The sequence below is a fragment of the Ipomoea triloba genome, chromosome 12, assembly GCF_003576645.1.
Source record: "Ipomoea triloba cultivar NCNSP0323 chromosome 12, ASM357664v1".
NCBI lineage: Eukaryota > Viridiplantae > Streptophyta > Magnoliopsida > Solanales > Convolvulaceae > Ipomoea > Ipomoea triloba.
This window is the reverse complement of record NC_044927.1, coordinates 10,555,772-10,627,860: the sequence shown is the minus strand read 5'-3', so window position 1 is coordinate 10,627,860 and position 72,089 is coordinate 10,555,772. Positions and strand designations below refer to the sequence as shown.

The 72,089-nt window shown below is 32.8% G+C and overlaps 3 protein-coding genes, 1 long non-coding RNA gene and 1 other non-coding gene across 7 annotated transcripts; 3 read left to right on the top strand and 2 right to left on the bottom strand.

The window, feature by feature from the left end:
- Positions 1-58: 58 nt before the first annotated feature.
- Positions 59-8,582, bottom strand: LOC115999245 (probable LRR receptor-like serine/threonine-protein kinase At1g06840). 3 transcript variants are annotated; one of them, XM_031239083.1, is made up of 21 exons: positions 8,181-8,582; positions 7,782-7,884; positions 7,336-7,486; positions 7,102-7,173; positions 6,913-6,984; positions 6,284-6,427; positions 6,120-6,191; positions 5,909-5,980; positions 5,206-5,280; positions 4,965-5,033; positions 4,765-4,833; positions 4,582-4,653; positions 4,374-4,460; positions 4,145-4,213; positions 2,815-3,326; positions 2,263-2,421; positions 1,891-2,174; positions 1,658-1,709; positions 1,321-1,571; positions 681-815; positions 59-589 (listed from the first exon to the last, which is right to left on the bottom strand). In XM_031239083.1, exons 1-21 carry the CDS (start codon positions 8,424-8,426, stop codon positions 248-250), a joined length of 3,108 nt encoding a protein of 1,035 aa, XP_031094943.1. In that variant the 5' UTR covers positions 8,427-8,582; the 3' UTR covers positions 59-247. The 3 variants fall into 3 exon arrangements, with proteins under 3 accessions (XP_031094943.1, XP_031094944.1, XP_031094945.1); XM_031239084.1 differs by having other exon boundaries at positions 248-589; positions 8,263-8,579; XM_031239085.1 differs by lacking the exon at positions 8,181-8,582 and adding an exon at positions 7,993-8,113 and having other exon boundaries at positions 248-589.
- An 8,720-nt stretch (positions 8,583-17,302) lies between these two features.
- TRNAN-GUU lies at positions 17,303-17,376 on the top strand. The gene has a single exon. It is a non-coding gene; the product is annotated as a tRNA-Asn (tRNA).
- A 1,824-nt stretch (positions 17,377-19,200) lies between these two features.
- Positions 19,201-23,408, bottom strand: LOC115997968. Its single transcript, XR_004093815.1, has 4 exons — positions 23,312-23,408; positions 23,092-23,144; positions 22,455-22,556; positions 19,201-19,639 (listed from the first exon to the last, which is right to left on the bottom strand). It is a non-coding gene; the product is annotated as an uncharacterized LOC115997968 (long non-coding RNA).
- Positions 23,409-27,219: 3,811 nt separating this feature from the next.
- Positions 27,220-31,098, top strand: LOC115999345. The gene is made up of 3 exons (XM_031239201.1): positions 27,220-28,051; positions 28,138-29,355; positions 29,438-31,098. The coding sequence occupies exons 1-3, from the start codon at positions 27,220-27,222 to the stop codon at positions 31,096-31,098; spliced, it is 3,711 nt and encodes a 1,236-aa protein (XP_031095061.1).
- Positions 31,099-36,131: 5,033 nt separating this feature from the next.
- LOC115999344 (uncharacterized mitochondrial protein AtMg00860-like) lies at positions 36,132-36,506 on the top strand. The gene has a single exon (XM_031239200.1). The coding sequence runs from the start codon at positions 36,132-36,134 to the stop codon at positions 36,504-36,506; it is 375 nt and encodes a 124-aa protein (XP_031095060.1).
- Positions 36,507-72,089: the final 35,583 nt, after the last annotated feature.

Sequence of the window (72,089 nt, the reverse complement as noted above, 5' to 3'; positions counted from 1 at the left end):
TTCTTTTAAAAAAAAAGTTGTAACCCCGCTTTTTAAGCCAATCAATTTCACACCAATATGGCAATATGGAGTAAAAAATAGATTAAAAAGGTAGAACAAGCGTCATTACGTGTTATAGCATAACTAGTTTGATGAAAACAACAACAAAAAAAAAAAAAACAGAACACACTCTATTGCAGCAGTTGTGACATTATCCTAATTTTCTACCTATATTTTGATGTACAAGGTTTATGATTGGTGAAGTTAGTTAGCGAGGCGTGATGGATAACGTAGCATCACTGACAAGATCGCTCCCGAAAACGTTGGATGATGATCCCGTTTGATATTTACCAGTATTAGAAAACGATGATGCCATTATTCCATCAAACCTGTAGTTTGATTTTGGTGTGTCAACTTCTTCTTCTGGCATCATGCCAAGTATGGTCTCCAGCTCCCTCACAACATCATGCATCGACGGCCTTTCGTCCTGCTTCTCACTGCAACACCGCAGCGCCAATGCCACGAATCTTTCTGCACATTCTGAGGGGAAAGAACCCATTCTGCTGTCCACAATGGAGAACACTGTCCCAGATTCATGAACCAAGTTCACCTGCCATTCATGGTTTTATGAAGATTGAATTGTGTTTCGCAGGTGAGGAAATGCACAAGTGGAAACAATTAAGCAGGAGATGTGCACATACCTCGCGAACAATGTTTTTTCCATGCGATATTGGGCGCATGCCTGTCAAGATCTCCAAGAACACAACCCCGAGGCTGTAAACATCGCTTTTGTCTGTCAATTTGCGCGTCAGGAAATACTCAGGATCAACGTAACCCTGCACATCCAAACACAATGTTTCAAGCCAACTAAACTGTTGGGCGGAGGCCGGTGAAGGGCTAAGTCCAACACCTTGGCTCTCGAAAATATGATAGACGACGGTCTATAAGGAAATAAAGTCAATCATTATTGTGTAGACCATACTATCAAATAATGTACATTCAGTATAAAAATAGTGTACATTGTATTCAGGGGATGTACATTATTTTGTACTGAATGTACATTATATTGTATAATGTACATTCAGTACACGAATAATGTATATTTAGTACATTAAAAATGTACTTTTTGTTATGGTCCACACAGCACTATGTGGACCACGGTCCACACAATAATTTGCCAAATAAAGTTGCGCCTTTGTTACTAGCTGTAGCCTTTAACGCAGTGAGAAGCGTTTGATCCTAACAAGTAATATCCGAGCCAAGTCACGGGTGGCTGGTGCATACAAGTGAAAGTTATGATCTCCCTCTACCTTCTTAGTGATTAAGAGAGCTGAAACTTACCGGTGTTCCCTTGACAATGGTCGATACGTGATCGGGTAACATCCCTTCATCATTCAGGACAGGGGCGAGCCGCGACAATCCAAAATCAGCAACTTTAGCTGTGAGTTTAGAGTCTAGGAGAATGTTGCTGGCTTTGATATCTCTGTGGAAAATTGGCGGATGAGCTTCAGTGTGCAGGTATAGGATACCCTTAGCTGCACCTAGCGCTATGCGTAATCTCGCTCCAAACATCAAACTTTGCTTGCATTTGGCTGTAATACATATACGAGATTATAACTTTCGGAACAAATTAAATCATCACTATAATACAGAGCATAAGAAATTACTGTTTCCATACCAGAAAGCCAATCTCGTAGTGTACCATTGGGCATGAACTCATAAACTAGCATCTGCAAATCCACCAAGAAGAGACTCGAAATAAACTTAATGGTACGATACATGAATTTTATGTACAGAAAACTGGAATGGTCGAATAACAAAAGACAAACAATAAAACACGTCTAAGGAGTGAAAGTATAACATAAGAATTATTCGAAGAATTGGAATTAGAGAAATTTCCACTCAGCATACCTGCTCCCCTTCTTCATCGCAGTATCCAACCAGTGAAACTAGATTGCGGTGATGCAACCTTGACAATAATTCTATTTCCGTCAAGAATTCCTTTTGTCCTTGTAAGGATCCTTCTTTTGCTCTCTTGATAGCTACAACTGTTTTGTCAGCTAAATTTCCCTTGTAAACGGTTCCATAACCACCTTCGCCGACTTGAGTTGAGCTATCAAAATCGTTAGTCGCCAATGCCATTTCTTTAAAGCTGAAGCTTTTAACGCCATCAATTTTGATATAGAGCTTTGAGGCTACAGAAGTCGTGTTCATAGTGATTGGGAAGCAGTCGAGAGATATTATAGACAGAAGATAAAACAACTAGATGATCAGAAGACTTACAAAAGCGTTTCCTTGACAGGTCTCTTTGACGTCTAGCATGCCGTCTTATAATCATAATAGTAGTAATAGTTGAAATTATTGCAGCAACAATAGCAGCGGCAGCAATACAAGCTATAAGCACACCCTTCTTCGTACCTTTGCCTTCAGAAGCAAAATTGACTGTGGCAGTAGACAAACCAGTAGGCAAGACAAATACATCAGTAAAATAATATTTAATATCGGGGTAACCCTGACCGAGATGAGTAAGGATACAAACTTGTAACCACAAGGTCACGAGTTTGAATCCCAGCCTTCTTGGTTTGAGCCGGTCAGCTATGGGCAACCTAGGCTGGTTTACCTCCTTGTAGTCCTCTGCCGGCTAGGCTTACAAGACAGGGTTTACCCAGTGCACACCATCGGGTAGTGGCTGCGGGTTTCCCTAGTCACCCAAAAAAAAGAAAATAATATCTAATATGGTCCAAGCCATACAGATATTTGAAAGGGTGTGGTTAGAAATCATGATTCATGAACATTCTACCAGCAAAAGAATGAACACGTGCTTAGACTACTTACGATACGAATATGGCCCAAGAAGAGTGAAGTTAAGGAGTTCATAAGGTCCAAAAAAGTCGGTTCCAGGAAAACCCCAATCAGCAAAGATGTCTCTGATGCGGAGAACCTCGCTTTCATTAAATGTGTGGATGTTACCAACCATAGGGAAAAGCTTCAAATCCATCCTGAGGCGAGGTCCTTCTTCCCAGGAACATGAATCGATGAACAATTGATATGGTTCTAGATGCAGAGCTTGAGTTACATAGAACTCAAATTGATCAAAAAATGGAGTCATGTAAGAAAAGCTAGGACTTTTAAGTCGATATCCAATTCTTAGAGGTGAGGCACAGAAGCATGGGGTAGGTGACGCAGGGACATATTCGTAATTGTTGTCAGTTGGGCAAGCTCCAATAGGACATGTAACATTTGAATTTGTCAAAGGATTATGCTCGTCATTTGCTCCACTTCCAGGTCCACAAAATTGGCCAATGTTTCTCATACTTGCGTTGTTGCAGATGGGATTCCCTTGAAGCCTGGGAATAAGTTGCCAAATTTACTTTTGACACAAATAATTAAATGCAAACTTCAAAAGAACTATTGGATTTGTCCTCTGATACACTACCAAGAAACTGAGCTAGAAAATCCTTGAGTGCTGAGAGGAGTTATAGAAATAAACAGGACCTACATGATTGGGTCACAAGAAATATATTGCATAGGGGGTAAACTTGTAACCACAAGGTAGTTCAAATCCTAGGCTTTTTGGTTTGAGCCGGTCACCTATGGGCAACCTCAGTTGTTATGCCATGGACCCGGGTCCACCTTACAAGGTGGATCCGGGTCTATGTTCACAATTTCATAACTCTATGTTCAACACTATCAAAACTCTATGTTCAACAGTATAACACAATTTTTGAATCTATATAACAAAATTGTTAATATAGAGTTCAAAAGTTGTGAATATTGAGTAATGTAATTTTGTATATTGAGATCTAAAATTGTGAACATGGAGTTCTAAATTTGTGAACATAGGCCTGGGTCCACCTTGCAAAGTGGACCCGGGTCCATAGCATAATTTGCCGGGCAACCTAGGCTAGTTTACTCAGTGCACACCTTCGGGTAGTAACTGCGGGTTTCCCTCGTCACCCCAAAAGAAAAAAAGAAAAAAAAGAAATATACTGCATAAACAATTTGGGACATGCTTCCAAATGGGTTAACGAGGAATGTGGGGAGATTCATTAGTATGGGCATCAATTTTCTCGATTTAGCTCTGATTAAAATTTCATGCTTTATTTATTTATTTCTCTTATGCTCACTTTTCCATGTTTTATAGTGGGAGAAAGAAGAATAGTACCTTAAAGTGACGTTCACTGGAGGATCAAGATCTCCTAGAATGTTTGAAAGCGCATTATTTCGAAGATCACTAAGTCCACAAAATCCATGAACAAAAGAGTTAGTGAGGCATTTCTTTAAATTTAACAATCAAAACACATTGCTTTTACCTTGATACAAAACAGAAGCCTGCTGTACACTAAAGCATAATTATATCAAAGACCAACTTAAAATTTATCTTAAAATCTTACATCTTGAGTCTGGAATTTGTGCTAAAGGAATTGTTTTTCCAAATGTCGGAGGCAAATGAACCACTCAAAAAGTTGTTGTCAAGTGACCTGGAGAGAAGGAAGAAATCAGCTTCAACAACTTAGTACTGGCTGAGCATTACAGAAAGAGAAGTGGTTAAAATTACTATTGAATTCAGTATTCCAAAAGTACGAAGATCAAGATCCTCACAGTCTTTGGAGAGAAGGAAGATTTGAGAAACTCCCAGGGATAGATCCATTGAGACGATTGTTTGACAGAATACTGCATAAGAAATTGGTCGAAAATACAATGAGAAAAGATGTGAGCAAAAAAAATGAAATATCTAATTTCTTGAACTTGAGATTTGACTAATCTGTGAACCAAGGTGCATACATATTTGTCATATTGTTGGAGAGCTTTTCCAACGGTATAGATCCAGAGAAGAGATTCGAGCTGAGATCTCTGTAAATTAATAAGAAAGCAAGAAGCTAGAAGATAATTGGAGCCCATCACACATAGAATCATAAAGAAATAAGCATAGAAGTCGAAGAACATTGAGAGAAATAGAAGAACAAGTACAATGTCAAACTCACAGATAGTATAGGGTTGGAATTCTGCTAAGATCAGGGATGACTCCTTGCAAGCTGCAATTCCTTAGACTCCTGTTAAAACAGAAAAAAGAGGCACAAGATATTTCCATTAGGCAAGTTACACAGGGATATTAAAAAGTTATAGGAATCTAAGCTGATGACTCGTATCAAACATCATGCAATAGCTGCAATAAACATAATTGTGGTGTTTTCTGTACACGTAGAATGGTCAAGGAGCACTTACAACTTGGCTAGTTTTGGCAAGTTTCCATATGAAATTGGAATCTCAGAACCACTGAAATTATTATTATCAAGTTGACTGCGCATGAAAAACCAGAACATCAATAGATAACAAATATTACTGTGAAGCGAATTGCATGCAGCTTCCAGTGAACAAGAAGACCTTCTCATTTGCCGGAAACAGAGGATAATACAATGTAAAATTGTTTTGGAAGAATGGAAGGTCAAACTTCAAGTATAAGGCATGTTTGATAACTGGTTATGATTTAAAAATTAGCATAAATGTCAAAACACAGATGATTTAGAGGCTTATTTTCAGAATGCCAGACATATTTGCCTCACAGGATATTATTAGGATCAAGCGCTTACCACTACGCCAAAAGCTATAGCTCATAGCGAAGACGCAACTTTATTTTGATATATCCACCACCACATTTTCGAGAGGCAGGGTGCTGGACTTGGCCCTTCACTGGCCTCCGCCCAATAATCCCCCTAGCCACCAATTGCTGGACTTAGCCCTTTACTGGCCTCCGCCCAACAGATATGATAATGCATCATGAATAGTATCAAAATGTTTGACTGAGGAGCTCATTTAGCTAACTATGCTGTTAGACAACTAATCGTTAAGATTCTCTCACTTTTCTTTTTAGATACACAAAATTGTTCAAACAAAAGATTTATTTGAAACTTATATACAAGGTACTTACAGTATTCGCAAATCAGAAAGTTCTGACAACTCAGGTGGAAGAGTTCCTGATAGATTATTGTTGTCCAATAGCCTGTCAAACAAAGATAGAAACTAGTATTAAATTGAATGTCAACATATGTGTCTGACCATCTATGTTATTTGTGAAAGAAAGAGAGATAGAGAGAGAGAGAGAGAGAGAGAGAGAGAGAGAGAGAGAGAGATTAACTCACAAGTGAATAAGAGTTGACAAATTGGACAAATCAGGAGGGATTTCACCACTGAGTGAGTTATTGTTGAAGTGGCTGCAGATGTATAAAATTGTCAGACAGATAACAAATAGTTACTTCTGAACTTGTTTTCAGCTCAAAGTAACATTTTGTCGAGGAACACTCACATATGTCTGATACTATTCAAATTTGAAAAGGATTTTGGTATTACTCCAGATATCTGGTTCTCGTCTATCTGAAATCTATTTAGCTTTGGAAGATAGCCAAGCTCATCAGGCAAAGATCCGGACAATTTGTTTCCATTTAGAAGCCTGCACAAAATAACATAGCATTAGGGTCAACATATAAGATGATTCAGGTTGAAGATCAATAATTTTCACAAGCATCAAGTTCCTACTTCTTCCTGAAAAGAGTCTCAAATAATGCAAGTTATTGGATTAACGCCCAAAATTTTTCAAATCCACCGCAATAAAAGAAAAAAATATACTGGCATCCTCTGTCGACAATATAGGCTGTCCACTTTGGGTGCAATTTCGGTGATAACATTTCAGTTATTTGTAAACTGTAAAGTAACATGAGTAGGTGTGCCCTGGCACGGGACCATATGGATACTATTCGCTTCAATTACTCATCTATTAGTATAGATTTTATGCACTAAACGCACTTATAAGGCCAAAACTAGAGAGGATCTTTTGTATGTACTTGGTTGCAGACTGGGGCCCAGGAGAGAGGCTGGATCAAAAAGCACGGACTAAATATATAACAAAGGAATTCAAAATATACGTGTTAGACTTACAGTAGTTTCAAAGATTTGATGTTTCCTATCTCCTTTGGTATACTACCAGCCAATTCATTCCACATGAAATTTCTGCAGAAAATTGGAGAATGCAAAAGCATAAGCAAAACAGATAGAAAAACAATAGGAATCGAATGAAGCTTTTTGGGAAATGGGATATAAACGCGAAATCTGCCTTAATGAACTCACAAAGTTAGAAGATGAGAAAATAATCCCAGCTCCGGTGCTAAATTTCCAGACAGATTCATGTTCATTAGATGACTGCACATCAAAGATGAGGGTGGAGGTGGGCATTACTTTTATTGCAATAGGAGAACATCTCAAGACCCCTCCATCAGAATTAATTGTGACGAAGAATGGCATAATTACCGAACTTGATCAGCAAAAGGTTAAAGAAAAAGCAAATGCACAAGAATGACCTACATCTCCCTGACATGATAGTAGCCATCATCTTTAGCTGCAGGGAAACAAATAACTCCAGTCCAGTTTGACGTGCAAGGATCTCCCTTCTTCCAATTCTTAAGATTCTTCATGCCATCAATCAAACTACCCTTCACTGTTGTCAATGCCGAGACTGCCAAAAGATGAATTTCGGTAAATTCACGGAAGGTAATCATTCAAATCTCAATATAAAATCAATTAAAATAAACTATTAAACTTCCACATGAAACAGTTTTTGAGATATCGTTACATGCTATGTTCTTTTTTAATCCCAATCCTATTAACAAGTGCAAAAAAGCATCTTACTCTGTTCAGTCAATCAATCAAAGACACAACAAATTGACCTTGAATGTGTACACAATTCAATAAGAGACCAAGCAAGATAAATAGCATTAACTAAACTTGAGATTTATGAAAAGAAGCTCAACCTTCAGCAGGGTCAGTAACTTGAGCAACCACAAGCTTCAGAAAGCAAGCAAATGCCACAACAAAAACAAATCCATAAGGCCTTAGTCTTTCCATCTTGAATCCCTAGGAGGCATACAAAATACAAAATAGAAGTCAGATAGCAATCATTACCCAATCCAACTTCTGTAAGTTAACTATGGAATGAACAGCAAATACATAGGAGTATAGGACCTCCTCTCAGGTCAAACAAAGCTTGATTAAGTAGTGTTTCAATTTTTCATTCCCAATCATATTGCTGAGCAACAAAGTTTAAGCTCAATTTTCAAGGGAAAAGAGAAATTCAAACCCATAATCATAGCTCAAAGAGGAAAAAAGGGAGGGGAGAGCATAAAGACACAAAATCAATTATTAAATGATACCCAGAGCAAGATCAAAGCCCCTTCTTTCCAACTAAAATGCACTGAAAAGTCAACATTGGAGCACCGAGTTAAGAACAAATACCTTAAATTAAATAAAGCAAGAGAAGGGAGGAGACTGGAATGAATGGCGATTCTTTCCCAAGTCAATAATTGAAGAAAGCATCTCATGCCAGAGATTGTGAAAAAACACACCCCAAACTCAAAGTCAAAATGAAACCCATCCAGTGGGAGATAAAAGAAAAACATCACAATCAAGAAAATGGCGGTGGACTTTTATACAAAACCCCCCTCCAAAATCATAATCCTCATCTACCTTCCCAACACTACTTTTCTTCACAGTTTGTTCATCCATCCACATACAGTAGTCCAATATGGACAGAGACAGATGGAGAAAGATGCCCAGAGAAAAAAGTAATAATCTTTTGTTGATATTTATGCATTATTATTATTATATTAATTAATTCTTTACTAGTATTTCGGAAAACCATCTTAATTAATCGCTCTGACTAATGGGTCGTCGCAACGACACAGTCGTTGTCGACTTGTAGTGGCGTGTTGCTGCTGCCTGCTGGGATATCGACATCCAGTCATTTCCATATTTGTGTGTTCTGTTTTACTTTTTTTATAAAAAAATTTCTTGGGGTAGCGGAAAGTTCAATATCGTGTCGTAGCGGAAAGAGCTTTGAGAATATTGGTTGATAGGCAGCTAATTGGTTTGTTTATTTTGTAGAAACAGATTTTGCAGATGCTGTCATGCTGACGACTTTGTTCTTCCTCGCGCCTGCTCGCCGGGCGGCGGCCACCAACTCCTGGACTTGTCTGTCTGTGCTCGCAATTTGCCAGCGCAGAGAGTTTAAAACCAACTAACTTTTTAGAGCATCCTTATCAGTGGAGTTTTTTCACAGTTATTGAGGAGGTTTTGTAAGTGTGATTAGGAAAGAGAATATGGGAAGAAGAAAAAAAAGAAAAAGAAAAAGGAAAACAAAATCAAAAGCCTGACTTTTTTTTAAAAAAAAAAAAACTATGAAGTTAAAGCAAATGTGCGACTCGCCCAGCAGCGGGCGCGTCCACACGCGCCCGCTAGGGACGCGAAGTACACCTCACTTTGTTTTTGCAGGAGAAATAAATGCCTTAAAAATAACCCTCACATCAGTTGGAGTTCAAACAATTGAGTTTCTTTACTGACATTATCCTTCAATAAACCATTGATATGGTTGCCCTTATAAAGCATATACCAATTTTTGGTCACACGAATATTACTAAAATGACAGTTTTAGTTTACATGTTTAACTCTTATCAATTTTCATCCACGACAATCGATTTAGTACCAATTTTCATTACGACGATCATCCATCCGTTTAAAACACGTAGAAATATAAAATTTTTAAAGAGTATTTTCATCCTTTTCAACTTAAGATCCCAATTTGGACATTAATAAAAGGATTTAAGCCGTAAGATTGATAACAATTCATAATTTTTCTCCTCATCCTATCTTAATTTGAGGAGGAGAACGGCAAATTTAGATCGATCTTAGGGCTTAAATCCTTTTATTCATGTTCAAATTCGAATCTTAATTTGAAAAGGACGAAGATACTCTCAATAATTTCATATTTCGACATGTCTTAAACAAAGGGGTGATCGACATGATGAATTTTGGCACTAAAACAATAGTCGTGGATAAAAAAAATTGGTACTAAAACAATAGTCGTGGATAAAAAATTAGTATAAATTAAACATGTGGATCAAAATTGTCATTTTGCTAATACTCGTGAAACCAAAATTGGTATTTGCTCAGAATTTAAAACCAACCAACGTTTATAGAGCAAATACTAATTTTGGTCCACGAGTATTAGTAAAATGCCGAGTTAATACTCAAAATGGTCATCGACTATAGTGGTTTTTCTCAATTTCGTCCAAAACGACTTTGGTGACCTAATGTAGTCCCAGACTTTTGTGTTTTCTCCCAATATAGTCCTCCATCTATTAATCTGTCAAGTTGGTGTTAAGTCTATGGACAATTCAGTAATTTACACTATTATAACCATCATATCTAACAAAATCAACAATCACAATTAGACCACATGTCTAGACCTAAAGACTACTCCTCAAATGAATATAAATAAATAAATATAATATATATATATATATACAGTCAAATGAGACAACATCTTCCCGTGAGACACAACGTGAATGCACACAGTTTACTATGCGAATGCACACAATCTAGAGTGTGTGCACTTAGCCCAACATGACTTACATGAGTACACACAGTTTAGTGTGTGCGCATTTGTAAAGGAGACTATGTGCATTCGCGATGTCTCACAGTCTCATGAGAAAATGTTGTCTCATATGAAGTCAACCATATATATATATATATGGGTTCCCTTGCTGTTGATGGTCTCAGGTGCGGTTGTGTAATTAAATTTTAGCCATTGATATTGCCAAAATCAACGTTCAGGATTATAAGTGATTAAAAAAAATGCGGTGGCAATTTGGTCTTTTTGCATTCAAGACAAATTTAAGGTGCATTAATTTCCTTCTTAAGGTGCGTGAATTTCCTTCTTAAGGTGCGTGGGTTTTGTGTGCTTAAGGTGAGTTAGCTGTTGAAACTTAAGGTACATGAATTTCCTTCTTTTAGGGTGTGTGAATTTCCTTCTTAAGGTATGTGGGTTTCCTTCTTAAGGTGCACGATTTTTAAGTTAAGGTGTGTGGTTTGTGTACTTAAGGAGCACCATTTTAAACACTTAGGTGTGTGGTTTGTGTGCTTAAGGTGCGTGGTTTGTGTTCTTAATATTCTTTGTTTGTGTGTTTAAGGTGCGTAATTTGTGTACTTAAGGTGCACTATTTTGATGCTTAAGGTGCGTGGTTTGTTTATTAATTTTTTAAACAATTTCATGAATTCCTTTATGTTATTTGTCATCCTAGGTGCTCATATGAGTGAGAACGTGCGATTTTTTTTATTTTTATTTATTTTTAATTTTCATTGATTTGATCAATGGCTCATATCTAACCCCATTTTTTATGTGGGAACAATCCCGCACCTGAACCCTCTCTTTCAATCTCTCACTACAAAAAAACCCGAAAATAGCGACGGACAATTTCCGTCGCTAAATGGGTAAAATCGGTCGTTAAACTAGTTAGCGACGGAAATGTCCGTCGCTACGTTAAAATAATCCGTCGTTATATTCGCTCGGGCGACGATTTCGACGCTGACTTTTGCGACGGATTCACGACGAAAACTTCCTTCGCTAAGTATAGCAACAGAATATCTGTCGCTAAACCCATAACATTTCCGTCGTTTAACTGCTACGACGAAGATTTGATGACGAACTTTGTGAGGGAATAGCTACGAATTTTTCCGTCGCTAGACTTAGTGACGGAAATTTCCGTCGCTATTTTTCGTCGCTATCTGTAGCGACGGAATGTGTCGTCGCTAATTCGTTTTTATTATTTAAATTTGATGTTATTTAGCCACAATTTAGTGACGGAATGATCAGTCGCTAAAGTTAACTAATTCGTTTTTATTATTTAACTAAGTGAGAAATTAGCACCTTTGTCATTTGGATCTCCATTCCATTTACCAGAGGTATAGTTCCACTCTCCAGCCATATTCTCATCTCTCTTCCAGTCAGACTTGACCCAGCGATTTTCCCACCCATCTAAAGAAAGCAAGAAATATGCATCAGCATAAAACACAAGCCATATCAGTCTTACATCTATCATCTACTTAACTATGCAAACTTGAATACTTAAATATGTAATATTTAACAACTAAATATGCAAACCTAGTAAATTTTATAAAATCAAGGAAAAAGTGTCAAATAGGCCACTGAACTTATTGCTTTTGTGCAATTGGGCCATTGAACTTAAAAAGTGTGCAATTCAACCATCAAACCAACAAAATTTGTGCAATTGGACCATTTTTACAAAAATTTTCTGGTAAAATCCAATTATATTACTAACATATATGTATTGAGAGTGGCATTTTCTTCTACCATACTACTTGGGAGTCAATATTGAAATGTTTTTAACTCAAATTGAATTAAAAGATTTTGTAAAAATGGTCAAATTGCACAAATATTGCTTGTTTGATGGTTGAATTGCACACTTTTTAAGTTCAATGGCCCAATTGCACAAAAGTGATAAGTTCAGTGGCTTATTTGACACTTTTTCCTAAAATCAATGAAAAATCTAAATTTTAAATCTAAACCGTAAATGCTAGACCTTAAACAGTAAAATGTGAACCACTAAACCAAATAAAATCAAAACTCAGTCATACACTCTAAAATCGAAACCCTAGAGTGCTATGTATTTCCGCATTTTTACAAGTGCAATCTTTTAATACTAAATATACAAAATGTTAATACAACGTATGAAAAATATTAATACTAAATGTGCAAACCTAGAAAAGTTTGAGAATTGCAGATTTTACAATTCAAGTTTGCATAGTAATGTTGGTGATAATTACAAAAATACCATCCTATTATTTTTAAATTTTATATGATCAGTCTGATTTTTCCATATGTAAGGCTGCGTTAAGTTCTTATTTCTTTTCTAAGAAACTCTATATTCTTAATTGTATACAGAGATAAATTTTGAAAATTATACAGAGGCAATATACACAAATACATAGAGACAATATGTCAATATACACTGTAACACAGAGACACAATCTGGATTCTGGAATCATTCATAAAAATTTTGCAAATAGCCAAATATACATAAACACAGAGTTATAGAATACAGACAATATGCATACAAATACAATACAAAAATGCATAAGATTGAAGATTGAAGATTTATGGAATTAAAGATTTATTAATTATCATTTATCGAATTAGCCATTAGAGCAAAATAATTAAGAGAATACGATTGAAGATTGGTTTGAACCTGAATAATGGGTTGCGAAATCTGTAATGAAGCTGAGTAATGAGGATAGATAATTTATGGGTGAAGCTCCGAATTTATGGAGCTACTGGTGAGAATCTACAATGAAGCTAGTTGTCTAGAAAGAGGCGAACCTGAGCAATTCTTGAAAATCTACAATGATTCAATAAAGAGTTCTGATGGAGCAAAAGGTTGAAGATCAACAGCAACATAAGGTTCACCCCAAAAGTAATACTTCACTTTAGAAAAAAAAAAATTTAACCATTGAAATTTCAATCTAGGTGAAATTGTCCTAAGACTAAGTAATTCACTATATCTGCGTACCAAGACTCCTTATTATTCAAAGAAAGCAACTGTTCGTCTGAGAACCTATAATCGATAGGAACTTCACAACTAGAGTAATCAACTGCATTCGATAAACGTAACAAGTGATTAGCTACCACATTTTTCACTCCCTTTCTTGTCATTGATTCTAAAATCAAACTCTTGTAATAACAAAATCCATCTGATTATTCTAAGTTTAACATCTTTTTTAGCGAACAAAAATTTGAAGCCAACACGATCAGAATAAACAATCACCTTAGAGCCAATCAAATAAGAACGAAATTTAATTTTTTTTAATGCAAAGACTACTGCTAGCAACTCATTCTTAGTAGTAGTATAGTTAATCTAAGAACGAGTTAACACCCGCCAAGGTTCCTGGAGTATAGTGGTTCCGCCATCTATGGTCCTAAACTTTTAAACTAACCCTCCATCATCCTCATTTTTTCGAATTTGACCTGCCCTAGTCCTCCAGTTAGTCTTCTCCGATCAGCCTGAGCCGTGAAATGTGAGAGCAAGTAAGACATTTTACATTTCTTCTTCGCAAAATGATTATCTGTTCTTCAACTACAGCGGTGAGAAGGTGTTCTGCAAGTGTTCCCGGCCCGGAGCAGTGCGACAGCGCCAGCTTCTTGTGTTGCCACCTGCAGGAGTGCCCCTCCGCCTTGAACGGAGGCAGCTCCTACTGCTTGTATTACCCCAAGGCGGCAGCTCCAAAGTCCTCTGATCTCTCGATTCTTGATACGAGAAAATGAAAGAATTTCCAATTATCTCCGGCGATAGTTGAAAATGAAAATCGATCCCACCCACCGGAATTCGTAATCCCCCACGTTGGATTCGTAATCCCACCCACCGGAATTCGTAAAAACCTAATCTTGAGTCTTGACTGCATTACAATTCCAATTTATATTCTTCATCTCACTGCTCCGCGTCATTGCGCCTTTCTAATTTAAGTATTTTCCTTTGCCCGAAGGCAAAGCATAATTTTCAGACCGAAAAGGGTGATAACATACAGAAGAGGATGAAGAGTAAAGAAGAAGAAGAAGAAGAAGCAGATAGTTTCAGATTGGGATTGAGCCTAGCAACGGGGGTAGTTTCAGATTTGAGCAAATTCACATAGACAAATTCGCAGACTGCAGCAGCACTCAGAACTCTCAAATTAAACGGATAAACAAGCCTCCAGAGCTTCACATGCCCGGTAACCCCTTCAAAAATGCCAGAACCGCCAGTGACGGTGAGATAATACTCATTGTAGGTGAGGTAGGGCCCCTGAACGGCGATGTGGCCGTAATCCCCAAAGTAGAAACTGAAAATGGCCTCGTAATGGTCCTTGGCTCCCTGCCCTTCTCCTTCTTGTGCTTGATCAGAGTGCATAGAACTGTAGTGAAGCCCACACGCTTCTGCAAGTCACTGGAGTAGAGCTTGTTGGTGAAGGGAACCATATCGCCAAGAGAGGTCGATTTTTGTTGGGAAATAAATAAAAAGACTATTATGCCCTTACATTTCACGGCTGAGACGGAAAATCTTAACGGAAGGACTACGACAAGGCGATTTTGAAATTCGGAGGATCACGGAGGGTCGATTTGAAAGTTTAGGACTATAGGTTGCGAAACCACTAAATTCGGAGGACCTTGGCTGGTATTAACTCATCTAAGAACTATCCAAAGTTCTTCTTGCATAATAAATCATGTAAGGTAATTTACATTATTCAAAGGGATATTCCGAATTAGGTACATCCAACAAGTATTGAAGTAGAAATTAATTTTTCTTTCAAAACCTTAAAAGCATATAAACATTCATCATCACAATTAAAAGAAAAACCTTTGGCTAACAAGTTACAAAAAGACCCGTAATTTTTTGAAAACTCTTTTATAAAACACATGTAAAAGTCTACATGGCTAATAAAAGAGTTAATTCCAGCAAAGGTCCTCCAACTATAATGATTTTTCAAATTTAGTCCTCATCTTTTAATTTGGATAAATGTGACACTTAACTATTAAAATCTTTCCACCAATAGTCCTTCCGTCACCTTAGCTTTTAATTGACGTGAAATTAAGGGGTATTTTCGTCTTTTCAAAATCAAAGTGTCTTCCCCTTCTTTCCCTTCTACAATTATGAATAATTTCAAAATCTCATTTTTCTTCCATCCCATTTCTCTTCCTTCTAAAATCCAAGAACCGCACATTACAGTCTGCACCTTCAGTATCCTCTTTCATGGAGCTACTTTTCCTGAAGTAAATCTTGGAGCAATTAGGAATACTCACTAGAGCTGACCACTACTCCACCCAGCAGCTCCATTCATTCCCAGGTGTTCTCAGAACCACTCTCCGAGCCACCAGAAATTGTCACGTAGTAGAAGAAGAAGACAAAGACGAAGATAATTTCTAACCTCATAATCTTTTATGTTGGGATTTCCCTTTCATTATTAGCAGCCCACACTTCTTCTTCTTGAAACTCTTCATTTTTCTACTGCTAGCTTCTCTATGTTTATGTTCCCCAACTCATATTTTGTATGGCGTATTATTTTCATCCTTTATGTGAGATGAGGGATTAATTAAATAAAATTGGAGAAATTGGAGCTCAATTGAACAATAATCGAGGATGAAAGGAATTGATTCAGCAATTTTTAATGCTCTAGACGCATAACCCATTTTTCGACCTAATTCTTCTTCCACCCTACATAGCTACAAGCAATAACCAAGACCTGGAAGCGATGGCGATGGCGATGGGAGCTAAGTTCGATGGGGCGTTCACTATAGATCGACAGCAAAAAAAATAGAAATGGAAATCTCCATAGACGATTAATGACTGTTTGTTTGCTTGAATATCTACAATAGAAAAGAGAGAGAAGAAGAAGCGTTCAATAGAGATTAACAGCAAAAAAAGAAATGGAAATATCCATAGACGATTAATGACTGTTTGTTTGCTAGAATATCTACAGTAGAAAAGAGAGAGAACAAGAAGAAGAAGAAGAAGTTGTAGTAAATTTTTAGATTCACCCGGATAGGTAAATCGCTGTAAATTATTGGATTCTTCAAGACAATTCATGCTTAGATCAGAGTTCCCTGTTGTCGCTGGGAAATTATTTCTCTCTGAAAAATCTTCTATCCGCTAGCTCTAGTAGGCAGTGAATTAAGAAAATTAATTAAGAAATGAAATTTATCTTTTGAAAAATTCCCAAAATGCTCTAAAAAGATGAACATACTCTTTAACTTGATGTCAAATTAATGGTGAAGTGACAAAAGGAGTATTGGTGGAAAGATTTTAATAGTTAATAGTCGCATTTGTCCAAATTAAATGACGATGACTAAATTTAGAAAATCACTATAGTCATAAGACCTTTGCTGAAATAATTCCTAATACAATTATAAACTTTTTAACAGATGTAGGAAGTGGTAATTTTAAAATAACTTCAATTTTAGCCCTATCAACTTCTATATCCCTACTAGAAAATTATATGTCATAAAACAATAGCTTCTTTAACCATAAAGTTACTTTTTTTTTTCCAACACAGAGTTAAAAAATTTTGACACATCTTTCAAGAACTAAACATATTACCTCCGTCCCATTTTGTTTGTCTGATTCGTTTAACGAGACTTGACTGAAGTTATTTTTAATCTAATTTTTCATAATATTAAGTTTAGCATTAATATATAAAATTTATATATTTAAAAACTACATTAAAACTACTATTAAACACAAAAAATTAAATTTTAAAATAAAAAATTATTAGAGAAAATAAGCAATAAAGAATGAGTTGATTTGACCAATGAATAGTAAATAGGACAGTAGATTACGGGGTGATTACTTTATTTTCAACAATTATAGACCTAAATTGGATTAACAATCTTTATTTTCACCAATTATAGACCTACACTGGATTAATAATTTATGACACAACAAATTAATAAGTAGCTGGAATAGCTCAGTTGGTTAGAGCGTGTGGCTGTTAACCACAAGGTCGGAGGTTCAAGCCCTCCTTCTAGCGATTTTCAATTATTTTGCATCTCCGCTCCAAGACAACTGTTATCAAATTTAGTGATGTACGAACCAATATGTCTGCCATAACATAAAATACTATATACGATTTTTATTTTGCATCTCCGCTCCAAGACAACTGTTATCAAATTTAGTGATGTACGAACCAATATGTCTGCCATAACATAAAATACTATATACGATTTTGGATATACAACACGTTGGAAAATCTGTACTATATATAAAAGCATTATCCTCCTTCCAAACTTTCCCGCCCAAAGTTAGTGGCATTTTGGTAAAATCAGTTATTTTATTTATTTATTTATTAATTTATTTATTAATTATTAATTTATTAATTATCCACCCGTGCGTGCCTATTATGGTTAAATGTTGGTGATTGAATAATTGGATTTATTAATTATATATATATATATATATATATATATATATATATATATATATATATATTCACCTATAATACTATTATGGTTAGATGTTAAATTAAAATGTTAAATAGGTAATATAATATGGTAATATTAATTGGTGATTGAATAATTGATGATATAATTGGTGTGATATATTTGTAATATATGTAATAGTATAAATAGAATTAATATTATTTTACATTTCTTATAGTAGTATTGAATATTTCCTAATCTTAGCCTAGAGAATTTTGGCTAATAGTAGCCTAGGAAATTATAACATATTAATATATTAATTTTATAGTAATAAATTAGCGTAATTATGTTTTTTCTTTTTTTTTTCTCCTACTAATCAACCAAATTTCCTAAACTACTCCTCCATCTCCACCCCTCTTAATTTCTTACCTTTTTCACCTCTATCTCTCTCTCTTCCTTATTTTCTATATAAACTATTGCTTATAATCATAATTCGTATTCCCTATGAATTCTCAGTCGGATTTTACCTTTATTTTTCTCTCTCTATCTCTTAAAATCGGTTTCTCCCGGAAAATCAATAACCATGAGTACTGTAAACACGGTGGGGTACCGAATTGGCGACGCGGTGGAGGTGTTGAGCAACGAGGAAGGCTTTATGGGATCCTACTACGAGGCGACGGTGGTGGGTGTGTTGCCCGGCTTTAAGGGTTCTAACTTGCTTATCTTTGCAAATATTAGCATCATCCAAATCTAAATAACATTCTTCCTAACAATTTAGAACTAAATGTTTTTCTTAAAATGTTTTTTTTTTTTAAAATTTTATAACGACGAAAAGAAAAAGAATGAAAGAAAATAGAAATTAAATAAACTGTGGTTTAGTCACATCCTTAATTCTTAAATATTTATGATATACATTTAGTTAATTTTATAATTTCATTTCATTAATTATATTTGCTATTTAATTTATTATAATTAAGTGAATTATATTTACAAATTAAAATAATTTAATTTCTAAATTTGTATGGATTAAAGTAGTCCCTAAACCCTTTCTAAACATTTATGATTTTTTTTTTAAATTAAGAGTATGAGTTTATATAAATTTTTAAATAAAGTTTCTTATTGAGTAAACATATAATCCTTCTATATACTAAAGCCATAAAACTTTGGCCAATCACATTCTTGCTTTTCCCGCCTAAACAAAGTGACACCGTTTGGACTTTTAGACAACCATCATAATAAATTAAGTAGACTTCTGCCAAAAAAAAAAAAACACAAAATATAAACGAGACAAAAAGGAAAACAAACACCTCAAATGACTCTTTATTTTGTTTTTTTTTATACAAAAGAACAAATCTCCATTATATAAAATACAACCTTATTAAAATATAAAATAGTCCGCACAACTAGGACCTTCAAAACAGTATACTTTTGGGACAGAAAGGACAACACCTTAAATCACTCATTGAACAAAGCTCCATAATACAGGCAAAACCTATTTACCTTTTTCAGTGGAGTTTAACACCCCTAGGCAATTACAAATTGTTCCACTATACAAGGTGCAATCTTTTTCAGTGGAGTTTATCGCCACCAGGAAATTACAAAAACAGTATACTTTCTTAACAAAAAAGGCAACTACCACCTTAAATCACTCTTTGGACAAAGATCCATAATATAGGCAAAACCTATTTACCTTTTTCAGTGGAATTTAACACCCCGAGGCAATTTCAAATTGTTCCACTATACAAGCTTCAATCTTCTTCTATAAATTCTATACATTCAGACCAGCAGCAGGTCACCATTCACCTTCCAGTTTGTTGTTTCTTTGAATCCTTTGATCTCTGATTTGTAAAATCTGCAAATGGCTTAGTTGTACGTCTTAGGAAAAGACATCAGGCCAGATTATACCAAAAAGGCCATAAGACTCAGATTAGTCAGAACATACATAGTTCCTGAAGGGAGAAACACAGAGGTGATAAAGAGTCAAGAATGCCTTTTTCATGACTCTGAGGTAATCTCATATTAAGTAATAATTTTTTCCTTTAAAAATAAAAAAAGCAATCGTTTCATGCTGTTTAACCTTATAATTTTTTTTTATAGGGCACGTATGTACATGGAAGCATTCCAAAACAATATGTGCCACAGTTTACCAATGTGTTACAAGAAGGTCAAGTGTATGCAATCAAAAATTTCCTGGTGATTTCAAACTACTATCAGTACAAAACAACTGAGCACCGATACATGATCAAGTTTAATCACGAAACACAAGTCCAGAGACACAGGAGAAAAAGTTTTCCAAACCTGATTTTTCGTCTTAAGTCTTTCGATGATCTAATATCAGGGGTGGTTTCTGACAAACAAATAATTGGTCGATACATTATTAAGTATTAATTTAATTAATTTATTTATTTTTAAAATATATTTTTTTACATACAATTTCATTGTAGATGTCATTGGTCGCGTTGTTGAGTTTTACTCTCCAAAAGATAAGATTATAGCTGGTCATCCTTCTAAACTGGTGGATTTTCTGATTGAGGATGCCAAGTAAGTTCAATAAGTTAAACAATTAATACAATAAATACATATTTCAAATGTTTTTATGATTTTATTTAATTGTATTTTAGGGACAATCGGATTAAGTGTACTTTATGGGATGATCATGTTGAGGCAGTGATGCCTTTTTTTAATGCACACGTCGATGGCCCTTTGATTATTTTGCTACAACTTTGTCGAGCAAAACGGGTTGACAGTAAGTTCACATCACTTCTATAAAAAAAATTCAGTTAGAATACAACTTCATTTAAGCTATATAATTTCCTTGCACTAAATTTCTTTTATTTAATAGATGAAGTCAGAATTTCAAGTTCATATACTGCCACCAAAGTATGGTTTAATCATGACTGTAAAGAATTTGCAGATTTCAAAGCTAGGTAATATTTGTTCCAGCTTTTTTTTTTTTTTTTCAAAGCTAGGTAATATTTGTTCCAGCTTTTTTTTTTTTTTTTCAAAGCTAGGTAATATTTGTTCCAGCTTTTTTTTTTTTTTACATCAATTCATAAATGTTGTTATATTCTTTATGTAAAACATGTTTACAATGTTGAATTAAATTTCAGTTTGAAGGTTGATCACACTCCCCTAGAAGCATAAACAGTATGTCCATGTTGTCATATGGTAATAGTGTCGACAACAATTCCAAAACTCCAGTGATAGTGAGCACTATCATTGATTTGTATGGCAGGGCTGAGGTATGTCAATTTTCCAGTTGCATGTGAAGGAATTATTGTACAGTTTTACTCAAAAATAAATGTTATTTTATGTTTACTTATACAGGAAGGTCATTATTTTGTACCTGCTAAAATTTTTGGATTGGAGAGTGGTCGGCATTGGTATTATACTTCTTGCAGTACTAAAGGATGCTTTAAGAAGCTTGATCCAAACCAGGGTAGTTTGAAGTGTGACAAGTGTTTTCTTAGTTGCCCCGAAAGAACACTGAGGTACAGATTAATTGTTAGGGTTGTTGACAAGACAAGTGATGCTCCATTATTGCTTTGGGACAAGGAATGCACTGAACTTATTGGAATGTCTGCATTTGATTTGAAAAGCAAATATTCACAGGTATATGCATTTTTGTCCTACACTTAAGAAACTTTAGAAAAAAGTATTAAGTTGGAACTAAGTTTTGTTTTCAAAATATATATGCATATTCACAGGTATATGCAACTAAGTTTTGTTTTCTTTGGCAGGATGATTCTGAGATTCCAACTGAATTGGAATCTCTTCGTAACAAAGCAATGGTTTTCAAAGTTTCAGTTAAGGATGAGCATCTTAAAAACCCTGCAAAACCAATTCCAGTTTTGAAGTTAACTAATGATGATGAGTTAGTTTTATTGTACTGTCCATCATTGACTGATGATCATGATGAGTTGTCAAAAATGATTGTTGAAGAACAACAGGATGAGGATTCTGATGTACATAACTAATCCATACACTTAATCTAAGTTTTAAAAGCAATAGTCTAAACCAAATATATATATTCTTCTACAGGACAGTGAATCTGGAGATGAAGCTAGCAGCCCAGCTGTGCAACAAAGTCTCAAAGCCATACGAGAGGATAGTGCTGAAAAAGTTGAGCCAGGGGCCACCAAAAGATGTCTGCTAGACCAATTTTCATCCAGTCAAGATGTGAAAAGATCTAAGGCTTTTATAATCAAGCAGGAAAAAAATTAATCTTGGGGAAAATCTTTCTATTTTGGTGGTGTTCTTGATCAATCTTATAGTATGCACTTTGTATTAAGTCTGTTTGATTATGTATTTTTGGATTGCTTATTTTGTTGTGATGTTTGTGGACTCAATGGACAATATGCACTTTGAGTGCGTTATCATTGGACAGTATGCACTTTACAGTGCAATATATTTTGGACAATATGTTTTGTAATTGCACTTTACAGTGCAATATATTTTGGACAATATGTTTTATAATTGCATCACTTTGCAGTCCACTCTATGTTTTCCTATATTATTGTCTATTTGTTATTCTTTATTGTTTAATTTCAATCCTTTCTAAAAAAAACAAATATAACGTTTCAGTTGTTCAATCAAACATGGCCATAATTTCATCACATGACATTTTCTAAAAATAAATTAATCATAATATTTTAAAATATAACACTGATGTCAAATTCATAGCACTTACCTGTGAGATATACTAACAGAAGCAGTCTTCACTCCTTTCCTGTGATGAGAGTTCTTACTGAAAATAGCAAATCTAAGATCTGATGCAAACTCCACAGCACACCTACAAACAATCCAACATTGCAATTTTGATACACGTTTCATACATATCCACTTTCTACAAGCTTCACCAACAATCTTTAAACAAAGGCCAATTGTGTGAGTGATTTTTAATACAAAAACTTAGTGATAACTACTGTTTGGTGGAGGTGAAACTGTGTGTACTCAACTACTATAAAGGTACTGGATAAATACGACAACATTTTACATATATACCATTACAGAAATTAGGGTGTTTAATTCTAATGCCATTTGATATACCATTAACAAAAAAAAACAGCTTTAATGGTAGATGTTGAATCTTAATATGAAAGCCTGGACTGGATTCTCACGAATTATCTTATGGCTTTCCTATGGACATTACCTTAACAATATCTCATACTGCAGTTATACCAAACAGTTAAAGAATGAAGAAATAGCCCACAACATATTCTTTCTAAATATTTCATTTTACATCAACAAAAGATTTCAAAAACTTTTTTTTCAAAAATAAATTCTAAATCTTTTTTCAAAAACTAACAAGAAGAATTAGAGCTAACCTGTAAGGAGTCTTAGTCTATCTGGTGGTAGTATAAGCATCACATTCCATTTTCTAGAAATAAGAATGTAATTATATAAATATTAGAATATTAAAAAGTTTTTAAGAATGTAATTATATAAATATTAGAATATTAAAAAGTTTTATAAGTTCAAAGAAAAAAGTTTTAGTGCGTTTACAATCCAGTATAAGTTCAAAGAAAAAAGTTTTAGTGCGTTTACAATCCAGCTGTACTCCAGCTTTAGCTGACATTGGGAATGTAAACAAATTTACAGAGTTTACTTTTAGAGTTTCCTGCATTGGGGAATACACTCCTATATATGTGTGTACACTTCTTATCTTAAAAAAATACACTCCTATATATGTGTGTACACTTCTTATCTTAAAAATCATTTCAACCAAGTCTCTTTTGATTCCAGAACCCAAGTCCTGCAGAATGAGAAAAATAACCACTTCAACAATCATAGGAAGAAAGAGGAAGCCACAATCTTCTCCAAATCCAGGTATTACAACCTTAATTCCTAACTGCATAAATCATCACATTTAATTCTCATCATGTGCAAATATCTCAACAACTGTGTTAAGAAGAACAATATAGGTACAAATAAAGCAGGAAAATAATGGACTGTTAATCACTAATGAATAACTCTTACAGGAAAATAATGGACTGTTAATCACTAATGAATAACTCTTATAGTATATTTGCATATGTATTGCATATAAATTATATTTAGTAACCCTATTTAAGAAATGTATTCGGTAACCAAGAAACTTAAAAATTAACTAATTCTTTCTCAGTAAAAATTAACCAAGATACTTGAAAGAAACACTAACATAACCTCAGATTCATACAGAGGAAAAAAAATAAAACAACAAACACATAAAACTGCTACAAAATGTTAAAATAGATTATATATTCAGAACAAAAAATAACAAATGGATTAATGAACTTAGCTGAGCGAACATTCTTCCTATTTTTTTATATCAAATTCTTCCTCCTTTTTTTGGTGCCGGCAACATCTATGTATTCGTTCAGCTTGAACATAACATTTGAAAATCCAAATTTGTTGGGAAAAAAATAGCAGATATGGCTGGAATTAGAAATCTGTAGAAATTAGAAGATGTGTTCGCTAGAATCTATAGAAATTATAAATCTGTAGAACTTCACCACATGGCTGGTGGTTCAAGTCGATGGAGCTGCTGCAATGATATGTGGCCGTGTTGGTCTTTGCTCGCTGGGAGAACCGGAGAGGGTCTATATTGACGCTGGTGAACCGGAGAAGGTCGTCGGCCGTGAATGGCTGCTGTGACTGGGTTGGTCATCGTCGGCAGTCTCTCGGTGGTGGAGTTTAGCTTGCGGTCGCGATCGGCGTTTGTCTCAAACCACAGAATATTAAATCGAAGAAGCTATAGAACAAATTTTCCTATCATACAGGTTTTAGGTCGATGATTTTGGCTTGCTTTCCATTTGCTGCGTAGAGGGAGGTAGTAAGGGGTTAGGGCAAAGAGGCGAAGAAGACGACTGGAAAATAGGATAGGGGGGTTTGGTTTGATACTTTGATCCAGATTCTGTGGCTTATATATGTTGGGTTTGTGGACCGGAGTTGGGCTGTATTAGTGGGCTAGGTTGTTGGGTAGTTAATTAATACACATAATACTAGGTATGTACATGGATTGGGCCTGTTAAATAATAAACTATATTTTTTTTGAATAATAATAATAATTATTATTATAATATTAAATTTACCTCTAATAATTAAATAATTTTATATATATATATATATATATATATATATATATATATATATATTTGTGTGTAAATAAAATTATTATTATGATATCTTTTAAAAAATATTATTCAGTTGATGATTAATTACCTTCCTTTATACAAATTTATTTATATTGGATGTGTCATATGGCCATGTACTTATTTAATTTAGTAAAAAAATATTTTGATGCAGACGACAAAGAAATTTTATCTGATAATAACCCTCAAAGTGAGAAAATTTTCATACAAGGTGCACCATTCAACACTCCTACTAGCCAGATCATGCACGGTACAATATTTTTTCCTATTCCAACAATTGTTTGATTTAATTCTAATTTTTTATTATATTTATTTTTTACATTTTTCAAAATTATTGTATATTCTTCATAAAAACAATTTGTAATTAAATATTTATCATTTTAAAAACTCTAATTCCCTTAGTACACACTCTAAGCATGTTGTTTCCCCACATTATATTACAAGTTATTTATTTATTTACATTTGACAGCATTAATTATCAATATTTAAATTGGGGAGACGAAATATCAAGTTGCTTACGATCTAATTAAACTCTACTATATTTTGAAATCCAACCATTGCATTTTATTTACTTCTTTATTTACCGTTATCAAATATTTTTTTATTTCAATTTGTTATAACATGATGCAATAAACTATCTCCTAGACTTTTCTTCTTCTTCTTTTTTTTTTTTTTTTATAAAATTGAAATCTCTATTTCTCTTTGCAGTTAATTCAAACTTATTATCAGCTATCAATTCCAAATCCCATCTTACATGCAAAAATACATCTCTTCATAATAAAAGACGTGTACTTGGACATGTGGGGAGTTCACTTCATACGCCAAATAACACATTGACTAATGGTACAAAATTATGTTCCAATGTATACCTATTTTTTTAGTTTACTATCTTTTAATATCCAATGATAAAAGTGCGTATGCCTTTTGTTAACACTGAAACCATTAGTCAATATATGTTCAATCATTTTGTCAATTCATTTTCTTGAGAATATTATTTATTGATAATGATTTTTTTAAATACTTGCAGCTACTAATATTCAATCAAGTACGTGTCAGCAGACTCCTCTTAACAGTACACGTGCAAAGTCAACTGTTATCCGTATACCCTTTGCTAATTTGACCAACGGTAAATTATTTACCAATATTATCGTTAGTCATCATTATTACAATTTAAATTAAATTTTATAATTCTTAATATGATTTATATTTCTTTTTTTTTTTTGAGGAAATATGATTTATATTTCTAATCCTTTATAAAAAGGTAATACTTCTGGTTCATGCATTGTGGAACCCACCTTTAGCCAACCGAATTTGGAAGGAAATAGTCTTTCCATACCTGAGTTTGAAAATTTCACTACTGCTTCAACTTCAATGGGCTCTATTCATAATGGTTAGTATCTAAATATCAACACTTTATCTTTCAATCCTTTTTTACATTTTAAGTTTTAATTCTTGGTATAGTTTTAATTTGTAATCAATCTTTTGTTTTAAAAAGGTAATTCTTCGGGCTCATGTGTTGTGGAACCCACCTTTAGACAACCAAATTTGTTAGTGAATCGCCTGTTGATGCCTGAGTTTGAAAATGCCACTACTACTTCAACTTCAAGGGCCTCTATTCATAATTGTTAGTATATAGATATTAGTAATTTAGCAATGAATCCTTTCTATACCATAATTTTATTTTATTTTTTAGGTACCTACTTGGACTTTGGTGATCAAATATATGCATGTGACCATTGTGGTGCTTTATTTTGGTTGGAAGAAAGAATAAACAAGGTTATGGGTAATCAAAATCCCAAGTATTCGCTCTGTTGTACTCATGGGAAGATAAAGTTGCCTCCGCCTTCAACTCCACCGACCTCAATATTTGGATTATTTTTTAATAACGATGTTAAGAGTACCCACTTTTTGCAAAATATTCGATCTTATAACAATATGTTTTGCTTTACTTCCATGGGTGGGAAAATTGATAGGACTATTAACAATGGAAATAGTCCACCCGTATTTAGGTTGCATGGGCAGAATTTTCACTTAATGGGCAGCTTGCTTCCAGAATTACGTGCACGTCCCAAATTTGCACAATTATATATTTATGACACTCAAAATGAGATAGAAAATCGACTCCGTGCACTTGGGTAAGTGAATTCTTTCAAGTTAATGTTGTATTCATTTATTTCATTCTAATAGAATGATAATATTTTATTGGTTTGTCCATTTTGCATATGCAGAGAAGATGATTCTACTAATAGATTACATGTTGATATCGTCCAAGATATTAAAGATGCATTGGATCACAATAATGTTTTAGTCAAAACTTTTAGAATGGCGAGATCAGAGATTGAAACTAATCCCATGACTGAGATTAAGATCAAACTTATTGGAAAGAGGACTAAAGATGCAAGGACATATAACTTGCCCCAAGTTGGAGAAGTTGCTGCATTGATTGTGGGAGATATAGATCCAAACATGGGGCAACGTGATATCTTGGTAGAATCAAAGGCTGGTCATTTTCAAAGAATCAGTGAATTAAATCCTGCATATCTCCCACTTCAGTATCCATTGCTCTTTCCATATGGTGAAGACGAGTATAGAGAGGACATTCAATTTGCAGAAGTTGATGGTAGAAGTGCAGCAGGGAGAAATCGCATTAGTCCCAGAGAATATTTTTCTTTTCGCCTACAGGATAAAGTGTATGAAATGTCAACATTGTTGTATGCTAGAAGGTTATTTCAACAATTTCTGGTGGATGCATATACTATGATTGAATCAGGGCGCTTAGTATACATTAGGACTCACCAGAAATCCCTTCGATGTGAGTCATATAAATGTTTGACTGATGCATTAACACGTGGAGAAGTAGATCCTACGGCCCAAGGAAAGCGAATCATTTTGCCATCGAGTTTTACTGGAGGCGCAAGATATATGGTTCAGAATTACCAAGATGCGATGGCAATTTGCAGATGGATTGGGTATCCAAGTCTTTTTATTACATTCACATGTAACCCCAAGTGGCCGGAGATTGAAAGATTTTTACAAGCAAGGAGATTAAAGGCTGAGGATAGGCCAGATATTATATGTCGTGTTTTTAAGATGAAGTTAAATGCACTTATAAAAGAGCTTCGGAAAGATAACATTTTTGGATCTGTTTTAGCAGGTAATTTTTTAAAAATATTTTACCTTTAAATTATCTATAAATTATAGTTACAAAAAAACTAACCTTTCATTTCTTTTTCCTTTCAGTTATCTACACAATTGAATTCCAAAAAAGGGGGTTACCACATGCTCACATATTACTATTTCTGGCCAAAAGTCATTCTGCTTCGACTCCGAGAGATATTGACATGATGATATCTGCTGAGGTACCAAGTGACTTGTGTGATCCTGAGTATTACAAAGCTGTAGAAGAATTTATGATGCACGGACCCTGTGGTTCAGCGAGGAAGAGTTCACCTTGCATGGTGAATGGTAGATGCTCTAAATTCTACCCAAAGAAATTTGTTGAGAAGTCCACTTTGGATGAAGATGGCTACCCTATTTATCGTAGGAGCGATAATGGTCGTACCATAACAAAGAATGGCATTGAGCTTGATAGTAGATATGTTGTTCCACACAACAGGTATTTGTTGCTGAAGTATAGGGCGCATATTAATGTTGAATGGTGTAATCAGTCCCGATCAATTAAGTACTTATTCAAGTACGTCAACAAAGGCAACGATAGGGTTACAGCTGAATTCTACAATAGTGCGGCAGAAAAAGGTACTGGAAAGGAGATAGATGAAATAAAGATGTACTATGATTGTAGGTATATTTCACCATGTGAGGCCGCTTGGAGGATATTTGCATTTGATATACAATTTAGGAATCCTTCTGTTGAGCGATTGAGTTTTCATCTACCAAATGAGCAATCTATCATATTTGATGATGATGATGTGGTCGGCGATGTTGTCAACCGTCCAACAGTCGCACACAGTATGTTCACTGCATGGTTTGAGGCTAACCTCAAATACACTCAGGCCCGACAATTGACGTATGCAGAAATGCCAACGAAATTTGTTTGGAAAAAAGATAAAAGAGAATGGAATCCTAGGCAAAGGAAGTGGGCAATCGGTCGTATTTTCTATGTTCCACCCAATTGTGGCGAACTCTTTTATCTTAGATGTCTTCTAAACATGGTTCGTGGACCGACTTGCTTTGATGATATCAAAACGGTGGATGGTGTGCAATATAATTCATTTAGAGATGCATGTTATGCACGTGGTTTAATTGAGGATGATAAAGAATATGTTGATGCAATAACTGAAGCAGCATTGTGGTCTTCTTCCCATTCTTTGAGGAAATTGTTTGTTACATTATTGACCTCAAACTCAATGGCCAAGCCAGAAAATGTATGGGAAGTTGTTCGGCAGTACCTATCAGACGATGCTGAATTCAATGCTAGAAGAAATTTAAATATTCCAGGTATAAATTTCACAACACAATATTATTTTTTTAATCAAATTTTATTTTATATCTCTAAATCAATTTTTTATACCCTTTATAGATTTAATCCTCAATGAAGCCCAAAAATACAATTTTGCTTTGATTGAAGTTGAAAAGTTGTTGAATACTTGGAACAAGTCATTAGCAGATTATCCACCCATGCCAATACCAAATAGAAGTAATGACTGGTTTTTAGGTAATCGGTTGTTGTACGAGGAAATGGCATATGACCGAGAAGCTTTAAAACAAGAACATGAAAGTTTGGTTTCAAAACTAACTGATGAACAGTTATCAATCTACAAAAAAGTTATTCAAGATGTTCAATCAAATAAAGGTGGGTTGTTTTTTGTTTACGGATATGGTGGCACAGGGAAAACATTTTTATGGAGGACAATGTCAGCTGCTTTAAGATCCAAGGGTGAAGTTGTTTTAAATGTGGCATCAAGCGGTATAGCTTCTTTACTACTACCTGGTGGGAGGACTGCACACTCAAGGTTTGCTATACCCATTTCTATTAATGAAGACTCCACTTGCAACATTAAGCAAGGTAGTCCACTTGCTGAATTAATTGTAAAAGCAAAGATGATCATTTGGGACGAAGCTCCTATGATGCACAAACATTGTTTTGAAGCATTAGATAGAACAATGAGAGACTTAATGCGTTTCTCACATTCAAAAAGTTCAGAAATGACATTTGGTGGAAAAACAGTTGTCCTCGGTGGTGATTTTAGACAAATACTTCCGGTTATTCCGAAAGGCACAAGACAAGATATAGTACAAGCCAGTATTAATTCGTCTTACTTGTGGAACAATTGTGAAGTTCTTCGTTTAACCAAGAATTTGCGTTTGCGTGGTATTACAATTGGAGAAGAGGTTGAGAAGTTAGAGACTTTTGCAAATTGGATTGCTGATTTAGGCGATGGAAAGTTAGGTCAAAACAATGACGGTGAGTGCAATATAGTTATTCCGTCTCAGTTTGTATTGCAAAACGAAGGTGACCCCATCAAAGAAATTGTTGATACCACATTTCCTTCGTACTGCAGTGGGGAAATGGATCCTAAACATCTTGAGTCAAGAGCTATATTGGCTCCAACATTAGATGTTGTTGATCATGTCAATGAATACATGAACAATATGAATCAAGCATCTTCTAAGACATATTTGAGTTGTGATTCGGTGTGCAAGTCAGACACAAATGCTAATATGTTATCTGAAGTACACACCACTGAATTTCTTAATAGTTTGAGGTGTTCAGGTGTTCCAAACCATTCTTTAACATTAAAGGTTGGATCTCCAATTATGCTTTTGAGGAATATAGACCACTCATTGGGCCTTTGTAACGGCACACGGTTGATCGTTACAAAATTAGGCAACCATGTGATCGAAGCTCAAATCCTATGTGGAAACAATGCAGGTACAAATGTTCTTATCCCACGATTGACATTGACTCCTTCAGACCCAAGACTTCCTTTTAAATTTCAAAGGAAGCAATTTCCAGTTATGTTGTCATACGCAATGACAATCAACAAGAGTCAAGGACAGACGTTATCACATGTCGGACTTTTACTAAAAAAACCCGTCTTTAACCATGGCCAATTGTATGTAGCAGTTTCGAGGGTTAGTAATCCCGATGGTCTTAAGGTTTTAATATGTGGTGAATCTAGAGGCTTTTTGAACACTACACAAAATGTCGTTTACAAAGAAATTTTTAATAATTTGTAATTTTATTTTACTTCTAATTTGAACAAGTTTTTTATATTACTTTTATTGAATGTATCTTAAGCATTTTATATATTTTAATTATACTATAACTATATAGCCGTGCATCGCACGGGTGACTTACTAGTTGCAATTAATGTGTATAATTATAATAGTAATCAAAAATTTATAAAAAAAATACATATTTTCATACTGTAAAAAATACTATAAATGTAATACACACATACACACAAGAGATCATGTGCGGTAATATGGCTAAGGTAAAAAAATTGGGTGAATTCCCAACCATTGATCTTGCAAAAATCAACAGCCCAAAATGAAGACAAATTTAAAAAAATGCAATTCACCTACTGTATTTGTGATTACGAATTTTAATTATAATAATTATAATTGATAAATGAATTTTAAATAATAACAGGATTGATTATATTTTAATAAAGTAAAATTGGAATAAAAGGTAAATGATACCAATTAATATAATTAAATTAAGATAATATAGGAGAGCGGGGTGATATATATAGGAGAAAATAAATACTTTTTATATATATTTTTAATCGAATGATGATTCAATGGGCAACCAATTTCTGCCAATTTAAGACTCCCTAGCTCATTGTGGTTCAGTCAAACAGGTAGTGGAATTTTATTATCGAGTTTATGGACAACTCACTATTTCAATACCAATGAAGTGATGTTAATCTATAGGTGGAGCTCCTTGAGCATATAATAAAAAAATTATAAATGTGCTGTTTAATTATCAATTTAAATTTTTAGTTGAGATAAAGCATATATTGTAATTCACACGTCTTATTAATTTTATGGGATGCTCAGTCAAACATGTATAGTAGTCTCAAATTTTTTTTTTAAGTTGAATAAGTAAACAAGAGGTTTAATAATAACCTTGAAAATAACAGAAAGTAGATAAATGACTTAATGATAACCTTGAAAATAACGGAAAGTAAATAAATGACGAAATTAGATTACGGTTGTATAGTCAATGATTCACATAATTGATTGACCAAATTAAATTAAAAATTAATTCAAAGTGGTACAATAATTTGAGTGTTAACTGGACCAACGGACCACATGTGCTGTAGCCTCAAATTCATTCTTTAGTCCTAACAAGATAACAATTTATAATAATTTAATTATTTATTTATTTATTTAAAATGCATCTGAATATAATTTTGTAAATATTTATTCCATATTTTAAGAACTTATCCTAAGGTTTATTCCATATTTTAAATTCAAAAGAATGAAATTCTCTGCAAGAAATGAAATTCGCATATTATTAATTATTAATTGGCTGAAACAAATGAAATTTGCACAAATCAATGAAATTGAATGAAATTGGCTTTATTCAAATTGGCTGTCAATCAATAATTATAATTATTATTAATCATTTACCATTTATTTTTAAACTTTTCTAAATAAATTTCTTATCTAATAAATTCTCATATCACTATATAAATCATACAATCCTTCAACCAATTCCACATCTTTCATTATATCTTAGCACTTTAGCATCATACAAAGAAAAAATAAATCTACCTATAATGGCCCCTCTTTCTGTTGCATTTAATAAGATAAACGCCTACAATACTGAATGAACAATAAAAGTACGATTAATTCGTCTTTATGAAGTCAAGAACAACCGAGGAGCAACCTTAGAATCTGTGCTCGAAGATGTGGAGGTATATGTTATTCATATATATATATATATATATATATATATATATATATATATATTTCTAAATTCATTGATTTATTATTTATTATTTTTTGTTTCGTTTTACTCAATGGAATAAATGCCTAATGTACTACTTTGACAATTAGGGTACGATTGATTCGATTTTACGTGGTGTTAGGGTTAAAAGATTGAGATAATTTTTTTTTATTTTGTCGAATACAATTTTAATAAGCTGCTGTATATATATATATATATAGATTTCTATTCAAATGTGACCGCGCCCTTACGTGCGGCCGTGCGGTTTACACCACTCAATGTTAAGAAATGCACCACTCAATGTTACGAAATGCACCACTCAATAACATTGAGTGGTGTATTTTATATTTAAGGAATACACCACTCAATGTTATTGAGTGGTGCATTTCGTAACATTGAGTGGTGTATTTCGTAACATTGAGTGGTGTGAACCACACGGCCGCACGGGAGAGCACGGCCACACCTGAACATGACCCTATATATATATATATATATATATATATTGGTTTATTTCATTGGACTTTCTATTTATTCATTTATTTATTGTATTTTATTTATTTATTTAGTATTTACTTAGATTAGATGACTAAAATAATAGTAATGATTATCTTTTACATGTATCTATATTAAATGACATGTATACAATATATGTGGACTATGCATATTACTAGCATATTTTATGTATGTGTAATTTGCACTATGCATATTACTAGCATATTTTATGTATGTGTAATTTGCATAATTATGTTTATATGCATATTTTATGTATGTGTAATTTGCATAATTATGTTTATATTCTAGGTTTATGTATGTGTAATTTGCATAATTATGTTTATATTCTAGGCACATTTGATTTATTTAAATTCAATTATGTTTATATTCTAGGCACATTTGATTTATTTAAATTCAAATGTTTTAAAATCACAGGCACATTTGATTTATTTAAATTCAAATGTTTTAAAATCACATGTTCTATCTAATAATATAATATTTTATAATATGTTTTTTTGGTAAAATATTGTGACGATCAATATATTCAAGCAATTCAATATTACAAGAGAACAAATATTATATTGAGTGATATTTTTACACTAATCACATAATAAAATAATTGTACACATTCAATATTAGAATTTTTTTATTATTCTATCTTTAATTTTATTATCTAAATATATAATTTAAAATATTAATCCATGCATCGCACAGGTAATTGACCAATTATTTGCTTGAATTCAAGCAAGGATAACATTAGAAAACATAATTGATCCAACCATTTTCATCATTCGCACTATATAATATTGATGTTATAATTTATATAATTATATATCGATCTAAATATTCTTAAAACATTATAACAAAATTCATTCCGTGCAACGCACGGGCGAAAATACTAATATTTTTTAAAATATAAAAATTTTTCCGATGTCTTTGCTTTAAAAACATATAGGTCCATCGGAAATTTAAAAAAACTTTGTGGCCAGAATTATTATTATTACTAGTATTTTTACCCGTGTGATGCACGGAATGGATTTGCTATAATATTTTAAGAATATTTGGATCGATATATATTTATATAAATTATAACATCAAGTATTATATAGTACGTGCAATTGAAAAGATGGTTTGGATTGATTATGTTTTGTGATGTTATCCTTACTTGAATTCGACCAAATAATTGTTGAATTAATAGCTAATGATCCGGTGCTAAAACTTTGGGGATGGTATATATCAGTGTTTACGGTTTGTATAATTTGGGCAAATGTGCTTTTAAAAAAAAAACATAATATCACCGGTTCGAATTATACATTATTAAAAACATCTTTATAGACGACATTGGTAGTAGTAACAGAATCTTGTACATCCTCGTCAGGAGCTAACACATTCAGCTCATCAGGATGGGTGACTCGGAAAAAAACCACTTACATCTGGGTGGAATATGTAAGACTTTTCTCTAATACAATATATATTATATATTGTGGGCTTTAATAATGTGGTGCAAGTGGACTAGGCCCATTAAGTTATCGGTTAGATTGGACATCTAGGTTTAGTCCAATCCACTATTATGCCTATATAAAGCCTGCATTGATCGGATGCAGGACAGACAATTATATAGCACCTAAAGATATGGTACTCATACTACTCAGAAAATACCAGTACACTATATAGGATTCTGAGTTAAGTGTGAGACAAAACGACTAACACCTTGCAGACCTACAGTTCAAGAGGCAACACAACAAGGTATCAACTATGGCTGGAGATCAACACGACTTAGGCTTCCGCTACTACGAGTTAAGTTTCTCGTAGATTTATTTTGTATGTTTAGACAATATTTGTGATCTTATATTTGGTATCAGATCCTTACAAATCTCTGCCTAATTGATTGTATTGCCTATAATCAACGATAATTTAATTTCATATAGATCAATTTTTATGTTTTGTGTATCAGTATTTCGAAATCTACATACAAGAATATCCTGATATAATTAAGTAATTTGCCTTGCATGTTTCGAAATCTGCATGCATACTGTAGTTTATTTTGTTACCATTAGTAATTTTAATTTAGAATTGTATTAGGAATAGGAAAGTACAAAAGAATATATTGTATTAGGAATTGTATTAACATATTTTAATGTATAATTGTAGTACTAATAGGAATTGTATTACCATATTTTACAATATTACGCAAACCTTAATAGTATAGGACTGTTTTGGGCGGGAAGTTGAAATAGATGATTTTATTTTCATTAATAGTATAAATTACATTGCAGGGAAGTATATGTACAGTTATATTACGTTTAATAATTTTAATCTAAAATTGTATTACGAATAGGAAAGTATGAAAGAATATATTGTATTAGGAATTGTATTACTATATTTTAATGTAAAATTGTAGTACGAATAGGAATTGTATTATCATATTTTACAATATCACGCAAACCTTAATAGTATAGGATTGTTTTGGACGGAAAGTTAAAATGGACGATTTTGTTTTTATTATAGTATTGATTACGTTGCAAAGAAGTATATGTACAGTTATATTACGATTAGTAATTATAATCTAAAATTGTATTATTAACAAGAAAGTAGGACAAAAATATATTCTATTAGGAATTTATTAACATATTTTAATGTACAATTGTAGTACGAACAAAATTGTATAACTATATTTTACAATATTACGCGAACCTTAATAGTATATGACTATTTTAGGCCGTAAGTTAAAATAAGAGATTTTATTTTTATTAATAGTATAGAAGTATAGATTACGTTCCAGGGAAGTGCATGTATAGTTATATTACGATTAGTGGTATTCATGGATGATATCTTGATTTATTCAAAGACTTTCGAGGATCATGAAAGACACTTAAGAATTACCTTACAGTTGCTAAGAAACCACAGACTATATGCCAAGTTGTCAAAGTGTGAGTTTTGGAATGATGGCATGGGATTCTTGGGACACATAATCACCAAGGAAGGTATCTTAATTGATCCAGCAAATATTAAGGCAGTGGTGGAATGGTCTGTGCCTAAGATAGTGACTGAGGTGAGAAGCTTCCTGGATTTAGCAGGGTACTATCGGAGGTTTGTGCAGGATTTCTCAGTGTTATTGCGACCTCGACCAACCTCACAAAGAAGACAACCAAGTTTCTATGGACTAATGAATGTGAGAGAGCTTTCCACGAGTTGAAACAAAGACTAACAACGGCACCGGAACTTACATTACCCTCAGGGATGGATGGACAAGTCACATACTCCTTCCCCGTAACCCTAGTTGCTGCACCGCATCCAACGTTTCAATGGTGGCAAAACTCCACCTAGTTTTGCACACCACCGTATCCATACCAAACGATGCTTGTTGCATACCCCCATGTTTATATGGCGGCCCCGACCATGCCAAATATGCCCCCTACGGCTGGAACTGGAGTAGTAGAGACAGAACACCATCAAGATAATTCGGGGCAGAGAGCTTCATTTGGAGGAGAAAGACCCCCTTCTCGACCTTGCCGGCCAGCACAAAATTGATTGGGCTTGGGAGAAGAAAACCAAGCTGATGATAGCCCACACAGAAGCGTGTTCAAAAAGATCCAACCTCCTGTCCGAGATCGTTTAGGTATCTGAATGGAGGGGCGTATATCCGTTAATCGCCTACCATCAGAGTGTTGAGAAGATTCCGACGGGAGCAGTGCTTCAAATCCCCGTCGTCGTCGAAACCATCGAAAGGAAGATCGATCTAAACCCCCGAGGGGAACTGTAGACCAAGTAAGGCAAAAATTTAATCGCTGGAAGCGTGAGCAAATGCCCCGACCAGCTGAGACGAGCGCTTTCTATTCACAACTTCGTTCACAACATAGATACTGTAGGGAGATTACCCAATAGACTTAAGGGTGCCTAGGAGTAAAAATTATAACCCCCTCCATTGGTGTCTGATTAAGTTCAACGCGAGACCCGAGTCTTGATTAGAGATCGAAGGAATTATCATTGGAGTACGTCTACATCCACTACAACAAACAGGATTTTTAGCTACATATACTTAGCCGCTAAATGAGTATATAGCGGTGGTTATGTAAACGCCGCTAATGTAAAACTGAAATTAAAATATGATTAATTAACCGTTAGAAAATATTAATTAAAATAATCTTTTATACTTATTGCTAAGTGTTTTTTTTTTTTTTTGGAAAAAAAATATTGCTAAGTGTTAAAAAAGAAATTTATAGAAAAAATAAAAAAAATTCATACGCAGTTCCTTCGACTTTGCCCTATCAATCCATTGCCCTTCTTCATCGCGATCTTCCATCACCATCTTTCATCTTCCATCGACTCAAATAGACTTAGTCTTAATTATGTTAAAATTCATGCATGTCCAAATGATTGCATACTATACTGGAGAGATGATAAAGCTGCAGAAACATGCAAAGTATGTCATACTTTAAGATGGAAACAACCAAAAGGGAAGAATGATGGTGATGTGTGTTGTGGTAGCCAGTTTAAAAAGAAGCCTTCTAAAGTGTTGCGTTACTTTCCTCTTAAGCCTAGGTTGCAACGGTTGTTTATGTCTTCTAAAACTGCTGAGTATATGAGATGTCATGCTATGGATAGTAACAAAGACAGGTTGATGCGACATCCTAGAGACTTTGAATATGGAAGAAATTTAATGGTCCATGTAGAATTTGCTGCCAATCCACAAAATGTCAGACTTGGGTTAGCTGCAGATGGTTTCAATCCATTAGGACATCAAAGTTCTACACATAGTACATGGCATGTGATTTTAATTCCTTATAATTTGCCTCCGTGGATGTGTATGAAACAAACCTTATTTATTTTGTCTATAATTATTCCTGGAAAAAAGATGCCAGGGAATGATATAGATGTTTACATGCAACCACTGATTAAAGAGTTAAATGAGTTGTGGAGTTTTGGAATAGAAACATTTAATGCTTTACAGGGTCAATTTTTTTAAACTGCATGCAGCTCTAATGTGGACAATTAGTGATTTTCCTGGGTTAGGTAATTTATCTGGGTGGAATATGTAAGACTTTTCTCTAATACAATATATATTATATATTGTGGGCTTTCTCTAATACAATATATATTATATATTGTGGGCTTTAATAATGTGGTGTAAGTAGACTAGGCCCATTAAGTTATCGGTTAGATTGGACATCTAGGTTTAGTCCAATTCACCATTATGCCTATATAAAGCCTACATTGATGGGATGCAGACTAGGGTTCTGAGTTAAGGGTGAGACAAAACGACTAATACCTTGTAGATCTACAATTCAAGAGGCAACACAACAAGGTATCAACTATGGCTGGAGATCAACACGACTTATGCTTTCGCTACTATGAGTTAAGTTTCTCGTAGATTTATTCTGTATGTTTAGACAATATTTGTGATCTTACATTTTGTATCAGAGCCTTACAAATCTATTCCTGGTTGATTGTATTGCCTATAATCAACGATAATTTAATTTCATATAGACTAATTTTTTATGTTTTGTGTATCAGTATTTCGAAATCTACATACAAGAATATCCTGATATAATTAAGTAATTTGCCTTGCATGTTTCGAAATCTGCATGCATACTGTAGTTTATTTTGAAATTTAATTTCAAGTTTTATTGCCTTCATATTCCCTTTGGATTTCGAAATATTATCTCCTTTGTTATGGAACTCATTGGATAATTGTGACTAGTTGGGTGGTTATTTGACGACCTCTATTGGCGGCGATGTGGCGAGATTGATGGCGACATAAGGATGGTTGTCGGTGTGTCCTCCCTCGCTATTCCTCGTCCAAAAATATGCGGTCGTTTGCAGTTGCGGCTTCGGTTCTCTATTGTGAGCCTTGCTGCTGGCCTGGGAGGACACCGCCATGGGCGTTGCGGTCGCCTGGTGTTGGTATCAGTGGTGCTACGGTGAGGAAACACGACTGATGCAGGTTTGCCGGGTTCCCGCGAAGGTGCTCCACCACCATGCGACTTTAGACTCCGGCGGCGACGAGGCTGAGTTCCTGGCGGTGAACGGTCGGTCGCTTTGGCGTTGCAACGACGTGAGACGGCCTGGTTCCCGGACTATCACTGTCTTCTCTCTTCCTTCAGGCAACAGTGGCAGCTGGTGGCGTCCAGCGCCGGATTTTAGGGCGTGCAAGATGTTTAGGGGCCCCTAGTCCATCCCTTTATACTTTGATAGGGCCTCACTTAGTTACTAGCACAGTGCCCCCAAATCAAAAAACCGGCTCTGGTGCCGTCGCGGTGAAAACGGTCGGCAGATGGATTGTCGCTGCTTCTCCATCGACGATGAGCGCTGGGTTTCCGGTGGTTTCGCGGTTTGAGTGACCTACCGCTCTCTTCGCTGGTGTAGTTCCGGCAGTTGGCAGTGGATGGACGACTACGCTATGGAACAAGAAGAATGGAGGTGCACTGGTAATCTCCTATTAAAATGCAATTACCTTTTATTTTACCAATTTAATATTTTGCCTTATTTAATACGAAGTATTACATATTAAATATTGGTAAATGGTAATTTTATTTGGTTTAATATTGCCATATTAATATTACCTAATTTAATATTGTATATTACTTTTGGCAAATGGTAAATATATAGTAATATTATACATATTAATTTTGGTAAATGATAATTATGTGGTTTAATATTATCATACTAATATATTAATTTGTATATTATTTTTTGGCATATGGTACATGTAAGGTAATTGCTTGTTTTGGAATATTAATGCCCTTTTAGTTTCCTCTTAATTTTGGCATTAAATTCATAATTAAATTATTATTCAATTTTGAGCAAATATGAAGCATTGATTTTGCTATTTGAATTTGAATTTAATTTTGGGTTCATATTAAATTGCCTGAATTATTACAATTTATTTAGGATATATGTGTTAATAATATATATTAATTTGTAAATCCAAGTATGCTATGTATATTTATAATTATTTTGTTATTATAATTATTATACATTCATAAAAGCATGTATTAGGATTGGATTTAACATATTATTGACTCATAGGATATATCATTCAATTTTGGATCCTTAGATCAATTTAGGACATTATGGCCTATTAAGGCAGCTTGATTTGGTTTCCCATTTAATTTTGGGCATATTTTAGTCATATATCTCACTTGGATTTTAAAACCTATTTTTGAACAAACTATTAGGGACCTATCTTGGGTCATTAAAGTATGGATCCACCTTTATTGTGTGATATATATTTTAAATGGTAATTATAGCTATTTTATTTGACTTATAACATGTTTATTATGGTAATAATATTGATTATTATGCATAACAAGTTTATTAAGTCTTAATTATTACTGACTACCATATTTTGTTCATGGTATTCATTGTTGACAATAATATTAAGTTTGGATGTATTTAAGTACTAGACCATTTTTCATCAATGATTATAGCTCATTTGGGTCATTAAGAATCATAGGCCTAATTTGAGCAATTAAGTATTATAATTATTGTCTTGGGTCTGTTTATGAGCCATCAAGGATTTAAGAATTATAATTATTATTTTTTGGCCATTAAGAATTATGACTATTGTTTAAGTTGATATATTAATAATTTTTAGGGCCTTAATAATAATAATAATAATAATAATAATAATAATAATAATAATAATTCTTTTAATAATAGTAATCAATATAGTTGGTATATTGCTCTTAGAATGGTAATTTGATTATTACACTAATTTTAGTCTCCCTAAAAGACATTATTGTCTTGGTTAATTATTATGTGGTGATATGAGATTGGCATTATGCATTCCCTTAATTACAGTTTTGCCTTTATTATAGTTAATTGGAAATATTTTGTTAGTATTATTAAGTTTAGGGGCTAATCTCGTTTATTACCTTTCATAATAATAATTATTTATTGGTAATCTATTAAGTTTGGAAAGATTACGTATTTGGTGATTATTGGTAAGAGTCATTACCATTTTTGGTCCTACTGTTATTGTGACATTGCCAATTTTAGTCCACTTCATTAATTTTTGCCACATTTGAACCACTCTTTTTTATGCATTGCCACTTTTAGTCCATCGTTAGAAAATCCGTCCAAAAGCCGTCAAACACAAGGGCATATTTGTCTTTTCATTGACTTAAAGAGATTTGCAGCATCCATTGACCCCTCTGTTCGGCCAGCACCCAAAACCAAATGAATCTCATCGATGAAGAGAATCACTTTCCCTTTGGCTTCTTCTACTTCCTTCAAAACTGCTTTCAACCTTTCCTCGAATTCCCCTCTGTACTTCAGTGCTCCCATGTCCAATGCTATAAGCCTAACATCAGCCAGGTTACTTGGCAACTGATTGTTGGCAACCAATATGAGAATCCTCCAAAAGCCCCAAAATCAACTACGAAATGCGAGTCCCGACGGGCCTTTTGCAATGCCTGTGCTCACCGGATCACCTTGATCAGCGACGTGCTCGCCGTCTCCTATACTATTGGCAATCAACGCAAATTCATTTCAACAATTACGAGAAATCAAATTAATTTTTTGAGTCCATGGAACACAATAATTTCATATTCAGACAATAGGGATTCAATATTCTGTTTTATTCATTCAAGTTCCAATTTGACAATCAACACATTAATGTTTATCTCAAGAACTGCCATCCAATTTACAGAACCAATTGAAAATTTTGAACTTCTATAAACCCAATATCTAAGCACTCACTTTTCCAATTAATTTTATAAACAGTAAGTTCAAACAAATGGATGAGTATACATAGAAATATATACGTATATAAACATCATACAATAGATAAGGGATAAGAAGAAGTTGCGGCCTGAGTTCTGAAAGGGAGGCATCGGTGGCGGCTCAGGATTGATGGAATTGCAGAAGAGAGCATGAAGGGCCGGTCTGATCTAGGTTCGAAGATTCGAGAAATCTGGTGGAATATGCCAGCACGAACAGGTGGATGAACAAAAGGGCGGCGGAGGAACATTGGATGGCGACGGTGGAGTTTCTGGCTGAAATGTTTATAGGAGATGACAAACACTCACTGAAAAGACAAATATACCCCTGTGTTTGACGGCTTTTGGACGGATTTTCTAACGATGGACTAAAAGTGGCAATGCCTAAAAAAGAGTGGTTCAAATGTGGCAAAAATTAATAAAGTGGACTAAAATTGGCAATGTCACAATAACAGTAGGACCAAAAATGGTAATGACTCTTATTGGTAATATAATGGTAATTAAGTCTACCAATAAATTGTTACATACCATTGGATGTTGCATCAAGGTTACTAGCGGTGAAGATGGAGAGAATTTTAGCACTATGGGAGATGTGATTTGCATCATTAAGGTAAGTCAATAAGTTTATTTATCATTATTTTTGGTGCTACAGTTATAGTTAACTGCTATAATTTGAAATTGCCACATTTTATTTCTTTAAGGAAAATGGAAACATTAAAGAAGGTGTATTACCATACTTTGGTTGTTATTATTAAATGTTAATGGTAATTATAAGGTTACCTATTACCATTAATACTTTAATGTTAACATTATTATGATTTTATTTATGAATCCTGAATTGTTTCCAATTATGTTTGTGGCAATACTTCAGATATGACATTTTTTTTAGGCAACTGACTATTGCCATTATTGTACATTTATTCCATAATTTATTTAGTCTTTGAATAATAATTAATGCTATTGCCCATATTTGGTTACGTATGATTCATACTCTTTGGATTGTTTCACATGCATTTGATCACATTAAGTGAATAATATTAGGTTTAATTATGCAATGAGGGTTTGTGAGATTTTGATTTACAAATTACAACATATTGTTTTGGTTTGATATTGTTAAAATTTGTAAATTCAGTCTATTTCTCATTAATTTGATCTTTATGCATTAAAACATTTTTCCATGGACTTAAAGTTTGAAATTTCAAAGTATATATCCATTATGTCATTATTAAAAATGTTGGGTCTCTTTGGTTTGGACTCATATTAGTGTTTGGATATTAATACTATACTTTGAAAGCTCATATTAAAAATTATTTTAAATTATGCAATTTGTTTGGAATATATGAGTTTAATGTTTAATTTTATGCATATTTGTCCTAAGCATAATATTTTGTTTTAAATAATGCAATATTTTTTTATCATGCCTTTAGCAATGCATAAATTTAGGATGGAATTATATTAGTTTGTAATTAAGTTGGACTTATGCATAAACTTTAGTTACGGTAGTGCCTGAATTTAAGCACATTTGGTCCGTTGATTTAGTTCACCAATTTAAGCTTTAATCATAGGTGAACCATATAGCTTTTTGGTGTATACACTACAATTTTTTAGGTTTATACCATACCCCCAAACAGTTATACATTGAGTTCATATGAATTGGGGAGGCATACTAGTTTTATGGCCATGACTTAATAATATCTTGTGCCACTAGTCTGTTTGTCCCCTTAAATATCATATACTTTGATTTTTCCATCACGATCTGGTCTAGTCTGTTTGTTAAAAATTTTAATTATTCATTGCAAATGTGATTTGATTTCAGTTCATTAAAGAATACCAATAGCATCTTTAATTTATTGATTTCTCTTAAGCTTCAATCACGTAAAGGTTAGACAATGAATTGATAATTGTCTAGTGATCTTATAATTTTAATTTGATTGGGGAGTAGCCACAACATCCTTTAATCTGTTAAAATTATATATTGAGCAGTTTATATTGATCACATAAAGTTTTAGACATATCATTTGTGATTAATTGTATTTAATATGATGGAATTTAGCTCACATGAAATTTCGTTATATTTGTATGATTAATTAGGATTAAATATTGCACTATGATCATAATTTAGCCCACAGGCAATTATGTATCGGAATGTAGTTCAGTAGTTTTATCAGTGATGATAGAAATAAATAAATTTATTTAGTTTATAATTATTTGTAAATAATTTCATCTCTATCATAAAGTTTAATTTTATGATGCAAACTTTAGATCATATTTCTTAATTTACCCACATGGATTAAGAGAAGGAACATGATTTCTTAAGTTTTATCATAATAGTTGTAATGAATCTCGTTGATTAAAACTTTAGCCTACAGGCAAGTCTTATATCACTTGATTCTTCAACTCATTTGATAATTGTTTTATCATAAAATTTCAGTTTGATTTAATTGAGTAAAAGTTTAGCACACATGCAAGTTTTATGCACCTAGATTCTTCTGTCTATTTAATAATTGAGATGAAATATTATCATAAGGGTTTTAATTGGATTTAATAGAAATAAAACTTTAGCCTACAGGCAAGTTTTATGTCAATAAATCCCTCAACCCATTAGATAATAATTTTATCACAATATCTTAGAATTTATAAATTTAGTTCAATTATAATTCTAAGTTTTCATGGTTTGCATTGGCAAAACATGTATTTAGTTACTTCCCAAAATTTAACCACTTTTATTAATTGTTTTGCGAATTTTGTTCGTTTATTTGGACTAACTGTAGTAAGTTACGTGATATATTTGATATACCTCTTTTGGTTTCCAAGAATAAAATGTACATTTTCGAGCCAAACTCCAACTTGGTTTTGGAAAGTGTATTTTATTATTTTAGTATGTCCAACTATGGTGGGGAGTTATGTCCTCATTAGTTATTACTTTAGTTGGACTGGAACCAAATATTAATTATTTAGTATGCCCAACTAATGGTGGGGAACTGTATCTTCATTATTTAGTTGGTCAAATCAATTGTGAGTACGTATATCATTAATTCTGCTGAAGAATATTTTAATCAGTTGGAGTGATCATTTAGAAAAAGATCATTAAGATGCTCCATTAAGAGATTCCACAAGTATTAATCTTGTATTTGTTCATATAAATTAATATGTTCAAATTATTGAACATTTGGTTGTGCAACATATTTATGAAAATGTTGTGACAATATTAAGGAGTTTATTAGAATAAAAACATTTAAGTTGTGATACACTTTTATTTAAATAAATTTTTTTAGCATTTAATAGAGCTTTTAGTTTTCTTCAAAATTGATCTGGGTCATTTTGGTTTGTAAGGCTCAAGACAATTTTGCGAGACATAAAAGTAAGACTTATAATGTTCAGTTCATTTTTAAAGAAGACCTTGAAGTTATTTGGGAAGTTATGGTGTATATTTAAATTCTAAATTTATGGACTTAGAGTTTCGGTTTATTGTCTAAGTTGTTGGAATGCTTCTATGACTAAACTATCTTTTGGCTATTTTGATGAGTGGGAGTGACAGGCGTGTCAACTCCAAGCTCTTGGCCGTTAGAGGTAGTGCTTAAGTTAAGTTATAAACTAGACATGGAATATAGCTAGTTAGCATTATGCTAATATTAAGAGATCTCTACTTAAGGCATAGTTAACATTAAGGATCTTAGAGATCATGAAGTGTACTCTTTTGTACAATTTGGATGGTTTTCCTCTTTTAAGTTGCACATATATTTTATTTTGAGAAACATCTCTTAAGGTACCAAGAATAAACGTTGGGTTTGTTCATAAAGGACTTAAGTTGGGGAATAAAAATGCATGTGATACATAGAAGATATTACTCTGACGAGTAGAGGACATATCGCTATGATTCGTGTGTTTTGTTCTTTGATGAGAGTTGTGCTAGTACTTGCACCAAGTAGGAGACTGTAAGACTTTTCCCTAATACAATATATATTATATATTGTGGGTCTTAATAATGTGGTGCAAGTGGACTAGGCTCATTAAGTTATAGGTTGGATTGGATATCTAGGTTTAGTCCAATCCAGCATTATGCCTATATAAAGCCTGCATTGATGGGATGCAAGACAAACAATTATATAGCACCTCAAGATATGGTACTCATACTACTTAGAAAATACCAGTATATCATTTAGGGTTCTGAGTTAAGTGTGAGACAAAACGACTAACACCTTGCAGATCTACAGTTCAAGAGGCAACACAACAAGGTATCAACTATGGTTGGAGATCAACACGACTTATGCTTCCGCTACTACGAGTTCAGTTTCTCGTAGATTTATTCTGTATGTTTAGACAATATTTGTGATCTTACAAAATACACATACAGGGCTAGCATGCCCCTCATGCAACTTTGATTTTTTGCCAAATCGCCTTCTACATAGTAAGAAGTGGTGTTTTATGGGTCATCGTCAGTTCTTAGGGCCTTCTCATCGATATAGATATCACAGCTCTAAATTTGATGGAACCAAAGATTTGAGAGCGAAGTCCGCCAAAGATGTTTTCAGGTTCAGATGTTTTAAATCAACTTGCAGATATCAATATTACATTTGGGAAAAACATAGAAATGACTGAGAAGAGTAAAAGATCACGAGTGATAAGAGTTGAAGATGGTGACACGCAGCAATGGAAGAAGAAAAGTATATTTTTCCAACTCCCTCATTGGGAATTCAATTTGTTGCGACACAACCTTGATGTCATGCATATTGAAAAGAATTTTTTTGACAATGTGTTGTTTACTTTGCTAAATGACCCTACAAGGTCAAAAGATAATCTAAATGCTCGAATGGATTTAGTGTCAATGGATATAAGAGATGACCTTCGCCTTAATGAAAATGGAAAATACTCTCCAAGTTGTTTTACGATGACAAATATAGAAAAAAGGTGTATTTCTTGCAACACTAAAGAGTGTATTACTGCCAGATGGTTACTCAAGTAATATTTCAAGATGTGTTGATTTGAAGAATCGCAAGATACATGGATTGAAAAGTCATGATTTTCACATTCTTATGAAACATCTATTGCCAATTGTCATACGTAATTTATTACCAGATTAAGTTTGTATGGCTTTGGTAGAATTGGGTTCTTTTTTTAGACAAATATGTAGTAGAGTCTTAAATGTCAAAGAGCTTGATAACCTCCAAAGTCGACTTGTGCTAACATTATGCCATATGGAAATGATATTTCCATCATCATTTTTCACGGTTATGGTGCATTTAGTTTTTCAGCTTGTTGACGAGGTTAAGCTTGGAGGTCCTGTTCCATACTGATGGAGGCGATGGATGTACAACATTCAGAGGAAAATAAATTTTGGATATTTAAAGTTCTCTTTATTAGATTATCGATAAACACAAACTTATGTCTTATTTTTATTTAGGTACTTAGGACATTTAAAATCTTTTGTACGCAACCGAGCAAACCCAGAGGGTTCTATAGGCAAAGGTTATATTGCTGAAGAATGTCTTACATTTTGCTCAAGGTATTTAGAAGGGGTTGAAACAAGGTTCAACCGATCTAGGCGTGTTGATGATGTGTCATTGTATGCTGAAAATATTCAAAGCAATATCTTCAAACAAATTGGTCGACCAATAGGTAGTGTTTCAACTTTTCAACTAACTGAGATAGAGAAACAACAAGCACATCGATATGTGCTAATGAATTGCAAACATGTTGACAAATATGTTGAGTAAGTAACATCCCAAATTATGTATTTTGGTGAAAAATAACATATTATGTCAACATCCCAAATTGTTACAAATGTGTTATCACATATAGGGAATTTAAAATTTTAACGAAGAGACGATTAAGGAGGCGAACGAGATCTTCTGCTGAGATTCAAAAAATAGTTAATAGAGAATTTTCCAGTTGGTTTACAAAGAGAGTAAGAATTTCACCTCAAATCAATATTTACTTCAAAATTAATTTACTAATACAATATCATTGTGTTTTAGATCCTAAATAATGACAATCAAGAGCAAGTTGAAACCCTAAATACTCATGCTAGAAGATTTTCTTCATATAACATTAATGGTTTAAGATTTCGAACAGTGAATCGAGAAGAAGGACTGAAGTCTCAAAATAGTGGAGTATTTGTTATTGCCGGAACTCCAAGTGTTGCAAGTAGTCGTGATACTCATTGAGTTTTTGGAGATGTTGCTTATTATGGAAAATTGGTTGACATCATTGAACATAATTACTACAGCAAATTTGTGGTTACACTATTTAAGTGTATATGGGTTGATACGACTACTCCAAGAGGGATAAGAAGAGATAGTTATGGTTTCACCGAAGTTAACTTCTCTAGAACAATACATGTTGGAGACAGTACAGATGATGAACCATATGTGTTAGCTGAAAAAGCTCAGATGGTGTTTTATGTCACTAATGAGATGGAAAAAGATTGGAATGTTGCAATACCTTTCAAACCAAGAGACTTTTTTGACATGGGTGAAAATGTTGACAATAGCATATATGATTGTACTTCAGTTTCAAGTGAAAATCAAAATCCTATGATTTTCAATGAGATTGAAAATTTGTAGTTAACAAGAGAAGAACTAAATGATGAAATAACCACTATTGTTGATAGTGGAATTGAAAGATAAAATAATGATTAAATTGTTCAGGTTAACATGCTTACTCTCCTAGAGCTTTGCTCTTTTTCTTCTTATTTTTGTTCATTTTTGTTTAAACTGAAATCTGTTTTTCATTTGATGTGTAGGTATGCCAAGATCAAAAAGATTCATGGATATGAGTCGGTCAATGTCTCAACAACAATCTTCTTCATCAACACACGAGCAATTGTTGAATGATCCACCGCATGAAGATATATTTCCTAATCAAGAACAAACTCAGGATAATGACGCACCTCAAGAGCAAACTCAAGATAGTGAAACACCACAAGAGCAAAATGAAGATTTGCAATCTTCATCTAAAAAGAAAACAAGGACTACGTGGGAAGTTGATGTGATTAGTAAGTTTACATTATTATATTTATTGATTGACATGTACAAAAAGTTTGAATAAATCAATACATTAATTTATTTCCATTTATTGACTGATGGGGAAGGATTCGTGAAGAAGAAAAAATTGAAAGTTAAAGAAGTTTGGACACTCCCATTGGGTGAACAAATCATAGTCCCATTTGACAACTTTGGTACACCATTCACTGAAACAGTTGGATTATTTACTAGAACACTTGCAGGGTTGGCATAGGAAAGTAGCTCATTTCCAATCAATTTTACTTATTGGAGATTGATGCCAAAGCAGTATAAATAAGATATCTTTACCAAAATAATCAAGGTAACAAAATAGGTTCAATTATTTGCTACATTCAAAAAATAAATGTATAATGCTAATAATTACATTTACCATGATCTGAAGCCAAAATTTCACTTCCAAAATGACGTGGTTGCAAAATATTGGACACTTCAAAATATTGGGAAGAAATGGAAGGACTTCAAATCTAGGTTGTGGATAGATCAAAGTTCTATGATCTTTCATTAAATCGGGATGAATTGATTAGTAAGTGTCCAATTGAAATTCATAGAGATCAGTGGTCAAGGTTTGTCAACTATCTGAAAAATCTAAGGTAATGTTTCTAATATTTGTTTGCGTAATATTGTGGTCATATTTTCCTAATGTATTAATATTATACTTTATTATTAGGAAATGTGGAGAAAAAATGCTGAAAGTAGGAAACACAAAAAAATTGCACATACTTGTGGATCAAAGAGCTTTACTAGGAGAAGGGCTGAGATGGTACTCCAAATTTTTTTTATTCTTTTGAAATTAACTAAGTTGAATGTTTATTTTTCTTAATTACTAACAATTTAATTTTCATACAAGGAAATTGAACTCGGGCACGGTGTTAATCGCTCAGAACTATGGATTGATACCTACAAAGTAAAAAGAGGGTCATCTATTAATGAAGAATGTAGAATTATCACTGTAAGTATGCTTTAATTTAGTTTGAATAGGGTTAGATGTTACACCTCAAATTGATATTTGCTTAATGTAGGAAAAAATTAGAAATGAAATGGATCAAGGCTCATCTTCTCAATCACAATCTGTTTCACAAGGTGACCCTCTTGGCAAAGCCTTTGGAAAAGAACACCCCAGACATGTTCGTGGGTTAGGTTTTGGACCATGCCCATCTAAGGTATTTAACAATACTTCAAGCTCGTCTAATGATAATCAAATGAAAGAGTATGTGTCCAATTTGGAGAAGGAGTTAGCTGCAACTAAAGCTCAATTGCAAGCTCAAAATGATATGCAAAAGGCCATGGGAGGGGCTCTTGTTGCTGTTTTGGAAAAAACTTTTGGCAAACTTCCTAAACAATTTGTTACCTTGCTTAACCAAACATCTCAACCAGTAAGTACTTTTGTTATGCATCCCTTCCTCCTAGTAAGTTGCTGTATTTCATTTGTAAATGGTTCATTTTGAAATGTGGGGATTGATTTTCAAGATGGTTTGATGTATTTCTGCGGTTAAACTTTGTGTTTTCGTATTTGATTTGTAATTGGTTGATTTGTAATGTAGGTACCCGATGAAGGAAACAAGCACTAATCTTCACAAGGGAGTGGAAAGCAATATTCATCCTCTAGTCATCATGTTAATGGACAATCTTCTACATGATATGCATTCAGATTACTATAATATTTTTCCGTGGAAACAACTGTAAGTAGTTTCATATTTTATTTTAATTGGTGGATATTCAACCCATGATAATGTGATATCAATACAAAGTCCCAAGAAGTCATCTCACTTGGCTAATTAACCTGCAGTTCTGTGTTGGCTTGTTTATCTGCAAATTGACATGTGACATTCAAATGGATAGATATTAGGTGATTTTTAAAACTGTCTGCCATGCTATCATTGTGTTTTTTTCTCATTCGATGACATTTATGCCTTTTTTTAAAAAAAAGTTTTGGATGGTGATCATTCCTAATCTTGACTGTAATTTTCCTGTTTACTTTTCTATTGTGGCAAGATTGTGAAATATTTTTGCTAGGGGCGGGTGAAGGAATACAACATTCGATATCTATTTTATGGTGTTTATGGGCTTATTTCTAATGCTAGAATATTTTTTGAGGAAATGCGTGAGAAGAATGTGGTTACTTGAACTTCGATGATGGTTGCATGCTCCAATAATGGAAAATAGGAGCAAGTTATTAGTTTGTACAAGCAAATGAGGCATGAAGGGGTTAGTTGTAACCAAAACACCTTCACTGCAATTATTACTTCTTGTGGTTCTCTTGAAGACAATTCTTTGGGTCATCAAGTGCTAGGCCAGGCTGTAAAGTCAGGGTTTGATGATAATGTTTCAGTAGCTAATGCTCTTATTTCTATGTCTGGTAATTTTAATTTTGTGAAAGAGGCCTATTCGATTTTTGAAGGCATGACTGATAAAGACACTATATCATGGAATTCAATGATATCTGTGCTAGCACATAATCAACTTTGTGAGGAAGCATTTAGATGTTTCTACTTTATACGCCGTGACCATGATGATATGAATTCCACTACACTTTCTTCCTTGTTGTTTGCCGCCGTGACCATGATGATATAAATTCCACTACACTTTCTTCCTTGTTGTTTGCCTGTGGTTCTGTAGATAATATAAATCATGGTTTGGTGATGAAATTGGATGGGATGGTATTCGAATAAATGTGTTGGTAACACTCTTCTTTCAATGTATGATGATGCTCTAAGATATTCAGAAGCTGAAAATTTGTTCCAGAACATGGTAGAGAAAGATTTGATTTCTTGGCTGTATAGCCGGCTCATGGCTCATGGGTGTCAACAATTCCTCCTTTTTTATTTTATCACCTTTTTTTTTCTTCAATGTCTTTATTGTTGTTGTGCTCTTTGTGATATTATTGTTTTCCTTGAAGCTCTGATTTTTGTTGATGAATTTTCTTCATGTGCTGGATTTTCTTGCTTTGCTTTAAGATTGGTTTGTTTTTAATTGATTTTATCCTCCAGGGTTTCTGTGTTGCTATTGTTGGGATGTGCGGAGTTAATTGCGGAATTGCGAGGAATTAATATGTAGCCTATTAGTCATGTGCGGAGTTTGTGTTTTTGTTGGGATTATTTGTTGTTATCAAAAATACTATTGAATATTGTGCTCAAAAATCACTTGTTGTTATAAAAAAATTACTAGCTATTAATTAATATTATTGAATACTATTGGATGTTATTATTTGAATGTTACATTGAGTTTATTTGTGATTGCAATACACATTTAAATATAAAGATTTTTGAAGAAATATAATTAAATGATAATTATTTATCGACACTTAATTATGAAAACAAAAAAATATTTAGCAACACTTAAATAACTGATAAACACTATTTTTATATTTAATTTAGATTAATTTTTATAATAAATTAGTTTTATTTATTTTACATTATATTTATTTTAAGTTTGATTTTATATTTTATACTAATATGATAATTATGTGAATAATTAGACTTAATGACTATTTTAACTATTAAAATTATATTAACATTATTAATAAGACTAGTATTTTCGCCCGTGTTGCACGGATTGGATTTGTTATAATATTTTAAGAATATTTGAAATAAAGGACCTTGTGTATCCTATATTGCCAAACTAAAATTTATATATTCTGTAGCAACTAAATATTTAAAGTATTAATAAGGATGCATGTATATTTAATATTATTTTGGTATGATAAAATGTTTCGAAAAAAAATACATTAGAAAGGCTATAATACATTATGGTATGCTAAAACTCCTTTGAGAAATTGAGCACACAATTTTATTTTTATTTTTTTCATTTCAATTATATATCTAACCAACTTATAAGAGGTTGTGCAAGTTATATCCCTAAATTATGTATATATTATTTGTGCTCGTAAAGTTATATATCATGTTAAAATTATTGTACTTTAATTTTTCATACAAAAAAAAATAAAAAAATCCCTACACTGTTTAATATTCTATTAGTTACCCAAGTGTACTTATTTTAATACATTACTTATTAAAATAATTTACTTAATTAAATACTATATTAAACCAAATATATTTTATTATAGTCGTCCGACTGTAGAAATCCTGGATTACAGGTAGAAAATATTTAATTTATTATTATTATTATATAGAGTATCATACTATCACTTACATATTTATCTAGACAAACATATCTTTATTAGAATTGCATATAAATAAAAATATATATGTAATAAAAATAATAATTAAATCATATTAATATAAATATAAAAATTAAGTTAATAAGTAATCATTTTAATAATATGCCTTAGATGGTGCGATTTGTGTTATTTACTTATTATTTTTTAAAACTTATTTTAATATACTAGTATTTTCGCCCGTGCGTTGCACGGATTGGATTTGTTATAATATTTTAAGAATATTTGAAATAAAGGACCTTGTGTATCCTATATTGCCAAACTAAAATTTATATATTCTATAGCAACTAAATATTTAAAGTATTAATAAGGATGCATGTATATTTAATATTATTTTGGTATAATAAAATGTTTCTTGACAAAAGATTTAAAATTGGCATTCATCAATGTATACTATTAGAAATTTAGTATAACAAAAAGAAATAAAAACACATTTAGTATAGAATAAGATTTAAAGAAGAATTTACCAATTAGCAGATTGCTATCCACTCCTCCGGGAGCCTTCAATGATCCAAAATTCTTGAGTTTGAACATGTGTTTGGGAAAGACGAATTCATCTAGATCGGAAGCGCTAATCAAAATGTCGTGGTTCGCTTTCATCATATATTTATGCTCGCACGACTTAAACCTCATGCGATACGTTTGCACAACAAAATTGTGAATATCATAGACTTCCCCTTCCTTCAAGAGTTTCTTGAATTTAACCACAATGTACTAATCCTAATATTATTTTATATATAGATTATTTTATTGTTTTAATTGTTTTAATGTACAATATTTTGGCCGGGAAATAGGATTTCGTTTTGGAGGATTTTGTTTATATATATATATATAGATATATAGATTTGGGCTCAATTAATTATTGGAACTAATTATATATTTTACTTTGTATTGTTTATAATTAGTTGGCCCAATTTAATAATTTTAATTATTTTTGTTTTATGAAATCAGCAACCCAAAGTTTATACTTTATCATTAGGTTTTTAGTTTTGTTTTATTTTGTTTTGTTTTTTTAATACGTAGATTAACAGCAGCCCAACTTGTTTTTTAATTTCCTTTGTTTTTTAACTTATGTACATACGTAGGTTGCGGCAATCCCACGGACGAGCTTGCGGCGACTCCACGAACTGCAGCGACGGAATCGGAACTGCTGCGACGAGTACGGCATCTTCGTCCACGAATCGCGAGTCGTCCGTAAACTGCTGCCAACCAGAGAATTTCTCCGTAATGTACACTTACGAACGGCTGAATTTGAGTCTAAAGTAGTATAAATAGGGATGCTCCTTTTCAGTAGATATCAAGGTTTTTACGACAAAATTTCATTTATTTTGCAAACGCTCCCTACAATGTCCTGCTAAGTTCTTATTTTTCCAATTCAATGATTATTGAAGTTTGATTCTATAAGACCAGTGAGAGTTATTTAGCTTAAATTATTCTTTGCACTGTATTATATATATATATATATATATTCTGTTATGTTCATATGAATTATAGCTTGGTTAATTGTTGCAAAAGGGTCCATTGTTCAATTGTCAAGTTATTAAATTGCTAGTTAGAATCTTGAATCCGTGATTGTTTAAAAGTGTTTTGATGTTGGTAGCAAATAGCACAATTTGATTATATATTGATTTTCAGTTTGTGTTATGAAGATATATAGTCTAGCTTAAATGAACCGAGCTTTTGAATTTGTTGGCTAGGATTGGTTGTCAGGATCGGTTCATTTAAGCTAGACTATATATCTTCATAACACAAACTGAAAATAAATATATAAATCAAATTGTGCTATTTGCTACCAACATCAGAACACTTAAACAATTACGGATTCAAGATTCTAACTAGCAATTTAATAACTTTGACAATTGAACAATGGGCTCTTTTGCAACAATTAACCAAGCAATAATTCATATAAGCAATAATTCATATAAATATAATAGAAGATTTAGAATCAAACTTCAATAATCCTTGAATTGGAAAAATAAGAACTCAGCATCACATCGTAGGGAGCGTTTACAAAATAAATAAAATTATTTCGTAAAAACCTTGATCTCTACTGAAAAGGAGCATCCTATTTATACTACTTTAAGCTCAAATTCAGCCGTTCGTAAGAGTAAATTACGGAGAAATTCTCTTGTTGGCAGCTGTTTACGGATGACTCGCGATTCGTGGACGAAGATGCCGTACTCGTCGCAGCAGTTCCGATTCTGTCACTGCAGTTTGTGGAGTCGCCGCAAGCTCGTCCGTGGAATTGCCGCAACCTACATACATAAGTAAAAAAAAAAAACAAAGGAAATTAAAAAAAAAAAAAAGAAAAAAAAAGTTGGGCTGCTGTTAATCTACGTACTAAAAAAACAAAACAAAATAAAACAAAACTAAAAACCTAATGAAATATAGGATAAAACTTTGGACTGCTGATTTCATAAAATAATTAAAATTATTAAATTGGGCCAACTAATTATAAACAATACAAAGTAAAATATATAATTAGCTCCAATAATTAATTGAGCCCAAATCTTATTAATAATGTTAATATAATTTTAATAGTTAAAATAGTCATTAAGTCTAATTATTCACATAATTATCATATTAGTATAAAATATAAAATCAAACTTAAAATAAATATTATGCATGTAAAATAAATAAAACTAATTTATTATAAATTAATAAAATTTCCATTTTAGTCTACTGACTATAGGGGTCCTTTCAATTGCAGTCCACGACTTTCAAAACTGTTAATTTCATACCATAACTATTCAATTTTTATCAATTTCGGTCACTCCAGCCAAATTACCAGCCAAACTCGCCGGAAAATCCTAAACCCTAAAATAATGAGGGGTATTTTAGTCATTTTAGTGCTATTTCTTCTTCTCCGGTGATGTGCGAATTTTTCTGGCGAGCAACAAGGTCACAGACACGGCGGAAATGGCAGGAGTGTTGATCTTAGCTTTGCAAAGAAGCTGGAGGAGAGTGCGGTGGTGCAGGAGGTGGCGTCGAGGCTTGAGAGCGTTCATACGTTTATTACCAAGAGCCAGAAGAAGTCGTCGGTTGACACCAAGAGCTAGGAGCAACAGCAAGTTCTGTCGCCGGTTGTTTCCACCACCAGAGGTGACAGCGGCGACGGCGGGAAGACGATGTGCGAGATCTTGGTAGGATGACTGTGGTGAAGATGAATGCTTAGCTCCAGATCTGAATCTTCCAATGCTATTGACGACGCCGACGCCATCTCTTGCCATAGGAAACTGCCGGCCAAATTTCATGGACTTCATTTCTTTATTTTGTTGCCGGAGAAGAAGAAGAAGAAGAAAAGGTGAAGGATGGGGTGAAGGGCTCGCCGGAGAGGTGCAAGATGAAGAATTCCGTCGCCAGGAAAATGGGCACATCGCCGGAGAAGAAGAAATGGGGTGAAATTGCTAAAATACCCCTCATTATTTTAGAGTTTAGAATTTTCCTGCGAATTTGGCTGGTAATTTGGCCGGAGTGACCGAAATTGATAAAAATTGAATAGTTATGGTATGAAATTAACAGTTTTGAAAGTCGTGGATTGCAATTGAAAGGACCCCGATAGTTAGTAGACTAAAATGGCAATTTTCTCTAAATTAAATATAAAAATAGTGCTTATCAAAGTTTCCCACACTAATCATTTGCTTGTCCTCAAGCAAAGACATTATTTAAGAAAACATAAATATATAAAAACTCATAACACTTCATGAACATTGGTCTCAAACACATTATAAATACTTAGCTAGCAATTTATTTGCAAATGGAGTAAACTAAATAACCAAGCCCTCACGGGTATATCAATAACTCACAAGTGTTTGAAGGGTGTATAAATTTCACTCAAATCAATTTCTATCAATTCATATAGAAATGCTCTACCATAGGCTTGCATATCTTCTCATCCTCCACTACAAGATAACATGCATGACTAACTCATAAGAACTTTCTCCAAGGTTGTAATGGGACTTAGGGCAAAGGGTAGGAAATATTTGGAAAACTAGTTCAAAAAGCCTTCAAAACTAAAGGAGCATGATTGAATGAACTAACTCAAAAATAAAGACCCAATGAACCCAATCACTCAAACCAAATAAACTATCACATCCCTTAAGACCACAAACTATTCATACCTTATTCAACATGAAAAATACTAATAACAATAAAAAATGATAATTTCATTTTCTCTTTTTTGTATTGCTACTTTTCGTTTTTTCTTTTTTCTTTTTTTCTTTTCTTTTTGATTTGATTTTGTTTTTTTGGTAGAAGAAAAAAAGGCACTTTCCATCACCCATTTCACCCTCTTTAGTTTAGAAACAACCTCAAATTGAAACAACTACATCAACTCATTTTCTTTTTGAAAATACTAACCAGATGTCTCATAGAAGTCCAAGGACAATTTCCTTATTCACACTCATATAGACACTTTGTCAACATCTTTCTACACACTCAATCCATATGCATTTACCAAATCAAAGCCCCCCTAGTCCTCCAGGCAAGGTTTAAGGAAATTAATTTCAGGTATGAGGCTTATAATGTGGTTTAATATGAACAAAAATACAGTTAACAGGCTCAAAGTGGGTGACAAAGGAAAATAATTACGGTATGAACAGACTATTTGGCCAGTGAGGCTAAAAATCAAAGATGGCCTTAATCATATTAAAAATCATGCATGAATCAAATTAGCTTTAAAGAGAATCAAGGCAAGTTCTAGAGATACAAATCTACGGAAGATATCACACAAGAACAAAATAATTGGACTGAAGTGTTAGTCAAACGCTCAAATATCTCACAGGTTCATGCTTGGTTAGTTTAGCCACCACCATATCAAACAAAACACTAACTAAATACTCATAGTATGCAAGACCATTTATTCAATTATGTTATGGATTTTAGTAAAAATATTATTTTTTTGAAAAATTTATTAGGAGATAGAAAAAATATATATAAAATTTAAGGGAAGAATCATAAGAATCATATAATGAATAATAGCTAAATCCCCTCCCCACACTTATTCTTAACGTTGTCCCAATGTTAAATAGAATGCAAAGATAAGAGAAAAAATTAATAAAATGCAAAACAAATAAAGGAAAGAGTGGAATAAACTCCCTTTGGGTTGCCTCTCAAGTAACGCCTTTCTTTAACATCTTTGGCTAGACGCCATTCTCTTCATGCTAACACATCCTCATAGTTAGGATTTCTATTCAACGCAACATTCGATTTATCACCACCAATCAAATGACAATTATCTTCTTGCAATAAAATATCTACAACAAAAACAGATGACATGTCATTCAGATGTTTCATGGTAGTATTAAATATATCAAATTTAACAATGTCACCATCAAACTCCATTGTCAATATACCATCATGCACATCAATTTTAGATTTAGTAGTTTTCAGAAATGGCCTCCCTAATAAGATCAATGAAGAATTAGGGGGATTATCTTCTTCCATATCCAACACATAAAAATTAGCAGGAAAGATTAACCCATCAACTTGTACTAAAATATCTTCTAAAATCCCCACAGGATAAACATTCGATCTATCAGCAAGTTGAACAATTACACCAGTTTCTTTTAAGGAGTCAACATTCAAAGATGAATAAACAGATAGGGACATGACATTAATTGAAGCTCCAAGATCTAACATTGCACTTTCAATATTAACACTACCTATCTTGCAAGGGATAACAAACATACATGGGTCTTTACACTTGGGAGGTAATTTTTTCTGAAGGATAGCTGAAACATTTTCCCTCATGTTTACTATTTTATTGCCTTTTAATTTTCTTTTGTTTGTGCACAACTCCTTGAGAAACTTAGCATATCGAAGAATTTGTTTAATAGCATCAAGTAAAGGAATATTTACCTCAACCTTTCGAAATGTCTCCGGAATTTCTTTTTCTTCTTCAGCGTTCTTGGATTTGGCCAACCTACTAGGAAAAGGGGGAGGAATTACCAAAGTCTCTGGACTTTCTTTGACAAGCTTTTGATCATTTTGGGGTGGGTGGACTTCTTTTTCAGTTTCCTCATCTCGGTTGGGTGTTTTTCTCACTTGAGTATGTTTTTCCAGCTCTTTTCCACTTCTCAAGGTAATTGCACTCACAGTTTGTTTTGGATTAACAATAGTTTGTGAGAGCAACTTACCTTGAGACTCCAATCTACTCACGGTAGATGCTAGCTAGCTCATCTAACTTTCCAAGTGTTGAATACTTGTTCTTGTTTCTTATTGAAATTGTTGTGCGTTAGTAGCAAGTGACTTAACAATATCTTGAAATGACATACTTGAATTATAAGATGGTTGTTGTGAAGATGAAGGTTGTTGCTGAATGGGTTGTTTAGGCTGAAACTGTGGAAATTGTGGACGTGGCTTGTAGCTGAAATTTGGATGATCCCTCCATCATGGATTATATGTATTTGAATATGGATCATAATTTCGTTGTGGTTGGCCTGGAAACCCTCCAATTGCGTTAGCTTGCTCACAAGAACCATATTGAAGTGTCGGGCACATGTCTGTTTTTGTTAGAGAAAGTCCTCTCTGACAATCGGAAATACAAGAAATTGGAAAACGAAAAACAAACAGATTTCAAGGAAAAATAATCCACGTAGGATTAAACAATTACTAATGATGAAGATACCACGCTGTGTTGAGTGGTCTTGGAAGTTGACGGGTGAACTGTATGGACTTCGGGGTGGTTGGAAGCACGAGTCGTGTTGTCACTATCCTTAAAACCTTATTTGCCGCTTCCCGGGGTGCTGGAACGTTGCGGCCTAGGTTTCCCAGGATAAAACGTGCTACGATCCGCCGTTTGAGCACACAAACTTGGACCCGGCGAACTAAACCGTGGGATGAACGCAGATGGCTTGAAGGAAATATGAGTAGGGTTTTGAGGGAGAAAACAGTGTATTCGTGTGTTCTTAGTGTGTCTTTTCAAACCTGCTGCTCACAACAAATATATAGTGAAGGATGGGATCATAGCATTAAATCTGGCATTTAATTCCCATTCGTAACCTCCACCCATTAGTAACCTATTTACACCCACTACTAATCTATTTAACCAAGAAATAAACTCTGAAATAATGATTGAAATTAATCATATTAATTCCGTAATATTAAGAGTCATTTCTGAACGGATCCAGTAGGTGAACGGTCGCAATCGAGAGGTCACCAAAGTCGCTGTTCGAGACATCGTTCATATCTGCGTACCTTCGAGACATAGTTCGTGCCGCGAGACGTCGAGAAGTGCTGGCTTCGAGACATCGCACTGCAACAAGACATCAAATTGGTCCGCGAGACATCGAACGCGCGCTCCGACCCGGGCTGCGCGATATCGCCCTCGTACGCGACTTGGTTCGAGACATTGGACTACCTCTCGAGAGGTCAGTGTATTTGATGTCTCGAACGAGAGATCAGTTCGATCTCATGTGGTCTGAGATGGAAAACTCGTTTGAAAATATGGCATAACTTAGCCCGCAGGTGCCGGCGTACACGAGTCAAGCCTTTTCAGGCTCAGTTTGGGATTTGATTTGCACCCCCCCTCCTGCGCGCGAGAGAGAGCCTCTATGCTATACAAGTTACTTAGTCATAATAAGACTCTTGTATATATAGTGGTGCAAAGGTTCATTCCAAACCAATGTGGGACAAAGGTACATAAGCTTTTCCACACTTGAATTCCATCTCAAATGGGTCTACTTTGAGATTCAATTTCCCATTCACTCATTATCCATTTTGAGCGTATAATATATCAATCTCTTCGTCTAAGAACGAAGAACCCGAATCCACTTTGACCCGACCCAAAATCAGAAGTGGACCCACAAATATTTATACCACAAAATGGCCACTTAAAATACCATTTTAGTGCAATTTTCCAACAGTTTTGTGTCTAGTAGCAGCACATATCCCACAAGCTTTTACCTGATGCGTACCTTCTAGAGCTAACTGTTGAACAAGAGTAGTTAAGTGAGATACTTTATTCTCAAGGAAGAAATGTTTACCTAATTCACTCTTCTAGAAGGTGTGTTTTGTCTACATCCAAATTGTTGTGAATTGGCAGCCATTATGAATATCAAATCTCTAGCTTCACGGGGAGTTTTGTTCACTATAGCACCTCCATTAGCTGTATCCATCATCTTTCTTTCCATTGGAAGCAATCCCTCATAAAAGCATTGAATGAGAAGTTGTTCAGAAACTCCATGTTGAGAGCAACTTGCACACAGTTGCGTGAAGCGTTCCCAGTACTCGTGGAAAGTCTCTGTGTCTCTTTGCTTGATGCTACATATTTCCCTTCTAATGTTGGCGGCTCATGATGTTGGGAAAAACTTTTCAAGAAATAATCTTACCATTTCATCCCATGTGTTTATTGAGCCTGAAGGAAGGTAAAATAACCAGCCATTTGCTCTATCGGCTAATGAGAATGGGAAGGCACGTAGTTTGATTTGAGCTTCCGTCACTCTTTGCGGTTTGATGCTCGAACACACCACGTGGAATTCCTTTAGGTGTTTATGTGGATCTTCATTTTTCAGACCACGAAATGTTGGGAGTAGTTGAATCAAACCTGACTTTAATTCAAAACCAACCTCTAAGGCAGGATGTTGAATATAAAGAGGTTGTTGGTTCAGATTTGGTGTAGAAAGCTCCCTTAAAGTTCTTTGTTCTTTAGCCACTACTTGTTCTTCGGCAGTTGATCCAGTTGTGGTAGTTGATTGAAGAGATGTTGATGAAAGTACTTTATTTTTACGCAATCTAGTCTCCTTCCTTAACCTTTTTGCAGTTTTTTCAATCTCAGGATCGTATTGCAATTGACCCGTACGAGAAGAACGTGACATAAAAATAAATCTAATTGACACCAATCAACGGCGCCAAAAATTTGTTGGTTTCGACACTCATCAATAACTGCCTCTAATATTTTAAAAATTAAATAAAGACAAATATTTAGCGACACTTAATAACCGCCACTAGAATTTTTAAAAATAAATAAAGAAAAAATTTAGCGACACTTAATAACTGTCACTAAGGGTCCGTTTGGAAAGCAGGAAAATGACTTCTGGAAAATGTTTTCCGGAAAATGAGTCATTTTTTGGAAAAGTAGTTTCTTTTCCAGTGTTTGGATGTATTCTAGAAAATTGTTTTTATGTATTTGGTTCATTTTCTAGAAAATGGGTAGAATTCTATAATTAAACATTGTAATTATTTTATTTAAAATATAAAAAAATATAATAATATTATTTATTAAAAATAGAATTAAAAACTCAAAAATTAAAATAAAATAAAATAAAATAAAAAACATAAAACAACAGGTTTCTAGCGGAAACTTGTACTATGTCCGCTGGTTTCCTACCTCTTGGTCCATGTTTTGTCATGGGTGATATAGAATATAGGTTGGTTTTGGTCGAGAACATGCGGAACGGTCATTTTGGTGATTCCGGAAAATGACTTACGGAAAAATATTCCGTAAGTCATTTTCCGGAAAAATGAACTGATTTTCCTTGGTCAATGGAAAATATTTTTCGTTGACCGCATTTTCCGAACGTTGCCAAACACCGAAAACTCGAAAAACATTTTCCGGAAGTCATATTACAGGTTACCAAACACACCCTAAGATTTAAAAGAATAAATAGATATATTTAGAGGCGGTTACCAAACCGCCGCTAAAAACGAAAGTAAAATACCTTATTTTTAGAGGCGGTTACAAAACTGCCTCTAAATGATGCCAAAACTGCCGCTAAATATGATAAATTCACATTCTCGCGGTTGCACAAAATCGCCGCTAAATCGTTCGCGACACACTATTTAGTCACAAATGGAGAACCGCCGAGAAATGCAATCGCGGTGGTTTATAATCGCCGCTAAATGACCAATTTGGTGTAGTGATTGTTGAAAAAGTCTAGATATGGATACTTTCATTAGGATCGATAAAGCTAAAGTGAACGATTTTTTTGTCTCGTTCCCTATAGACGGCGCCAAAATGATGTGGTAAATACACTAGAATATACGAATATGTCTAGATACTATGGAGTACAAGTATACGAACTCGAATAACTTATGACAGTTAGGTGAGAATCCAAAAGTCCCCCTCCACAGGCATTTATTTGGTAACCACAACAAGATTTTAAATTTTATAGTAATACTAGTTATCACACGCGCGTTGCGCGATTAAACCAATGCCCAATACGTATTTTTAAATTAGTGTTCCTTAAATGGTTAAAGTAGTCATATAATAATGAGAGAGAAAAAATGCTAAATTAATAAAAATCAAAGAAATAGTCTCGATACTTATATATTTTAATAAAACATAACGAAATTGTAAATAGCTAAATTGCAACTAAAATAAGTAGAAACAAATAAACCACTTACATTGGAGCAAATGGCGTGTCATCATTGTCACTTGTTTGGACACCGGTCCGACCATTTAAAATCCATGTGTAATTGTATTTGTGATGAAGTACTTTATAGTTCGTCCGGACAGGTTTGACAATGACATTTGAGATGATGTACTATTTGTTGGTTTGTAAAGTGATATCATACATTCCAATGTCATTATCAAACACTATTGATTGAACTCGAGTTCATTGCATTTAGATATAGCATTTACAATGATGTTGGCAGTGAATGAGAATATTTTCATAATAATAATAATACTAATAATGATAAAAATAAAATAAAATAATAATAATAATAATAAAGGGAGAAAAATTTTACTATTCACTTACTGTTTCATCCTCAAATACGATAAGCATATACTTTTTCTCAAGCGTTTCAATAGCGTTTTTTGGTTTGTTTTTCTTAACGACATGAACTGTACAACTCCAGCCCACAGTTTGTGTGTCAATATCAATTAACTTTACTGTATTTATCATTATTGATATCCTTGTGTCATGGAAAATATGTTCATAAAGGATGTTATGAAATAATATAATGGGAACCACAACATAAATTCAAAAACCAGCATTTGTCATTACTAATATCCTTGTGTCATGAAAAATATGTTCATAAAGGATATTATAAAATAATATAATGGGAACCACAACATAAATTCAAAAACCATATATTAGGGAGATAGGAGTAACTAAAATGTGTAGATTATAGAGGAATATAATGAGAACCGTACCACAACATTACATACAAGGATACAAGTATTGATGAACAGATTATACAATAGATATATTTACATAATAACGATATTGAAGTTATACTAATTAATGAGTATACCATCATTGCTTTTTTTTTTTTTTTAAATTGTAATCATTATGAGTACAAATCTATACTATATATAAAAACATTATCCTCCTCTAGAATTTTCTCGCCCAAATGTAGGGGTATTTTAGTAATATGGTAATTATAATTATAATAATTATAATTGGTTATAATAGGTTATTAGTAATTATGGTAATTATTATGATAGAATAATATTAATGAGATAAGAATGTGGTTTGATTGTTACAATTTTTTTTAATATTTATCTAAATGTACTCATATTCTGGTCGAGATACAGAAATTATGAATGTCAATCATATTTATTATATTATATATGCTAATAATATCTAATAATTATAATTGGCAAGTCCCATGTAAAATTAAATCAAATATTTATTATATTTTATTTTCAAATCATTTCCAACCAATTCTCAAATGGTAATAACCTACTAACACGAATTGTTTGCTTACATAATATTATTTTATTAAATTAATTTGTTCATTAAATCGTAACAAATACTAGCATATTAATGTCACTTATACACGGTAATGTACGTGCAATAAAATTGGTAATATTTATATATATATGAAAATTGTCTTCAAAATATATATATATATATATATATATATATATATATATATATATATATATATATATATATATATATATATATATATATATATATATTATTATATATATATATATATATATATATATATACACACGAAGATCATGTCCATAAAGTCATCATTTATTAGTAGAAAATTAAATCAGGAATATGATATATTATTGGAATTGAAAATTAAATCAAGAATATATAACATATTATTGGAATTGAAAATTACAAAATAATATCTATTAATTATAAATTAATTTTTCATTAAATCGTAACAAATATTTTCAATCATATTATATTATATATATGCTATCAAAAAAAAAATACACGAATTACGAATTCTGGCTGATATACAAAAATTACGAATGTCAATCATATTATATTATATATATGCTAATATATTATGAATGTCAATCATATTATATAATAATAATAATAATAATAATAATAATAATAATAATAATAATAATAATAAGGGAAAATTGCATCTTTGGTCCCTGAGCTTTAAGCAAGTTCCGACTCAGTCCCTGAGTTATAGCCGTATCCGAGTTTAGTCCCTCAGTTATGAACGAAGTGGCGCATTTGGTCCCTGGCCGTTAAAACTAACGGAAAAATTAAAAAATAGTTAAAATTTGAGGGGTAAAATAGAAAATTCACATTTTATTATCCTTCTTATATCAAAATCACTTTTATAACATCATTTTTCACTTCTTAGCCTCTTATGAGAATTTCACCAAAAAGAATAACTTGAGATTTTTAGTATGTAAAAAATATTTTGTATGCAATAGTTTAGTCAATTGTCGTCTTTTGAAGTTACAAAAGTTTTTAAAATTTTCATAACTGATTCTTAGGTTCCTCTTTCATTACTCTGGTTTTAAGAAAACAGAGTTTTGTATCTCAAGTTCTAGTTTGATTACCTTTGTTGCTTAGTAAAGAAAATAAAAAATCATTAGGATAGTGTTTTCATATGCCTAAACACAATGATCAAGTGTTTCTATAGTGTTTTCATATGCCTAAACACAATGATCAAGTGTTTCTTTGTTTGTACTAGGTCTTAAGTTTGTTATACGAGAGTCAGCTTTGTTTGTACTAGGTCTTAAGTTTGTTATACGAGAGTCAGGCTCCTAACAAGTCATACTAAAGTTATTGAAATGCTTTTAGAATTGAAAAATATTGAAAATAAGAGGCTAAGAAGTGAAAAAATAATGTTATAAAAGTAAAATAAGAGGCTAAGAAGTGAAAAAATAATGTTATAAAAGTGATTTTGATATAAGAAGAAGAATAAAATGTGAATTTCCTATTTTACCCCTCAAATTTTAACGAATAAAATGTGAATTTCCTATTTTACCCCTCAAATTTTAACTATTTTTATGTGAATTTCCTATTTTACCCCTCAAATTTTAACTATTTTTAAATTTTTCCGTTAGTTTTAACGGCCAAGGACCAAATGCGCCACTTCGTTCATAACTGAGGGACTAAACTTGGATACGCCCATAACTCAGGGACTGAGTCGGAACTTAGTTAAAGCTCAGGGACCAAAGATGCAATTTTCCCTAATAATAATGATATAACTCCTATGCATATTTGTGCCTTAATTGGCACCTAATTGATAGAAAATGAAAAAAGGAAACGAAAATCACTAATTGACTATAAATAAAAAAAGATCCCTAATTGATTGAAAATGAAAAAGAAAACAGAAATTAATCATTAATACTAGAAAATGAAAATTGAAAAAGGGAATGAGAAATACTAATTGCCTGCAAAAAAAAAAAAAAAAGATCCCTACGCCATGCCTATAAAATGATAGGATCAACCTTGGGTTTGCCTTCCCCCCGTGCACTACTCAAGAGATTCAAAAATTGGATCCTCTCTCTAAGGTTTTTCCAAGAATCATGGTGGTTGTCGTCATTCCCGGTCTTGATCGTCGTCGCCATGACGCCATTAACATTTCCATTGGTTTGTATTCTCTCTCGGTTTTCTTCATAATTTCTAAGTTTTCCACATGTATGCATATGTTTATTAACACGTCTTCCGTGTGCAGGAACATGTATGCATATGCTTAAAGATGGGTCCTTTTTTTTTATTTTAAGTCATTTTTATGTGATTTATTTTTGTATATACGTGATGATCTAGCATTGAATCAGTTACTCGGACTTTGATGAAATGGTGGAGAAATGGCTTAGCATTCAAGTTATTGTTTTTTCTATTCAATGAAAAACAAAAACAAACCAACAAAAAAACAAAAAATATAAACATATTTTGAGGAATTACCGGAATTAGAAATGGTGAAACTAGAACTTTTGCATCCGGTTATAAAAAAAAAAAAAAAAAAAAAAAAAAAAACTTTTGCATCCTTTTCCCCTGAAAATTGAAGTACACGCCCAAACACTTCAGCCCAAACAATTAAAAAAAATATTTAGCAAACAATAGAAAAGGAAAATAAAAAATGATTCATAATTCAATGATTAATATTAATAATGTTAGCAGTAAAAATGAAAAATGAAAAAGGAAACAACATTAACTTACGAGGAAAAATAGAAAACAAAACGAAATTAACTTACCAGGAAATGGACTAATAATAATAAGGTTACTAATAAAAAGGAGAATCCTAACAAAATTTCCATTTCGTGCTTTCCCTTCCAACCACTTCTGTCCAAACAATAGAAAATGAAAATTTATTGAGGAAAAAATAGAAAAGGAAATAAAAAAAAAGGGTCAAAAATTTAATGATTAATACTAATAATATTAACAATAAAAATGAAAAAATGAAAAAGAAAACATAATTTAATAGTCACACATAGAATAATAATTATAGAATAAAATCTCTATTCTATTTAGTCATACCTTATATAGCCTAAACTACTACACATCATTTCCGTCATTTCCTTTAATAATAACAATAATAATAATAATAATAATAATAACAATAATAATAATAATAATAATAATAATAATAATTTGGTTACCTTAATTACTTTACTTTCTATATTTTTGTAATATCGTATCAACCATTTCGACATATAATTAAAAATATTGAATCTATACGATATATAAAAGAGAAAATCCCCCTATTTCATTTTCCCGCCCAAACTTTTGTAGTCAATTAATTAAATATTTTATTAGTCAAATAATTAATAAAGCTTATTTAGTAAGAAAATGTAAAATCGAAATGAACTAATATCTATTAATTGGTAATATATTGTTTTTATATTCACATATCAATACTATTAATAAAAGTAAAATCATCCCCTTCAACTTCCCCACACAAACTAATATTACTAATTAATTGGTAAAAAATTAATAAAATTTAATTGGTAACAAATTTTTTTTTACCAAATTCTGAGAATAATTAAACCATTATAATTGTGAGAATAACATAAACAAATTCTGAAATAATAAATATATAAGAAAATTCCTTGAAAATTATGAGTAATTTTATAAGAAAAAATAATTTACTAATTATTATTTACACAAATAACAATATTTCGAATACTTATCTATACTACTATTAATAAAAATAAAATCATCCTTTGTAAAATTTCCGCCCAAACAATAGTAAAGATAAAATGAAAAAGAAAACTGATTTTACAAATTTTTGAAAATATAAAAAGATCCTAATAGAAAAGGAAACGGAAATTAGGCAAATTGGAAAAGTAAAAGGATATTACTAATTAAATGAAAATTGATTGAAAATTATTTAAAAACTTAAAAAAAGTTAATTACACTTTCCTTTTGAAAACTTTAAGTTATTTAAACTTTAAAAAATTAATTAAGCATGGGTTGTTATATTTTTTATAATAATTACAATTAATTCATTCAAATATGGAGGAGGAAGAAAAACTAAATGCGATACGATGAAAATGAATATACTTAAGGTATAAAAGTATAATTGCACATATATTAGTATAATTGACTAATAATAATTGTCTAATAATTATTATGATAATTAAGCTAAACATTCATATTACATAATATAATATAATTAAATTATTTTCCATTTTTCTCATATTTATTTTAGTAATAATATAATTACATAAGTCATATTACATATCGATATTTTATGATAATTGTAAACAAACAAGTCATATATTATTCAATTAATTGTGTAATACTTTTGCACTAATCTTATAATAAAATAAATTCAATATTAGAATTTTTTATAATTTCAACTTTATTTTTAATATCTAAATATATAATAAAAAATAAATTGCGCTATATAATATTCGATGTCATCGCACGGATAATTGGACAATTATTTGCTCTAATTCAAGCTAGAAAAACATCAGAAAACATAATCAATCCAACCAATTTCATTAATTGCGCTATATAATATTCGATGTTACAATTTATATAATTGTATATCGATCCAAATATTCTTAAAATATTATAACAAATCCATTTCGTGCAACTCACGGGCGAAAATACTAGTACAAATAATAGAATTAGCATGATAATATTTTGACAATCATACCTATAGAATGTTGTCAAGTAGATGGTGTGTTGCAGAATATGTTAGGTTTAGTTTTGGGTGAATACTAGTGAGAAGTGAGAAGGGGAGGGGTTTATATACTGTTGTTTTGGGTAGAATAATGGTTTAGTTAGGAATCTATACAAAATTGTATTATAAAATCTTATTAAGACTTCAATATTCTAATTTTAAGTTAGGAATCTATACAGAATTGTATTATAGAATATTGCCAATTTGTTTGAAAACTGCAATAAAGAAACAAATTGCCTAAAGAATTTAATGTTAAACTTCCGTTATATTTAACGGAAAAATTTGGTAAAATTATAAAAGATTAGGATATATTAGGAATTTAATTGGAGTTTGCACAATAAGAAGAACACAAAGTACAACATGTTAAATAAGACTATTACACCAACATTTTTTTTTAGTTCCAATTAATGGTCTAACATTATTGGCTCTTATTATAAGTGTAGAAATTGTCTATTCAAGTTGTTTAGATAGTTAATTTGGTAACCACAAGGTTTCAAGTTTTATTTTCCGTAAGAGCACTCTATTAATTTCCTTGATTTGATCCGATCATTTATGGACAACTTAATCTAGTTTACCTCATTGATATCTTTTATCAATTAGGGGTACTAGGTGAAATTTTTCTTAGAGTGCACATTTAGAAAGTAGATGCATTTTTTTTTTTTTTTTGTAAATCAAAATAATAATTAATTAGAAACCATGAATTAATAACTTTTTTTTAGAAAAACCTAGCATGTGGGTGATGTGGGCGTAACACATGAAATCCAACTTTGTAACAGGCTTCTTGTATTTACAAGGTACAGGGATTTCTGTGCCACTTTAATAGTCCATACTTTTCAAAACTTCATGTGGAATGAACAGCTTTGATAAACGCAAACAACTCGAACATACCACAAAGTATATATATGTTTATTGGCTCTACCGCACCGTTGTGCAATCTTTGTTAAAATAACATTACAAATTATTCTCACTAACATATTCCACGTATTTATATATTGCTAATCCTATATTTTTAATGAGGAATATTTAGTCATCAATATACTTGAATTGGTTCACAAGAATATCCTAACATTAATATATCCATATTCATCATAAACTATAGACCAACACTTTGGCTATGTGGTCCAAGCACAATTGACTTCAAGATATAATTTTTTTATTGATTTAATAATTATAATAATTAACTATTTTGCTTTCATTTGATCATATCAATATACTTATTCATTTTCTTATAACATAAGATATTTGTCGAATTCAATCACTTTCAATTAGTGAAACTTTTAACTAACTAATATAAGGGTAGTTGAAAAACGAATATATATACATTAGAGTGTGAAATGCACCGTACCCCTAGGGCAAAACCAACCACTTAGTTGCCTTGTGAAGTTTTAATCACTATTCTTACATGTACCAGCAAAATCGATATACCAACTCTCCTTGTTCTATCCTTGTTCAACTTGAGACAACCATCATATAGGGGTACCTAATTTAATGCATTCACCTTATTGACAATACTGTCTATTAGCCTCCCCTAATTAGTAATTAGCATCTAACTTAATTAGAAGTTTGAACTTTATATTAATTAAAAATCATTCGCTTATAGTGCACTTTTCAAATCTGCCGTATTATATAACGTCGAAACTTCAGCCAAAGACCTTGTGGTCTAGTGGCACCCAGTTTATACTCCCACATGAAAGGGAGTGGGTTCGAGCCTCAGTGGAAGCAACTGTTGATTTTATGTGTTTCAGTAGGCTGAGAAAGTAGTTATGAACAGATATTACAGAGTCAGTAGTACTAACGAAACTTCAATCTTTCCTTGAGTGATAATTGTTGAGGACCTTAGTCGAATACTTATTTGTGAATTATGTTATGTTTGATGGGTCATTTTGGATATTTAATCTTAAATTAGACTGCAACCATATCAGTAGATTGTAGATAAGCATAGTATAATTAAATAAAAAAAATTGAGCTATAAAGTAGTGCATATATCCTTGTATGTATAGTATAGTATGTGTAAGGGGGCAGATGACATATGAAAGAAATATTATAATAATATATATGAGTGGTTGATTGGGTTTGGCATGAGTTGGAAAGTGTTGGAAATCTAAACCCAAGCAAGGTTGAGGACCCCCTTCGTTTGGTTTTTTATAATATAGAAAAGAGGGAAAAATGGCAGTGAGGGTGGTGATACTGTACAAATGTTGTCTCTCATCATCTGCGTAAAGCATTAAACTATTGGCTCTGCCTGCCCAAATTCTTGACCACTTTTGGATTCTTGTCCCCCTTTCATTCCTGTATTGCCTTTAGCAAGACATCATCCCTGCTTTCCATGCATTTCAATTCCCTCCTTCACATGCACTCATCAATTCCTTGAATATATATATATATATATATATATATATATATATATATATATAATTGCCCTTTTATTTGCTCCCCCAAACCCTAGCTAGCTAGCTCTCTTTTTCTCCACTTCTCATCTTTCACACCCCACCCTATCTAACTTCTTTTTTTTTTTTTTTTTCCCAAAGTATCCCTCTAACCGGTAGTCAAAAGATTAATAT

What these genes read in the sequence shown, in the direction of transcription:
- LOC115999245 (XM_031239083.1), bottom strand. Translation starts at nt 8,426, where the DNA reads ATGTTTTTCTTTTATCTCCCACTGGATGGGTTTCATTTTGACTTTGAG. An exon ending in TACTATCATGTCAGGGAGAT is followed by an intron (nt 7,174 to 7,335) that starts GTAGGTCATTCT and finishes TTTGATGTGCAG; the next exon opens with TCATCTAATGAACATGAATC. An exon ending in ATCAAATCTTTGAAACTACT is followed by an intron (nt 6,428 to 6,912) that starts GTAAGTCTAACA and finishes TATTTTGTGCAG; the next exon opens with GCTTCTAAATGGAAACAAAT.
- LOC115999345 (XM_031239201.1), top strand. Translation starts at nt 27,220, where the DNA reads ATGGCGAGATCAGAGATTGAAACTAATCCCATGACTGAGATTAAGATC. An exon ending in TTTTGGATCTGTTTTAGCAG is followed by an intron (nt 28,052 to 28,137) that starts GTAATTTTTTAA and finishes TTTTCCTTTCAG; the next exon opens with TTATCTACACAATTGAATTC. An exon ending in AAGAAATTTAAATATTCCAG is followed by an intron (nt 29,356 to 29,437) that starts GTATAAATTTCA and finishes TACCCTTTATAG; the next exon opens with ATTTAATCCTCAATGAAGCC.
- LOC115999344 (XM_031239200.1), top strand. Translation starts at nt 36,132, where the DNA reads ATGGATGATATCTTGATTTATTCAAAGACTTTCGAGGATCATGAAAGA.